Here is a 71,417-nt window from a genome sequence, read left to right as displayed (position 1 = left end):
CAGGCGCCGAGCCACAGCTGAGGGGACAAGGCCCAGCTGTTCCTGGAGACAAGCAGGCAGCTTTCTTTCCACATGAAAAGAGAACCTGTGTCCCTGGGGGAAGGAGAGGAGCAGAAGGGAAGGGGCCAGGGCAGACCCAGGCGGGGCTGTAAACATCTCCTGGGGTCCCCACTGTGCCCTGGAGCAGGGCCAGGAAGGGGAAGGCAGCAGGGGTCCTGAGCAAGCTTCCCAGCCTCCTCACAGCCGTGGGCTCAGCCCTGATGGGGGCCACAAAAGGGGGACAGACAGCATGCCAACAAGGTTGAAAGATGAAAATGTGAGCACATAAGCAAGGGCTTCTAGAAGGGGGGGCTCATTTATGCTGGGCCTTATTAAAAACAGCAGTAGCTTCTATTTCATGAGTAATTTTTAATTGGGGATAAAGACCTGGACAGATACTGCCGGAACTCTTCCAGTAGGAACTGACAGAAAACTGCACTCCAACTGGAGTGTACAAAGGAGGGTAATGGTCATGGAACTGAGAAGTCCGGGGTGCACCTCCTTCCAAGTGTGGCTGCACCAGGGACTCGAGCAACTTCGTAGGATCAGCTGGGTGTCTGCTCTGCCTTCCCCCAGAGGGAGGTGGCTCTGGCCATCTTCACAGCCCACCATTCTGGAGACCAAGGAGTGCTGCCCTCCCAGTAACTCTGGCCAGACTCCTTGTCATGACATGGACATTACCTCCAGCCAGGGTCCTGTGCATCCCTGGACCTAATCTTGTGGTCAGAAGCCAGGGTGTTCTGATTGGCAAGATCTGAGTCACATTTCTACCTCTGAAGCTGAGGAATGAGGTTAACTCCACTCATCCAATAAGGATAGGCCATGCAAGAAGGGGTTATCTCCATGTGGAAAAGCTGAAGGCTTTTTCCCTTAAAAAATCAGCCATTGGCTATAAATGTGAACAGCATGCCAATATCACCCTTCCCCACATGGAGGGGGAGGGGTTGGGGGCTGCAACCTGCAAGTGTAGAGGGAATGAGGCTAACATGCAGAGAAAGAGCTTAGAAGAAACAGACAAGAGTCCTGATAAATTCATTTGTGTCCCTCAATCAAGCTCTGCCTGAAAGCCATTCCAGTTATGTGAGTCAATAGATTTCGTTTTGTTTGCTTGTTTGTTTTAAATAGTGTGAATTGTTTTTCTGTCACTTGCAACCAAAATGAAAGTACGTTTAAATGCCTGCCCCTCCCACCTAGATGATGAGCTCCAAAGGATCAGACAAGACACCATACCTTCTCCATCTCTGTACACCCACCACCAAGCACAGGGTTTGACATTGAGTAGATGCTTAAAGAGTGCTTGTTGGACTGGCCCCAGCAGGCTGTCAGGCGAAGCCAGGTCTTGTCGCTAAGCAGCTGGAGGCCAGCATCAGCCTCCCTCAGTGGAAGGAGCTCCCAAATATGGCTGCTGCCAGGATGAGCCCAAATCTCCCTGCCTCACCCGGAGAGCTTCCGAGACCAGCAGTTGCAGCACATGGGATCTTCGTTGCTGCCTGCGGGATCTTCAGTTGAGGCATGTGGGCTCTTCGTTGCGCTATGTGGGATCTAGCTCCCTGACCAGGGATCAAACCTGGGACACCTGCACTGAGAGCGTGGAATCTTAACAACTGGACTGCCAGGGAAGTCCCTGTTTGTTTCATTTTTAAAAATAGCTGTTGGCGGGCCTCCCTGGTGGCGCAGTGGTTGAGAGTCCGCCTACCGATGCAGGGGATACGGGTTCGTGCCCCGGTCTGGGAGGATCCCATGTGCCGCGGAGCGGCTGGGCCCGTGAGCCATGGCCGCTGGGCCTGCGCATCCGGAGCCTGTGCTCCGCAACGGGAGAGGCCACGACAGTGAGAGGCCCGCATACCGCAAAAAGAAAAAAAAAAAAAAATAGCTGTTGGCTTCCCAATTCGCCGCCCCACCTCCTCTCCCATGGGCTCCGCCAGCCTTCGGGCTTCTCAACACAGGGCAGCCTAGCTTGGACACCTCCCTCTAACGGCGGGAGAAGCACTGGGGACCTGACTCCAGATAGTAGCTGTGTGGAGGACAGGCTCTTGGTGCTTCAGCCAGGCATCAGGCCTGTGCTTCTGAGGTGGGACAGCCAACTTCAGGACACTGGTCCACAAGAGACCTCCCAGCTCCATGTAATATCAAACGGTGAAAATCTCCCAGAGATCTCCATCTCAACACCAACACCCAGCTCCACTCAACGACCAGCAAACTACAATGCTGGACACCCTATGCCAAACAACCAGCAAGATAGGAACACAACCCCATCCATTAGCAGAGAGGCTGCCTAAAATCATAATAAGGCCACAGACACCCCAAAACACACCACCAGACGTGGACCTGCCCACCAGAAAGACAAGATACAGCCGCATCTACCGGAACACAGGCAATAGTCCCCTCCACCAGGAAGCCTACACAACCCACTGAAACAACCTTAGCCACTGGGGACAGACACCAAAAACGACAGAAACTACAAACCTGCAGCCTGTGAAAAGGAGATCCCAAACACAGTAAGTGTTTGGAGAAGACAGAGAAACATACAGCAGATGAAGGAGCAAGGCGAAAACCCACCAGACTTAAAAAATGAAGAGGAAATAGGCAGTCTACCTGAAAAAGAATTCAGAATAATGATAGTAAAGATGATCCAAAATCTTGGAAATAGAATGTAGAAATACAAGAAACAATTAACAAGGACCTAGAAGAACTAAAGAGCAAACAAACAGTGATGGACAACACAATAAATGAAATAAAAAATTCTCTAGAAGGGATCAATACCAGAATAACTGAGGCAGAAGAATGGGTAAGTGACCTGGAAGATAAAATAGTGGAAATACCTACACACAGCAGAATAAAGAAAAAAGAATGAAAAGAGTTGAGAACAGTCTCAGAGAACTCTGGGGCAACATTAAATGCACCAACATTCGAATTATAGGGGACCCAGAAGAAGAAGAGAAAAAGAAAGCAACTGAGAAAATACTTGAAGAGATTATAGTTGAAAACTTCCCTAATATGGGAAAGGAAATAGTTAATCAACTCCAGGAAGCACAGAGTCCCATACATGATAAATCCAAGGAAAAACACACCAAGACACATATTAATCAAACTATCAAAAATTAAATACAAAGAACAAATATTAAAAGCAGCAAGGGAAAAACAACAAATAACACATAAGGGAATCCCCATAAGGTTAACAGCTGATCTTTCAGGAGAAACTCTGCAAGCCAGAAGGGAGCGGCAGCAATTTAAAGTGATGAAGGAGAAAAACCTATAACCAAGATTACTCTACCCAGCAAGGATCACATTCAGACTTGATGGAGAAATTAAAACCTTTACAGAGAAGCAACAGCTAAGAGAATTCAGCACCACCAAACGAGCTTTACAACAAATGCTAAAGGAACTTCTCTAGGCAGGAAACACAAGAGAAGGAAAAGACCTACAATAATAAACCCAAAACAATTAAGAAAATGGGAATAGGAACATACATACCGATAATTACCTTAAATGTAAATGGATTAAATGCTCCAACCAAAGGACAGAGATTGGCTGAATGGATACAAAAACAAGACCCATATATATGCTGTCTACAAGAGACCCACTTCAGAACTAGGGACACATACAGACTGAAAGTGAGGGGATGGAAAAAGATATTCCATGCAAATGGAAATCAGAAGAAAGCTGGAGTAGCAATTCTCATATCAGACAAAATAGACTTTAAAACAAAGACTATTACAAGAGACAAAGAAGGACACTACATAATGATCAAGGGATCAATCCAAGAAGAAGATATAATAATTGTAAATATTTATGCACCCAACATAGGAGCAACTCAGTACATAAGGCAAATACTAACAGCCATAAAAGGGGAAATCGACAGTAACACAATCATAGTAGGGGACTTTAACACCCAACTTTCACCAATGGACAGATCATCCAAAATGAAAATAAATAAGGAAACACAAGCTTTAAATGATACATTAAACAAGATGGACTTAATTGATATTTATAGGACATTCCATCCAAAAACAACAGAATACACATTTTTCTCAAGTGCTCATGGAATATTTTGCAGGACAGATCATATCTTGGGTCACAAATCAAGCCTTGGTAAATTTAAGAAAATTGAAATCATATCAAGTATCTTTTCTGACCACAACGCTATGAGACTAGATATCAGTTACAGGAAAAAATCTGTAAGAAATACAAACACATGGAGGCTAAACAACACACTACTTAATAACCAAAATATCACTGGGGAAATTAAAGAGGAAATCAAAAAATACATAGAAACAAATAACAATGAAAACACAACGACCCAAAACCTATGGGATGCAGCAAAAGCAGTTCTAAGAGGGTAGTTTATAGCAATATGATCCTACCTTAAGAAACAAGAAACATCTCAAATAAACAACCTAAACTTGCACCTACAGAAATTAGATTAAGAAGAACAAAAAAACCCCAAAGTTAGCAGAAAGAAAGAAATCATAAAGATCAGATCAGAAATAAATAAAAAAGAAATGAAGCAAACGATAGCAAAGTTCAATAAAACTAAAAGCTGGTTCTTTGAGAAGATAAACAAAATTGATAAACCACTAGCCAGACTCATCAAGAAAAAAAGGGAGAAGACTCAAATCAATAGAATTAGAAATGAAAAAGGAGAAGTAACAACTGACACTGCAGAAATACAAAGGATCATGAGAGATTACTGCAAGCAACTCTATGCCAACAAAATGGACAACCTGGAAGAAATGGACAAATTCTTAGAAATGCACAACCATCCAAGACTGAACCAGGAAGAAATAGAAAATATGAACAGACCAATCACAAGCACTGAAATTGAAACTGATTAAAAATCTTCCAACAAACAAAAGCCCAGGACCAGATGCCTTCACAGGTGAATTCTATCAAACATTTAGAGAAGAGCTAATACCTATCCTTCTCAAACTCTTCCAAAATATAGCAGAGGGACGAAAACCTCCAATCTCATTCTACAAGGTCACCATCACTCTGATACCAAAATCAGACAAAGATGTCACAAATAAAGAAAACTACAGGCCAATATCACTGATGAACATAGATTCAAAAATCCTCAACAAAATACTAGCAAACAGAATCCAAAAGCACATTAAAAGGATCATACACCATGATCAAGTGGGGTTTATCCCAGGAATGCAAGGAGTCTTCAACATACGCAAATCAATCAACGTGATACATCATATTAACAAATTGAAGGAGAAAAACCATATGATCATCTCAATAGATGCAGAGAAAGCTTTCGAGAAAATTCAACACCCATTTATGATAAAAACCCTGCAGAAAGTAGGCATAGAGGGAACTTTCCTCAACATAATAAAGGCCATATAGGACAAACCCACAGCCAACATCGTCCTCAATGTGAAAAACTGAAACCATTTCAACTAAGATCAGGAACAAGACAAGGTTGCGCACTCTCACCACTATTATTCAACACAGTTTAGGAAGTTTTAGCCACAGCAATCAGAGAAGAAAAAGAAATAAAGGGAATCCAAACTGGAAAAGAAGAAGTAAAGCTGTCACTGTTTGCAGATGACATGATACTATACTTAGAGAAGCCTAAAGATGCTATCAGAAAACTACTAGAGCTAATCAATGAATTTGGTAAAGTAGCAGGATACAAAATTAATGCACAGAAATCTCTGGCATTCCTATACACTAATGATGAAAAATCTGAAAGTGAAATTAAGAAAATACTCTCACTTACCATTGCAACCAAAAGAATAAAATATCTAGGAATAAACCTACCTAAGGAGACAAAAGACCTGTATGCAGAAAATTATAAGACACTGATGAAAGAAATTAAAGATGATACAAATAGATGGAGAGATATACCATGTTCTTAGATTGGAAGAGTCAACATTGTGAAAATGACTCTACTACCCAAAGCAATCTACGGATTCAATGCAATCCCTATCAAACTACCACTGGCATTTTTCACAGAACTAGAACAAAAAATTTCACAATTTGTATGGAAACACAAAAGACCCCGAATAGCCAAAGCAATCCTGAGAAAGAAAAATGGAGCTGGAGGAATCAGGCTCCCTGTCTTCAGACTATACTACAAAGCTACAGTAATCAAGACAGTATTGTACTGGCACAAAAACAGAAATACAGATCAAGGGAACAGGATAGAAAGCCCAGAGTTAAACCCATGCACATATAGTCACCTTATCTTTGATAAAGGAGGCAAGAATTACAATGGGGAAAAGACAGCCTCTTCAGTAAGTCATGCTGGGAAAACTGGACAGTTACATGTAAAAGAATGAAATTAGAACACTCCCTAACACCATACACAAAAATAAACTCAAAATGGATTAAAGGCCTAAGTGTAAGGCCAGACACTATACAACTCTTAGAGGAAAACATAGTCAGAACACTCTATGACATAAATCACAGCAAGATCCTTTTGGACCCACCTCCTAGAGAAATGAAAATAAAAACAAAAATAAACAAATGGGACCAAATGAAACTTCAAAGCTTTTGCACAGCAAAGGAAACCATAAACAAGACCAAAAGGCAACCCTCAGAATGGGAGAAAATATTTGCAAATGAAGCAACTGACAAAGGATTAATCTCCAAAATTTACAAGCAGCTCATGCAGCTCAATATCAAAAAAACAAACAACCCAATCCAAAAATGGGCAGAAGACCTAAATAGACATTTCTCCAAAGAAGACATACAGAATGCCAACAGATACATGAAAGGATGCTCAACATCATTAATCAGTAGAGAAATGCAAATCAAAACTACAATGAGATATCATCTCACACTGGTCAGAATGGCCATCATCAAAAAATCTACAAACAATAAATGCTGGAGAGGGTGTGGAGGAAAGGGAACCCTCTTGCACTGTTGGTGGGAATGTAAATTGATACAGCCACTATGGAGAACAGTATGGAGGTTCCTTAAAAAACTACAAATAGAACTACCATATGACCCAGCAATCCCACTACTGGGCATATACCCTGAGAAAACCATAATTCAAAAAGAGTCATGTACGAAAATATTCTTTGCAGCTCTATTTACAGTAGTCAGGACATGGAAGCAACCTAAGTGTCCATTGACAGATGAATAGGTAAAGAAGATGTGGCACCTATATACAATGGAATATTACTCAGCCGTAAAAAGGAACAAAACTGAGTGATTTGTAGTGAGGTGGATGGACCTAGAGACTGTCATGCAGAGTGAAGTAAGTCAGAAAGAGAAAAACAAATACCGTATTCTAACACATATATATGGAATCTACAAAAAAAAAAATGGTCATGAAGAACCAAGGGGCAAGATGGGACTAAAGATGCAGACCTACTAGAGAATGGACATGAGGACACTGGGAGGGGGAAGGGTAAGCTGTGACAAAGTGAGAGAGTGGCATGGACATATATACACTACCAAACGTAAAATAGATAGCTAATGGGAAGCAGCCAAATAGCACAGGCAGATCAGCTCTTTGCTTTGTGACCACCTAGAGGGCTGGGATAGGGACGGTGGGAGGAAGGGAGATGCAAGAGGGAAAAGATATGGGGACATATGTATATGTATAGCTGATTCAGTTTGTTATAAAACAGAAACTAACACACTATTGTAAAGGAATTATACTCCAATAAAGATGTTTAAAAAAAAGAGTGCTTGTTAAATGAGTAAATATTATTAATGATGATGACATTTTTGTCACTGTCCTCTGCAAACTCCTAGAATTTGTAGAACATGTTCATGTATCTCATTGCACCTGAACATACAGCATCTTCCCCAGCCCCCACAGTGTCTCTGGGACTCAGGTGGGGCTGCTGGCCTGGCGTCCTTTCCACAAGAAGAATGAGGGCTGAGGAAATTACCCAGCCTTCTTTCCCCAGGGACTGTCATTTTTTGTGTGCTGATTGAGATGTCTGGGAGAGGCCCGTTCACCTTACTAGAGAGCCATCTTTTGGACAGGTGGTGCCCGTACCTCCTCAGAGAGTACCCCCTCTCCAGGGTCTCCCTGCAGAGCTGGTGAGGCACACAGGCACCCACTGATGTGGGGCTGCTGCAAAGCAAGGCAGGCAAAGCATCGGACATGTTTTAAGAGTGAGATGGAAGTTGTTAGCTCCCATTTTAATTTAACAAGCCCAATTTTATAAATAAGAGTAAATTTTCCCAGGCTATTATTTCTGATTATGCATTTACATCAATTCACATTATGCGGTTGATGAAAAGTTAATACCAAAGGCAATTTTCTGCTGACGGGTGGCATGGAGGAGAGCTTTCTTCACATTTCAAGTCAATATTTTTGGAAATAATTACCGAGTTGCTCACCAACGTCTGCACTGACTAACCCAGTAGCTGCGTCTACACAGCCCCCAACTGGAGACACTAAGAGGGGAAATCCCCCAACGGGGAAAGGAGGAGGAGACCGTGGACACGAGGAGCTGAGCCAGGGACCCTGGACAGCTCCAATCGCTGGCCTCTGCTGGCAGAACAGCAGAGACATATGGTATCTACCGGATACCAGAGCTGTGCACTTGGCTTATGTTACTAAATCGCTCCAGAACTCAGACTTTTCATCTGCATAATGGGAATGATAATAGTAACTCTCCCATAGGGTGTTAACGCATTCATGCCTTCATTCATTTATTTGTTCAGGAAGAATTTATTGCAGATCTACTCTCTGTTGGTACCCAATAAACGGTAAGAATGATTATGAGGAAAAGAAGGAAACACACTGGACTTCCTGACAGACCAGACTGGTGGGTGCCTCTCCGTCCTAAGTGACAGCACATCTCAGGACTGACAAAGAGCCTTGCAGGAAAGAGCCAGAGGCCCACCCTTCAGCACAAAGACCCAGCAACTTCACAGAGCTTCTTTCACAATAGAGGCAAATGCTAGGTGTGGGAGACCTCAGCATGGTCCAGGGATGGCCAGGCCAGTTACTGAGACAGAGATGACCACCAGGTTCACAGCAGACCAGGCTTGTGGAGGGAAGTCATGAGCCTCAGGTGGACATCATGAGGATCCTTTGTGACATCTACATGGAAGCCCACAAAGACAAAGGACTGCCTCCATCTGGGCCAGAGAAGAGGGCCTGGGACCAAGTTGTGAGGACTCCAGCTCAGCAGCTTGGCAAAGATGAGCAGCCAACAAGGAGACGGAGGGGGTGTGGCCAGAGCAGTGGGAGGGAAGCCAAGAGATGGTGTCGCAGAAGCCAAGGGAGCAAGTGCTTCAGGGAGAAGAGCATGCCCAACCATGCTGAATGTGCTAGAAGGTCCGGATTAGGACTAAACATTGTCCCTTACACTAGAGAATTTTGAGACACTGAGGTACCTTTTTGGGAGCCATTGCAATGAAGGAAGGGGTTGAGGCCATGCTGAGAAGCACGGACACAGACACAGAGCTGCCCCAAGGAAGGGAAGAGAGAGGTGGACGGTGGCCTCTGTGGGCCTCTGCAGAAAGGCCTAGGAACAAGACATACCATCTGCTCTCCCTAGCCTGAGACCTTCCATCCCAGGAGCGGGGGGACAAAGCAGGCAGTGCAGGACCTATAGGCCAAGTTCCTCCTTTCTGTGTGTGAACCCAGCTTCCTCATCTGTAAAAGGGACAGGAATTCTAGACACAGGGTTGCTGGGAGGGTGAAACAAGGGAACAGAGCCGGACTGGCACCAGCTGCACTTCCCACCCCTCCAAGGCCACTGCTTCCCTGCAGCCAGCACCTCCCCAGACAGTCTTTGGGCTCAAACACTCTGGCGCCAGCACAGGTAAGAGACCTAAGCAACTGAAAAAATCAAAAAGCCCGATTCAAGAATAACATTCTCACCTGAACTTGAAATGGACAGAAAATTCAGGTGAGTCCGAAAAATCCACGAGTGCCGTACCTCATAGATACCTCCGGTCTCACAAGTGTCCCCACAGCCGGCACAAGGGTGTCAGTGTCAGGCCTGCGTCAGTGTCTCCACAGTTTTAGTGGGAGGGTGAGGGCCACATCCAAAGTGTCTTGCCTCTGGGGCCTCGGCTGGGACTGCTAATGAGGCAAACTGGACCCCGGGGTCAAATTTAGCCTGAGGACCCCGTAGGGTTTATTTTTGTTGTGAAATCAACTTTTAAAAATTAGGGCCTCCCTGGTGGCGCAGTGGTTGAGAGTCCGCCTGCCGATGCAGGGGATACGGGTTCGTGCCCCGGTCTGGGAGGATCCCATGTGCCGCGGAGCGGCTGGGCCCGTGAGCCATGGCCGCTGAGCCTGTGCGTCCGGAGCCTGTGCTCCGCAACGGGGGAGGCCACAACAGTGAGAGGCCCGCGTACCGCCAAAAAAAAAAAAAAAAAAAAAAAATTAGATTTTTTCATAAAAACCTGGATTTCCAGCTTCATCTAAAACACTAGAACATCAGGCCTCCCAGGGTCTGCACTGAGCAGTGCCCCCCACGGTGGGGTGTGACAGCGAGTGCTGCCCTGTCCTGGGTACTCCCCAGCACCTCTGGGACCAGCTGCCTCGCCCCTTCACATGTCTGCCTGGTCCCGCAGGCCGGAGAATCCACATGCTGAGCTTCGGGCCTCCAAGAGAGGCCTGGGACTCAGCATGAGGGATGAGGGAGTACCCGTGCTCTGCGGGCAGGTGGGCCCTCTTCTGGCCGCCCCGAGCCTGTCCAGAGTCCCCATCCACTCCCCCAACCAGAGCAGCCAGGCACAAGATGGAATGGCCCAGAGGAAGCAGGAGGAAGGGAAGTTGGCTCAGATTTGCAGTCCTTGGAGAGAGGAGAACCATTAAAAGGAGAGGAGGAAGGAAGGAAGGAGTGAGCTGGAGTCAAGGGAGGGAGAGAAAGAGGAGGAAGTGAGGGCGCGGGAGGGGAGGCAGGACAAGGAGAGCAGAGTCTCCTGCTTGCTGTTCACCAGCCCCCTGGCCACAGCTGGCCTCCCTGCCTATGTGTGTACCACACACACGCTCCACTTGCACACACTGTGCACACACTGTCTGGGCATAGGCACACCATTTCACACACCCATGCTGTCTGCTCACACCAGCTGTCACTCATCCAGGCAAACACTGCCTGTGCACACAGAGGGCAGGCTGTCTGTGCACAAGTGCCCCATACACACACACATCCACCCTGCACATAAACACACTCAGCACGTGCCTACCACCCATGTCCTGAGGGCGCAGCCTGGGACTCCAGTCCGTGGAAGAAGGGTTGGGGTAAGAGGTCGGGCCCATCGGAGACTTGTGGAGAGAAAGGCAGCAGGATGCGAGAGGACGCCCACAAGCGATAGGGCCTGGCCATGCTGAAGGCGGACGTGGGGTGCGCTGCCGCCCCAGTCTGAAGGCCAGGCCCAGGACTGCAGGCAGGTGTGGGGAGAGCCACGTTCCTTTGTCACCCCCCCCCCCGGGGTTACTCCAGGTGCAAGCTGCCATTCTTTCTTACCACGGAGCACTGCCAGCTGTCACCTTTCACAGCTGTACCAGCTCCCCAACCTGGCCACCCTAGTCTCCCTCCACCACCCTCAGGAGGGCTCTGGAAGCCCTCCTACCTCAGAGAAGGTCCACAGTGGATGCTGCTGTGCTCCCGTGGGGCCAGACCCCTCCGTCCCCGCACCAGGGAGCTCCACACATACTCAGAGGCCCCGCGCCTGCTCCTCTTTGACTAGGCTTGATTTTCCCTCACTGGGCCATGCACACAGCAGGTGCTCACTAAACGCTTGCCAGGCTGAGCTGAGTTTCTAAGTGCCATCTCTCTAAATGCCACGGCACAAGATCAAAAGCTGACAACAATTCTTGCATCCATACTCCACCCTGGAATGAGCAGGACTGGAGAGGGCAGGGGCCAAGCCAGAGAGAGGAGGAGAGGGACACAGGCTAGTGAGGGTCGGGGCCTGGAGTCCCCCCCACTCAGACCTCTTCCCAAACCGAGAATCTCATTCAACAGTTTTGTTCTGTTTTTTGGTTTTTTTTTTGGAAAGAGAAAAATGACATTTTGAAACATTACTGTGAAAAATTAATTCAGGTCTGAAGCATCAAAGACATTTTGTAAACAAAACCAGGGCAGTTTGTAACCCCCAGGCACCTTGGCCCAGCCATGAGTCCCCACAGGGAGAAGCAGCCGCACCCATCCGAAACTGCTCTCCTGGGGAAAGTGTGGCCTGACTCCAGAGCCCAGGGGTACAGAAAAGTAATCACACACGTTCGAAGCCATGGCAGCCCCTGACTCCCCAGGCAGGGTGTCCTTTTGTCAACTTCGGACAGGAACACAAATCTACCTACCATCAATCTGGATTGGCCTTGATTGGATCAAAATCCCATCGGAAAACAGGGGTGGGGGGACAATAAAACCTCCAGAATTGATATTATACCACTGACATTTCACAAACCGAGCAGCACTGGCAGCTGCCAGTCTAACGGCAGGAGGGACTCTAAAGGGGCAAGTCAGGCATGAAGGTGACCGCTGTGCTGTGGAGCCTCTCCCAGGCCCAGGCATTAGCACCGAGGGGGCAGGGGCCTAGACGGCCAGGGTGGGAGCCCCTGCGTGACAGATCAGTCCCTTCTGGACCCTCTCCGTGCGCTTCCCCAGGTGCACCCGGGCAGGGGACATGAGCTGACCTCCAGAGTCTCCCAGACCAGACGCTCTGAGGCTCTGAAACCAAAGATGATGTTGAACTCAGAACTTGTGCCCTTTCCCTACTGTACCTACTGTAGCCCCAAAGTGGGGAGGAGCCACCACCTAGTATGAAACCGGGAAAGGTCCTTCAAAAACAGCCTGGTTCTGAAACTCTCCACGAGCCGTGCAACTGCCCGAGCTTCCTGCCACATGCCAGGCTAAGTGTCCAGGCAGGTACAGACAAGCGTTCTTTTTCTGCAGATAACTCCACTTGGGCAGGAGCAGGGAGGCAGGCTGAAATATGGTGCCACCAGGACCCTGGCACCTGTCCCTGCCGCTACAGTGAGCCCTCCGGTTTACTCCCAGGCTCTTCCAACCCCAGGCACAGACCTTCGTGTGCTGGCCTTGAGGGGAAGCAAGAAGAGGAAACTCTGTCCAGAGATCAGGGAGCCCAGGAATCCACTCCAGAGGTGGCAGATCCCCTGCTCCCTCTCAGCGCCCCCAAGCTGTTGGCAGACGTCATCAATCCATGACAACACGCTTCCCTGCAGAACCCGGCTGTGCACCCCTGCTCTCCTCAACCAGAGCCCCAGCAGGCACCACCACCTCACAGGAGTCAGCCTGTGAGATGAGAGCAGGTGTAGGCCTTGCTGAGAAGAGAGCTTAACCCAGGCACGAAGGCCGCTCCGAGTGTAGGACAAAACACAAGGGCAGCCAAGGGGGAGGAAGAGACCATGAAGAAGGCTTACTGGAGGAAGAGGGTCTGGCTGGCTGGAATCAGCCAGAAGAGTGGGGTGAACAGGCAGGTGAGCAAGCCTGAACTGCTCTGGCAGGACCACAGGGGGCTGTGAAATGGGACTCGAGTCAGCATCCTGAGCTCAGCCTTGGGGCTTCTAGGCGGGGCCAGAAGTGAGCCTTCCCCCAGACCTGCAGGGGCCGCCTCAGCCCAGGACGGTCTCAGTGGATGGAGAGCCTTGCTGCCTCCCCTCACCCTTCAGAGCCAGTCACGACCCCAAGTCCAGCACCACTTCAGCCCACCCTGCAGGGAGGGAGAGGGAGCCACCAAGCGCCCGGGAGCCTCCTGTGGGCCACAGTGCCTCTCATTGGCCCCAAGGCCCCCATAGGGATGCTCTGGGCTGGAACTTCTAGGTGGTGGCTCAGAAGGATGTGGAAGGAAAGATGCCAAAACCGTAGGGACCTGGAAATGAAGCCATCTGTAAGCCCAACTGGCATTTCCTGAGTGGCTCCTGAGACCCAGAAATGCAGAGGATACAGGACCATAATCATCAGCATGAATTCCCCACCATGACAATTCACAAAGCTACTTCCCAGACTTCAGTTCATCACTTCCCACAGCAGCCCCAGGAGGTAGGGATCCTGGTGCCCTCTGACAGGGGGAGCTGAGGCTCAGCTCAGCATGGCAGAGAAACAGCCAAGATTCCCAGCTTTGACCCTCCCATCACGGCCTCCATAGCACTGTGCCCCAGGCCTCTGGGCTCTGTGCCTGCCTTGGTTCCCTGACCACATGACGCCGACTCTTCAGAAGGCTGACTGGTCCAAGGTACTGGGAGGTCACCAGAGGGGTCACCTCTGGCCCCCAACAGCATCTCCAGGGGAACCATCAAACAACATCTCACCAAGGGGGAGATTCTCATGGGTCTAGAGAAAGCATTGGAGCCAGAGACCTGGCCGGCCCCTGGTCATCATTAGCCAGCGCCATGTTTTCTAATCACCATCCTCACCATCAAGGTGAAGAACACTCATGGGGAAATGAGCGTTTTATCTCAAGCAGATCGATCCACTCAGATCCATCTGCCCCAGCCTCTTAATTCTCCATAATGTCAACGCAACTTTTGGTTAAGTATACAGTCTGTCCTGTACTAAATTAAACTAATAGATCCAGTAGGAAATAAAACCCCAAGTGTATTGCAAATATTAAAAAACACACAACTCTCCATGGGTCTGTAAGATTTACTCCGGCAAATAATTATGTACATAACACACACAGAGGCTATAATAAAATCCATTAGAGGACACTCAGCTCTACTTATCACCTCCCCCAATAACACCATCCCTCCCAAGTGCCCAGGCTCAAGGAGAGCCAGTCAAGACCCTGAAATCCCCCATCCAACATTGTCATAACACCAAAGTCAGATAGGCATGCACTTTAAAATGTGAACTGCTGCCGTTAGTACTACATCCCAGGTGCTGAGTGATCTGTTGTAAACACTTTATCTTAAAATCAATCCTTCTATTCACCCTCTGCAGTCAGCACAGCTGGTATATCCTTTTTACAGATGGGAAAACTGAGGTTCCGAGAGGCCAAGGCAAGACCAGGATCTGAACCAAAGTCCATCTGACTCCATAGCCCTGGACACCACCTTGTTCTGCTTTGTTTTGTTTTGCATTTGTCTTAATTTTCCATTGAGCAATGGATAGCCCAGGCCATGAGGATGATGCTCATCAGAGATGGTATCTAGAGGCCCCAGAGCCTGCCCACATACTACTATTCCTGCCAACCCTGGCCTAGCACCATGGGCATCTCCATGGAAGGTGGGGGAGAGAGAGCAGATAGGGCAGAAATTAGAACCCATATTGCAGTTGGAGAGCCTGGGGCTTGAGGGCTTTCCCAACCAAGCCCAGAGGTCCAAAGACCTCAGCAGGTCAAGGACCCTGGAAGGATAGGGTGAGGCACTCTGTTGGGGACTCGGGCACCTTTTTTGGGACAGGTATGCTGCTGTTTTGTCAGAGCCAGCTCTCAAGTGCAAAGGGAGTGGAGAGAAGAGAACAGTGACAGGTGAGGACTCATCAGAGGCCTCTCCTTGGAGCTGCGTCCAAACAAGGAGCGGTCTGTGGCAATTGCCTTGCACCTGCTCCCAGCTTCCAGACCTTGTCCATCTTTGGGACCTCCAGTTTCCCTGTTCCCATCCCTACCTCATGCTGCCATCAAGGTCAGATTTCCTCCTTGTCACCTCCAAGCACAAAGCCTTAGCCTGTCCTGCCCCTCAACTCCACCTGATGACGCTGTCACTGGACTCTTCTCTTTGTCCCCAGACCTGTCACCTCCCACCCTTGCACAGGCAGCTACTTTGGGATGCGGACGCACCCAAACCCTGCCCCCACACTCAGTCAAAATCCTGCTCTGCGCTCAGGGCCGAGGAGTTCAGGAAGTCTTCCCAGGTGGGATCCACCTGCCACCTCCCTGGAGGTCCCCTGCCAGGGCTGGGGTCACTCTGGACTGGATTTGTATTCCCACTGGGCTCTGAGCCCCACTCTTCTAGGCCCAGAAATCCTTACTGTGGCTACAAGGCCCCGCATGCCCTCACCTGCCGGCCCCGCCTCCTAGCCCCACCTGAACCCCTCACTCGCCACGCTCTGCTGCCTCATGCCCTCCAACCCCCTTTACCTACCCTTGGCCTCGGCATTTGCCACGCCTTCTGCCTACAGCACCCTTCCGCTCCCAGGTCTTTGCCTGGCTGACACTTCACATCTTCCCTGACCACCAGGACTCCCACTGTGTGTGTCTGTGTGTGTGAGCATGTTCGTGTGCGGGCTGTGGGCTGCACGTTACACATCACTGGCTGAGAGGATCAGGCTTAGTTTTTGTTTCCTCTTTGCGGGTGTGTCTCTGCCCCCTTCTAGGCTGAACTGCAGATTCTTTGTCGGCAGGTTGCTGTGGGCTCTCCAGCACTGGGCACACGGTAAAGTTGGTGCCCACAGATATGCACTGGATAAATGAATGATGAGGTTCTCAGGACACGTTGGCTAAATAAATGTTTGAGATGAAACAGGCTCTGCCTGGAGTTTCTCTCCCTTATTCCATCTCTCCAGACAGTCTCCAAGTCCCAGCGATCCTGTCTCTGACAAGCAAACAAATAGCCCCAGGCTCAGGGAACGCAGCCTGGTGACACTGACCCAGCATTCATGGACCAGACCCTGGGGCCTGAGAGCTATGGGTCCCCAACTGCTGCTGACCCAGCACAGGCTGACTGCAAGTCAGGTCCACTTTGCGGTGTGCACACAGGCAGGGGCGGGCTCACCTCCCTGGCGGCCACGAGGCCTGTGAGAGCAGAAGGCCCTCTCTTGCCTCTGTGCCATGCAGGGGCTGACGCCCCACTGTCTTTCTCCTGGAATGCAGGGCAAAAGAGGACAACAGGAACCCGAACTGCGAGCTTCCCCACTTGCCCTCCCCGCCTCGGAGGCACTCCATCATCAGCTCCCTCTCATCATCCAGGACAGAGACCACCAGGGCACAGAGAGGGCCACGCCGCTGCCACCCCCACCACCCACCACCCCTCAGCTGAAGCAGCTGACCTGAGGCGTGCCCTTGGAGGGGAGTCTCCTGGGGCTAGACTTCAGGCCTTTATCCCCTGACACTAATGGCAAGTGAACGACTAAACTGGCCCAAAATAAAAGTCCCCATAAATCTGATCTTTTCCTTTAAGCTGTAGGGTACACAGAGTGTGGCCGGGATTATTGATAGAAAAGTTTATGGATGGACTGCATCTTAAAATCAAAATACATTACGCAAAATCAATGTTGCTGTACGTGGTATGGGGAGGACAGGAAAGGTCAGCCGAGAGAAGACTGTCGAAACCAAAACTCCAAGAGGGCCTGAACGTTGAAATAAATTTTGAAAGTGAGTTCCAGGAAAACCATTTACTCAGGGCTGTAATTTAAGGGCGCTTTCATGAGAGGCTGGGCAGTCTTTCTAACTAGCACTTTTGAAGTATCTTTGAGAGTCCGGTGAATTCATCCACAAAATGGTATTGACAAGTACTGCATACCTCAAGTCACAGCCCGATCAGAACAGCGTGTGCTGACAGTGGGCGTGAGTTAGAGAGCTGAGGATGGGCACAAGCAAGCCCCCCGGCACTGCCAGACCGTGGGTCAGGTGGGTTGAGTGCCTATTGATCACATTACAGGAGGGCTCACCTCCAAGTCCCTATACACAGCGATTCTGCAGGCATTTCAGAGCCTGTGGATGGAGAGAGGGAGGGAAAAACCTTGTAGCCCAAAGGATGGTTGTCACTACCTACTGATGGGCACTCAGGACTGGCGATGCAACGGTTCTGAAATGCTCTCTCACAGATCCATCCGTGGGAAACCAGCTTCATTTCACATGGCCAATATTCCCTCCAAACAGGGCATCTTTGTGGAAACGCAAGGGACACTGGCAGTTGGTAGGGTTGAGTAGCTGTGTCCCCAGAGAGTAGTTTTCCTTTGGAGAAGCAACACACATGCTCCATCACAGATGCCTTCCTTAGAGCTTCCAACTGAGACCACATCCCACCATGACTCAGTGAGAAGGAACGGGCTTCCGTGCAGGAGCGGGGGCCAGCCAGACATCGGCAAGGACTGGTGGGGGCTGTCGCCTGGTTTCAGCTCACTGATCCTCCAAATGGCCAAAGGGCTAGGTGAAAGAGACAGAAGTCCCTGCCCTGCCCATCAGGAAAGCCCCAGGAAAGGAGGAGCAAAGCACCCCTTCTTGACACTTCCTAACAGTGCTCCTAGTTCCTACATTGTCGGAGCCCTACGTGTGGGTCAGCCCCAGCTGGGAGTTAAAGACACAGAGAAGAAAGATGCAGCCGTGGCCTCACAGTCTACGAGACAGGACAGAAGAGCAAACAGACCCTTTCGATACGGAGCTGCTGTGCACCTCTGAAAAGCAGGGAAGAAGATGCACAACTAGCTCAGGCCTCACCAGGCGGCCATCAGTCAAGGCAGAGGGGCCTTACCTTCTATAGCAACTCCAGGTACAAGGACCACAGTCTCACCTGGGGTAGGGGTGTTTGGGTTAAGAATTAGGACCCCAGAGTAAGACAGACCTGGGTTGAAGCCTTACTTAGCTGTGTGACTTTGGGCTAATTCCTCAAGCTCTCTGAGCTCAGCCACCACATCTCTAAGATGGGTAAAATCACAGTGTCTACCCACTGTTATAGGGTTTCAATGAGCTCATTCATTCACTCCACAACTATTTATTGAGTGCCTACTGTATGCCAGACCCTATTCTAGGTGCTGGAGATACATCAGGGAACAAAGCAATCAAAGAGCCCCGCCTGAGTAGAATCTACAGACCACAAACAAGAAACACTATAAATAAGGATATTGGATCGTATGTTGGAAGGAAGTTAGTGCTAAGGAAAGGAGAAAAAGAAGAGCAAAGTGAGGGATTGGGAGTGCTGGAGGTGGGGGGTGGAAGAGTGCAAATTGCAATATTAAAATGGTGGTCCCAGTGGGCCTCATTGAGAGGTGACTTCTTAACAAAAATCAGAAGAACGTGACAGAGTTAGTGAACCAGGTATCAGAGGAAGGATCATCCCAGTCAGACGGAAACACCTGGTACAAAGGCCCTGGGGGTGGGAATACACCATGGGAGTGGTATTGTAGGAAGGAGGCCAGTGCGGCTAGAAGAGTGTGATCAGGAAAAAGACAGAAAACATGAGATGAAGACAGAGGAAGTGGAGGTGGAAGACAGAGGAGGTGGAGGTGGAAGGCAGATGGTTTGACCTTATCAGCCACTGCAAGATCACTGATATTTGTCCTGAATGAAAAGGGAGCCACTGCAGGGTTTTGAGCAGAGGAAGAATCATCTGAATTCTGTTTGAGAAGGATTGCTCGGTTGTCATGTTGACAACTAATGCATGGAAAGCGCCTGGTACATGAAGAGTATGTAAAAAAGTATAGCTATTATTCTTATTAATAATAACACCAACTCATGCAGTGGGAAAGAAACACCTTACCCCACAAGGTGGTACAGGTTTACAAGATTCACAAACCTTAAAGTAAGCGAGGTATAACTCCCTCTAGCTGCAGGAATTCTCCCCACGTGCATCCCTGATCACTGGCCATCCAGCCTGACTTGGAGCTGGTACCAGGACAGGAGATGGCTGCATCTCCAGGCGGGCCACCGCACGGTAGGCAGCTCTTGCCAACATAACCCTTCTTGGAATCAGCCCCCAGATGAATCTGCTTTCCTAGAATCCCACTGGTGTCCTGAGTCTGTGTAGTACAGTGCAAGTCTGCCCCCTCCCTTTAGAAGTTGAGGACAGCAATGGGGCCCTGCAGGGTTTTACATTAAGCGATCCAAGGGTAGTTTCTAAAGGAAGGTGGAATTATCAAGGGAAAGTCCCCTCTTGGGTTGGAGGTGGGGGGGGGGGAGTTGAACGGGCAGAAGGCAGTTGGCAACTGCTTCCTTGGGGCACCTGGAAAGAAACTGTAGGAAGAAAAGGAAGGCCCTAGACATTCCTCCCTTCCTGGCCAGAGACCTTGGCTAACAAGGGCTCAATAGATGAGCCACAGCGGCCTGAGGAGGTAGGAATGACTCCTTGGCCACAGATGAGATGCTGAAACCCAGGCCTAGGAGGGGTAAATGGCCTTGCCCAGGGCACCCCGCTGGTAAAGACATAGCTTAGAAAGGGCCTGCGGCTTCTTCCCCACCCCCCCCCCCGCCCCCCCCCCCCCCCGTGAGCATCCTGGACCAGGTCAGCTGCTGGTAAGTATTTGCCCAGTCATTTTCCTTCTCCTTAGTTCTTGGGGAGCCTCCAGGAAGGTTAGTGAGCAGGGATAGCAGCCTCGTGAATCTGCAGGGGCTCCTCTCACCCCAACCTTAGGTCAGAGATAAGAGGTTAGAGACCAGGGATAGTGACAGAGATACTGAAATCCACGGACTGGGGTCTCCCTTGAGGAAGGGAAGCAAGAGAGGGCCAAGCCGAGATGTGGGAGTCGCCCCTACAGCAGCGTGCCCCTCCAAACCACAAGCCCGCCCGACGTTTCCCTTTGGGGACCAGACTGCACCCCCGCAGAGGGCTGGGGAGGGAGAAGGCTCCGGGTGAAAGCTGTGAGAGGTACGGGTTGCGGGGGGATGCGAAGCCGGGGGATGGGCTCCGGAACGCGGCTGTGGACCCGACCTTTGCCTCCTGCCTCTTCGGAAACAGCCCGCACCTGGTAAAGCGAGGGCCGCGACCCGCGAAGAACAAGTGGGGACGCAGGGGCCAGCGATCAAGGTGCAGGAGCCCCACCCCCGCCCGGAAACCTCCGGGGCCTTGAGTCGTGCCGGGCGCTCCCCCACCCCCACCCCCACCCCACCCCCGCCGCCTCTGTCGTCACTCACGGCTGCTGCTCTCTGGCTCGCTCTTGCGCTCTCCGCGCCACTGGCACCTGCTCGCCGGGCGCTCTGCCCTCACTTCTCGTTCGCACACTGCAGACTCCCGGCGCTGCCGCCGTCACCCAGCCTAGTCCCCGGCCCAGAACAGCGCTCCGCCCTTCTCCCCGGCCCACGGCGCCCACCCACCCGCCATGGCCTGGGCCTGGGACAAAGAGCGGGGCAGCTTATTGCCCAAACCGGGGTAAGAAGTTGAGGGCGGGGGTCTGCGGAGAGGGCCTCGGGACCCACGGGGCGCAGGGATAAGCGGCCGTCTCCGGCTCTGGAGGCTGGAAACAAGCAAGGGAGAGTTTTGGTGGGAGGACCCCCAGCCAAAGCGGGTGCGGGGCGCAGCTGCGCTCCAACCAGAGAGACTGTGGTCCCTCCAAGCGACCGGGGTGGGGGGGGCGCTCCGGGGCGGGGGCGGTGCCTGCTGTGGAAGGGGAGAGGAGGGGAGGAGAGGGGAAGGGAGGGGAGGGGAGGGGAGGGGAAGGGAGGGGAGGGGAGGGGAGGGGAGGAGTGATGCAGCGGTGGAGGTGGCACAGTGCCCAGCCACTGACAGCCCCCTCCCTTTCTCCTTCCCCTCCCCCACTCCTGCCTCTCTCCGGCTCTGGGTCGGCCACGCCGGACCCTCTCTCCCCGGCGCTGCGCTGGGTCGGACGCCAGGTCTGCGCGCCGCGGCTGAGTGCCCACTTGCCTTGCGGAAAGAGCCGAGGAGGGACCGGCGAAGGCGACAGCGGGAGGGCTGGGCGGGAGCCGGAGGAGGTGGCAGTCGGGAGTCAAACCAGAAGGAAACTGAGAGGCAGAAGCTCTCGGCTCCGAGGCGCACACTCTCTTGGCCAGGGATGGGTCCCGGGGCGGCCCAGCCCCTGACCGGCCCGCCGGGCAGAGACTGAACTGCGGGTCCCCATCGGTCCAGTGTATAACCAGAGAGAGGGAGGCACGGACCGATCGCCAGTAGCCTCCCGGCGGGACCTCGCATTCTGCGCACCCCGAGCAGCGCCCCCAGCCGGAGCCACGCCGGGCAAGCCGGCGAGGGAGCGGGGCTGATTGGCGGCCGCCGGCGGCCGGGGGAGGGGGCGCCGCGCGGGGCCATGGCAGGCTCGGAGGCGTCCTAGCCCGAGCCCGAGCCCGAGCCGAGCCCGAGCTGCCGCCACAGCCGCCTCTCCGCGCCCGCTCTCCCGTCGCCGCCGCGCCCCCTGCGGGAGATGGAACAGAGGAAACGGCTCGGTGACCCCGGATACCTGCCGCCGTTGTTGCTGCACGCCCTGCTGCTCTTCGTTGCCGACGGTGAGCGCGGGAACTTTGCTGCCGCTGGGGGCTCGGGGGTCCTTGCCGGGGCCGCCAGAGCCAGCCTGCCCTTGTCGCCGAGGAGGAGGAGGAAGAGAAGGGGAAGGCTTCACAGTCTCCAGCAATCCCGGTGTGCAGCCCGGGCCCGGCGGGGTAGGGGGTGGAGAGAGGCGAAGGGTCGCCGCATCGCTGGCGCCCGCGCCCGGGTCGTTCGGAGCCGGACAGGGGCTCCAACTGCGGACAGGCGGCTTGCGGGGTGCCGGGAGCTGGCGCTCCCCAGCCTGGCTCTGGTAGTGCGGCCAGGCGCGGGGAATAAGCTTAAGCCGCCCCTGCTGCCCCTCGCGATCTGGAGGGAAGCAGCCTGCAGCGGTAGCCGGTTTCCCCTGCGGCCCGGCAGCTGCTCGACCGAACTTTGCCAGCGCCTGGGCCACACGAGTAGCTGGTGGGTGGGAAGCACACGGCCAAGCGAGCCGGGGACCGACCGTCTCGCCTAGGGTTGCCCCAGGCCTCCGCCCCACAGCTGGTCACGCCTCTCTCTTCCCCCGCCCCCAGCTACATTTACTGAAGTCCCCAAAGATGTGACAGTACGGGAGGGAGACGACATCGAAATGCCCTGCGCGTTCCGGGCTAGCGGAGCCACCTCGTATTCGCTGGAGATTCAGTGGTGGTACCTCAAGGAGCCGCCCCGGGAGCTGCTGCACGAGCTGGCGCTTAGCGTGCCCGGCGCCCGGAGCAAGGTAACCGGCCGCCCACGCGGCGCCAGTGCTCATCCGGCTCGTGTCGGGCGGCTGGGGTAACCCGGGCGAGGAAGGCAGGGCGCCGCCCTGTGGTGCAACCCATTTCCTACTCTCCCCATGCCCACAGCACCTTCAACAGCCGCATTTGTTACCCCCAGATCCCGTTAATTCACTTCCTTCGCCAGAAACCTCCCCGAACTCCACGCCTAGCCCCTAAGAAGCCGCACCTCATCTAGTTCGCCTGCTCTTGCTGGCTGCGGGCCCAGAGGCTGATGGGTGCTGGGTGTTGAAAGAAGACCCCTTGCTGGGGCCGGGCTTTCCCTGCCCTCTGCCACTCTGAGGTCCCCAGGGCACAGGGCCAAGGAGTTAAGCTCCTCTGGGCTGCGTTCCAGAGGCCGGCAGAGCACGGTGTACAGGTTACCTCCAGCCCCCGCAGGATCAGAGGGACTTCCCACACTGCCCATCTGCCTCTTAAACCACAGTCTCTAGCACTGGCTCTCTCTCTCTCTCTCTCTCTCTCTCTCTCTCTCTCTCTCTCTCTCTCTCACACACACACACACACACACACACACACACCACCTACCTACCCTCTACCCAGAGTCCCACCCTTAGTTACTGCTCACGTCTCCCACTGGGTCCTGTCCAGACACACCGGCCCCTCCATCCAGCTTTTCAAGGGGTTTAGAGAAACACGGCAGGGAATGAGGATGCTCCTCCGGAGGGAAATTGGCCTTTCTTCCCACCGGGTGGCAATCCAGCCTCCCCTCTTTGGCAGGCAGGTGTGCTAGGGCAGCCCCTCCTTGGCCGGGCGCCATGCTAGCTGCAAGCCCTGCTTCCTTCGGGGTTAAACTGAAAATCCTGATGTCCTTCGTGCCCTCAGCTGTGGCTACCTTCCGAGCGGTTTCGAGTCCCAGCCCGCCTGCGGAGGATCCTCTTGCAGGAGGCTCATCTGAGTTCCCTGAGCCTGAAGGCCGACAGCCTAATATCTCTCTCTCCCTCTTTGCATTTTAGGTAACAAATAAGGATGCAACTAAAATCAGCGTAAGTGTGGAGCCCAGCGCGGGCCGCGGGAGACCCCTTCTGGCCGCTTTGCTTCCCGCAGCTTCCTCCCTTTTAGAAAGGCTCAGCGGCTGTGCGGTGTAGGGCCGGCTGCTTGGCGTGTCGAGGCGCCATCTGTCACCGGTAGCGGATAGGGTTCTCTTTCGTGTAAATCAAGGGTTCCAGGCCTGAATCTCCTTCCTTCCTCTGTACATTCACCTGTAAAACTCTCCTTCAGTCTCCTTGCCCTAGCCGCGACCGGTGCTCAGGCTTGTGGCCCCCAGTCGTGCCCCGCACACACCCGGCGCCCAGGCGGCGCCCTCCGCTGCAGCCCTCTCCTCCGCCTGGGTTGCGGGTCTCGGTGCCGGGTGTTGTGGGCTGGCTTGGGGAGTTGTGGTAGGGGGAGGAGTCTTGCCAGTGTTGGGGAGGAGACGTGCCCAAGCTTTCCCAGCTGGAGCGTGGAAGTATCAGGGCCTGGAGACGACCAGGTCTTATGCTCGGTTCAGAGGTGACGGTTCTCTGGGAGCTCGGTGAGGGCTACAGAGCTGTTGCTCCCCGGCGTCTCCACCAGGCCGCAGGGAGATGAGCTTTGTCCGGAGCTTCATGCTGCTGCGGAGAGGCAAGTTCATAAGTAGCAGGGACTGAGCGGGTCCCGCAGCAGCCTCTGCATCACCTGCCTCCTTGGGAGGGCGGAGGGTTAGCTGAGAAGGGCTGGATCCGGGAGCAGGTATATATGCGCACTCTGAGGGCAAGGCGGCTTTCCTACGGACACCACCCCGGTCCACCGGATTCTAGAATTAAGGAACGTTAGTGCGAGTAGATGTGGAGGACCGGACGTAACGCCATGCCTCACAGTGGTTGCAGGGCCGAGCCTGAGGTTTCTCCAAGGTGCCAGAGGGAGGAAGAAGGGGTGGGTTCTGCTGCTCTGAAGGGAAAGTTATGGGAAGACGCGAAGGTAGGTTTGTATGAGCAGTGGGTGCAACCTGAGGCACTCCTTTAAGATATGGGGCAGCTGGAGACTCGATGCAATGGGCAGGGCCACCGAGGGTCCACTCAGAGTTGGGAGCTCCATACCACTGGGGAGCCACGGGGGTGAAGGAAACCTGAATCGTGATGATGGGCTAGAGCCGGGTCTGAGAGGTGTTGGGGTGCTGTGGCCTGGGAGCGCCCTGCGGGGCTGGGCACAGCTGCACTACGCTGGCCAGGAGCGCGGATTGCGGGCCTTCCCATCCCGGCCTCTGACCCCAGCCCCCGCTCTCTTGCAGACCGTGCGCGTCCAGGGCAATGACATCTCGCACCGGCTGCGGCTGTCGGCCGTGCGGCGTCAGGACGAGGGCGTCTACGAGTGCCGCGTGTCGGACTACGGCGACGACGACACGCAGGAACACAAGGCCCAGGCGCTGCTGCGCGTGCTCTCGCGCTTCGCGCCGCCCAACATGCAGGCCGCCGAAGCCGTGTCCCACATTCAGAGCGGCGGCCCGCGTCGCCACGGTCCCGCCAGCGCCGCCAGTGCCAACAACGTCGGCGCCGCGGGCCGCGCCACCTCGGAGCCCGGCCATGGCGACAAGAGCCCGCCTCCCGGGAGCCCTACCGCCGCCCCGGGTCCCGGAGTCCCCGAGGCCGCCGCCAACTCCGCGGCCCACGCAGCAGCCGCCACCACCGTCGCGGCCGCGACCGCTGCTTCGTCAGCGTCGCCGCCACCCCGTGAGGCGGTCCTTCTGCGCCAGAGGCACGGCTCGGGTAAGGGCGGCGCCGAGAGGGCGCGCTCGCGCGGGGGTGGCTCTCGCCGGAGGGGCGGTCCAGCTCGGGTCGTTTGCGGATGCACAGTCGTTGGTGGTTCATCTGGGTGCGCCCGGGAGTGTTTTCCTCAGCCTCGCTTCTGCGCTCTTCCTGCTGTTTTCCTGTCTTCACTGTTGGCCGCTTGGAGCATTCAGGACGTGTGTTTATGAGTGTGCGGGCTGCCCAGCCGGCGACTTCCCGCTACACACGGGCTGGAGGGAGGGGAGCCCTCCTTGCGTTGGGAGAACTGAACCCCCGCGAGCTGCACTCCGTCGGCGGTGGGCCTGCTTTTCTCCTGGAACCCTTAGCGCCTAAAGGGTGGGCACTAGCACCCAGTCTAGAGTGAGAGGAGGTGGTTACAACTCAGGTCTTGTAAGTCCGGCTGCTGCCTGACTGGACTGAACAGACAGACTTTGTTCAAACCAACACGGGTGGCCTGGCTGTGTAGGCTCTGCTCTGCTTGGCTACCTCCAGGCTGGTCCTAGACACAAGCTCTGCTATAAATCGCCACTCCAGTCTGCTTTAGGCCCTCGTGGTGGGGGGTTGGGGGTGAGGATGGAGCCCTACTATTGTTAGAAGGGCACCCAGAGGTTAAGGCCTGCTCTCCTGGGAGCTGAGAGGGTTGGGGGAAGGGGAAGGGAGTGGTGGTGAGATGGGAGTCAGAGAACAGAGAGTAAGGACAATGGACTGACTGCAGAGCAGGCAGCTCTGGAGAAGGAGGGGCTGCTTAGCAGTGGTGGGGTTTTGTGGAGGGTGCAAGGGCCTACTTCCCAATGTGCCCTTCCTCCCAAGGCATCCCCCTCTCCAACTCAAAGATGGGGCCTCAGAGATGAGCTCAGCCCCAGTGCTCACTCTCTGTGTCTGACTTTAGGCTCATCACTCCCTCTCAGTCTTGTGTGATGCATAGTCCCATAGAGAGCATCTCTACTGTCCTTGTGTCACTGGGAGGCTGGGCTCTGGGACAGTCGTATATAAACCTACTGGGGGTGGGGGGGAGCACACTGTCATGCCCTACTCTCATGGTTCTTAAAGTGCAGACCACCTGCCACCAGCCTCAGCACTTTATAAGGATGCAGGCTCCTGGGCTCTCCTGCTGAATCCGAGGAGACAGGCATCCTAGCCTCCCTCCCTGGCTGATTCTTAAGCCTTCAAGCAGTTCAGACCCTGCCAGTTGTCTTCCACATCAGTTCAGTTGTTTCTCACTAAGTTATACTCCCTGTGGGAGCTTCTCCATGTGGCTCAGACTGCTGGCTACATCTGGAAGCCTCGTCCCTCTTAGGCTCCACATGGCTACCCACAAGACCTTCCCCCAGACTGTGGGGGAAGGTGGGTCAACTGGGAACCTGTGGAGGTCCTCTCCCCAAACTCCCCCACCTGTCTTGGAGCTTTCCCCCATATTAATTTAAGATAATACCAGTTGCTGTGCAAAACATCAAAATGCCAGAGGCTTAACACAATTCAAATGTATTATTTCTGGTTTACATCACTGGGGGGGTGAGGGGGAGTGGGGGGGGAGGAGTGGCTCTGTTCCATTCAGTCATTCAGGGACTCAGGCTGACAGAAACTCTACCATCTTTAAGAGGCGGCTTCCAAGCTCACTCTGGGCATCAACATACAGCCCACAAACAAGGGAAAAGAGAATGGAAGCAGCCCTTCTTAACCCAGTTCCCTGAGCAAACCAGGCCCTAGGGCTCTAAGGCACACATTGCATGTGATTAATTGACTTCTTTCTTATGCATTTAGAATGGATCTAGTTATCTGTCATTCTTGTAAGATTGAGAAAATGGCCACTCAGATCATTGTGGTAGGGCTTAATTCTCTCAGAGAAAAGCTGATATGGAGAATGGCAAAGGAAGTTTTTAAAGGCCAGGCCTAGAAGTGGTAAATGTTAATTCCACCCTCATCCATTGGCCAGAACTCAGTCAGATTGTTCAACAGATGCAAGGCAGGCTAGAAAATGTCCTCGGCTTGGCAACTGTTATCCAGCCTCATCTCTTCAGGGTGGAAGAAGAGCCTGAATCACGGGGTACGTAGCCATCTCTGACTAGCACACAGTACGTATACTGGAAAAGCGCTTACTCACTTGCAGGGTGACTGGCTTAGTTGATGAAGAAAACACCCTTCTGCCCCGTCCCCTTGGGCACTAGCAAGTAAACATGTGTGTCTTGAGCTGGAATATTCCTCTGGGATATCCCATAGACCACGAGTAGAGCGGCAAAGCAGAGGATTTGGAAGGCCAGAAGCCCAGATATGCATTGTGGCTCCTTCATTTACTGGCTGTGTGACTTTAGGCAAGTGACTTACCATCTCTGAAAGTACTTCTTTCAGAAATACTTTAGTAATCCCTGACCTCAGAGGGAACTCAGAATGGAAATTGCTGTATAAGGTTCATTGTTATCACCAAGGCCATTATCTGCTCTGGCCAAAGAGGAGAGGTTGAGGGAGATGAAGCTGAGTGGCTGGTGGTTGGCAAGCTGTGGAGGGCCTTGAACGCTGAGTGGAGCAACAGGGATCATTAAAGCCTTTGGTCAAGGAAGCGCTGTGTGAAAAGGGATCATTCCTGCTTGAATCTCCCTTGCCCCCTGGCCAGAGCCTGACCCCCTGAGCCTAACCAATGCTGACCTGACTATGCCTGCCATGGCTGGTCAGATGTCCAGTCTCTGGGCTCGACCACAAGGAGGCTCCACGGTAACTCATCACTATAGCAGGAACCCAGCCATGGAAGGTGGCATGGACAGTGCCCTTCTTTCTGGAAGGTCCTCAGGTTAGCCCAGTTCTGATGGCACCTGCCAGCCACAGGACAGCATATTAATGCCCACACGGATAAGGGCAGCAGCCCAGGCAGGGGACTCCTCTGCCCTCCCTGGAGTGGGAAGGAGTGTTCATTTCCCTCCAGAAAGCACAGCCAGCTGGGCTCCCACCAGGGCTGACAGGGCAGCGCAACTAGGATAGTGGTGTGGTGGCCCCTAAGGTCTCTGTTGCCCAAAACCATTGCTAGCTCCTGAACAGGCCAGTAACCATGCAGACATATCTCAGAAAGAACCCCAAATTTCTCTCCATCTCCAGTTTGGAAGGCCAGTAAGGTGGGGCCTTCAGCTGGAAGACCAAAAGGCTTGTAACCGCCACTCTCCAGGTGAGGGAGAATCATTGTGCTGTGGGCCCCTCTGTGTCCCACTCTGGGCATGGAGAAGTGGATTAGAGGACTTCTAATCCACAAACATACCTGAATGGCTTGATCCCAAGGAGGGACCCATACCATCTTAAGTGCCCCATCTCACCTCACCACTCAAGGCTGCCAAGCCTGTGGGCTGTGGACGGAATGAAGACTGCAGACTGTGTTATGAGTCACAGCATTAGTAACCTTTCTATAGGGCTGTGTTGTTGAGCAGCGCTTGGGCCTCCCGAGCCTCCCTGGGATGCAGCAGGCCAGCCAGTCACTCAGAGCCACCACCAGCACGAGTCAGAAAGGGAGCTCGAGGCGGTGACCTCAGGCTCGCTCCCCCCTCCCACTGTCCCCACTCTCCTCATCCCACTCTCAGTTCTTGGCAGCTTAGAGGGGAGGGGACGAGGAAGGACTATTGCCACTTGGTTACCAGGCAAGGGTGTTTGCAGAGTATAGCAGTGAGGATGCTGGCAAAGCAGATGGCACACTCAAGCAATCATGGAGGAGAGGCAGTGAGAATATTTTTTAAAGGTGTGAACAAGGTTAGGACAGCTAAGGATGAGAACTGGGCCCCAGGGCTAGTAACACTGAGAGCCACTGGCCAAAAAGGGCCTGAAAGGGGCAAGGGGAGGGAGCAATTAGCAGAACCAGAGAGGTTAGCTGGATGGAGAGGCCTCCCTGAAAGAGCTGACGCCTTGGGAGAGGGACACAGCCGACCCACAGTAGCCCAGCAAGAACCTCGCTCTTCTCCTGCCCTCCAGCTCCCTGTCAGGGCCTCCCATTGGCCAAACCTTCCTGGGCACAGAGGTTAAGGGTACCAGGTGATGCAGGCTATACAGGCCAGCTTCCAGGGGCTCAAAGCAGAGTGGAGAAAGCCGACGGGTGGATCTGGAGGGACAAAGGGAATAACTCAGCTCTAAAGGGAGGAAGATGAATTCTGCCCCACCCCAACTCCAAGACAAACCCAGAGCTGAGTTTCTAATTAAAGAGGTCACATAAGGCCTGGGTTGAGTGGATACACTAGCTGTTTCAGATTGGCAACCTCAGAGATGGTCCCAGCCCGCCTCCCCAGACAGTCACCTGTTAAGCAATTGCTCCTGGGAGAAAGTCAGAAGCCCCAGACAACACTGTGTTGCTGTGTTTTTTCAGCAAGCCTCTTTACTAATGCTAGGAAGGGATGAGGGTACTTACTCAGAACTTCATACTTTAGCTACTGCACAGCCAGGCCAGAAAAGCCTTCCTATACTCCATACATGCCCAATGTAGCCAAATACATATTTGCACTAAAGGTTTATGTGCAAAACTCATTCACTTCACATCTCATTTGTCAAGAGACATTTTGATATTTGTGCTTAAAAATAACATGGGCTAGATTAGCACAGCAGAGCCAGCACAGGAGATTGGGCTCCTTCTTAGCCAGGTTCATAAATCTGACTCCTAATTAATCTGAACACTGAAAATATTTCATGAACACTTAGTTGCTGGCTGCCATTTCCAGGAAAAAAAAAAGAAAGAAAACAAAACGGTATCTTCCAGATAAACCCTTCTAGCTGGAAAGTTGCCACAGTGAAGCCAAGTGTGGCCTTAACAGAATACAGTTTGCAACTGAAATGGCTTGTATGTTGGCAAGAGGTTCCCCTCTGCAGGGACCTGGGGATCAGCTCTGTGGCGTGTGAACCTCTAATTAGCCTTGGAGCTCCGGCTTCGAGAAGAGCCACCATGGCCCCTACAGAATACCAGCTGGATGTGGCAAACTGCTGCCTGGTGCCCACACAGAGAACCGGCTCTCAATATTTCAATTAATAATGAGAGAAAGACAACCAAGGCCATAGGTGTGATGGCTTTAGAGAAACTGTTACTGCTGGGAGCCATCAAGAGGAGCATCCTTGGGTGTGGCCATGGCAACCGTAAACCATGACCGAAGGGGACTGTGGATAAGGTGAAGGCACTTACTCTCGACCCATGCGCCTGGTGGATAACAAAGCTGGCGGAAACAATGCCAGCGTGACCAGGGAGAATCTCCAACTAGGCCAGCAAGCCAGGCGACAGTCACCTGGTCTTCCCATCTCCCTAGGCCCACAAGGACCTGAAAACCATCACCTTAAATAAACAATCCACTCTTCCCTCAAGCTCTGATGTGACTCAAGGATCATAATTAAAGAGAAAATAAATGTGGCAAAAGTTGTCCCAGAGAAGAGAAAGTGAGGCTCTCTGAGCATCCTGAAAGAGAAAATTAAAGGATTTCATAAAGGAAATGGCTGAGCCTCACGGCTGACAGGAGGCACCCACATCAGTGGCAAACGTGTGTGATTATAAACTACATGGCATCCCCTCCCTCATCAGCCAGTCCCATGGTTGCCATTAGCAGGAACCAGTGGTGGCAGCCACAGACTCAGCTCAGGGCATCAAGGGCACCCATGGAACTCCAGGACAAAGCTGTCTGTGTCGGTGGAAGTCCTGAGGGACGATAGCCCCAATCCAGCTGAGGCAATCAGAGGAGGCCTCCTGTAGGCAGTGTGTGATTTCAGGCTTGAAAGAAGCTCCTGGGGCTTTGTCCTCCTGCTTAGGTCAGTCGTGGGGAAGTTTCTGGGGGCCTCTCTTTTCCTCCCCACCCTGTGGCCCATGGATTGAGAAAGTCACACCAAATGGAAGGGCCTTTGTGCATCACCGAGCAGTGAGTCGGCTCACTGTGCAGCTGTTCTCTCAGCATCAGGGAGACTCCAAATGAAGGATGGAACAGCTGCACTAAGGATTGTAATAATGATAAATATTACTTGCCTTTCACTGAGTACTTAGTGTATGCCACACACACGTCTCACTGATGTCCCCCCTTTCTGCAGTTCTCCATGACTCTTTCTGCACCACTTCATCCAACAGTCCCCTCCCCAGAGCCCAGACCCTTTCCTCAGCCAGGGTGGCAGCCCCACGGGAAGGGCGGAGAGCCAGGCTTTCTAAATGTCACTGGGAACCGAACCCACCAAGGAGCTTCTCATTAAATATGCCAGGCACACATTTTAAAAGCTCTGAATATTAAGGATTCCCCAAGCATCCATGGGAATAAATGAGGTCAAGAGCTTTTGTAATATGATATTGATTACTTCTGCCCCATGTGGACAGAGGCAAGGGCTTGGCTGTGGGCTAAACTTCTAGTCTTTACGGCAGATGCCGACTTGGTTTTAAGACACCTTTGCAGCACAAGAAAAAAAAAAAAAGCATCATCTTTTCTATTCCCCCATGCTTTGCTGACTGTTACTAGGCATCTCTTGGAAACTCCAAAGCAGTGAGAAGCTTCACTTTGTCTTAGGTAAGGGCTGCAGGAGAGTTTCGATTACAAGCAAACAGGCCCAGCACCTGCAACTACCGATCCCTACCTTTTCCTGTGAAGAATGGCAAACCTCCTCCCCTGGGATGTAGCTTCTGGGGGAAACAGCCTGCTTGTTGGTGGTTTTGGTGTTCTCAGGGAAGGTGTGCTATAAATACAACATGGATTACCCAGTTCGGCCTCCTCTGGGTTAGGGTTTAGCTGCCATTGAACAGAGAGCCGTGCAAGCAGCTGCAAGGGGTGCTGAGCAGCAGCGAGGGTGTGAGGCCGGCCGGGACCTCACTCGGGCCTCCTCTCACGCCACGCCCTCCATGAGACAGCCCTTGAGAGGCAGGCCGTGTGAAGCCTTGTCCCTGCATCGGCAATCCTGGGTGAGGCTATTTCTGGAAAGTACTGGTTGTTCCATTCCATCATTACCATCCCCCAGGCTGAAATATCAAAGCTACTCTGGACTGGCTTCTGGTCTTTGTGGTTCAAGGAGAATGTTTTGGGGGGCCCACCATTCACCCACTCAACCACGCCCTCGGGCTCGGCTCCGTCCATCTCAGAAGTGACCACCCTTCCAGAGGGCCACTCATGTGTGAAGGCCAGCTGTGAACAGAGCACCTCCTGAGTGCACCCAGCTGGACACCCAGCACTGTTAAGGGGGGAGACCGTGGTCAGTCAGGGCCTAGACAAGATCTCTTAAAGGAGCTGCCCATTATGGTGGAAAAAACAAAACAAACCTGAGAGAGGCTGACAAGAGTTCAGGAGAAAGTGTTACCACTTGTCCAACCACTTAATTCTTCCTCTGCATTTCACACATTCAGCTAGCTGTTCAGCTAGCTGGCTAGTAGGCAAGCCAGGGTTTGAATGCCAACCCATCTCCCTATTTCTGGGACTTACAGAGCTCCAGCCACCCAGAAGTCACAGTACATGCCTCATTCTCTCACCCTTCGTAAGTACTATGCTTCTCATTTTCCACGTGAGTCCAGCTGCTTGCATTCGAATCCTGATCCAACGCTTCTTGCCTCCCACGTGCGAGTTCTCACGTCCGTTATCATCTGGATGGCACCGGTGCCCCATGCCAGAGGGCGAGGGGCAGGATCAGAGGAGGTAATCCACAGAAAGAGTGGAGCTTAGCACAGGGCCTGGCACCTAGAAAATGCTCAGTAGATGCTGATTCTTATTATCAGCATTATTCGTGGGAATGGCACTGACTGTCCAGGGTCATTTCATGAGGCCTGGGGGCTGGCCTGGGGGCTCCGACCTTGAGACTTCGCTCTGAGACGAGTCTCCCTCCGTGCACTGTACATGTCATGGGGCTAAAGGTGAGGAGAGGAGCTGATGGAGCTTCAGAACAGAAAATGTCCTCAGATTGCCAGTGGCTCAGTGAGGTGCTATTTTTGTCCTTTCTCTCTCCGTGCCATTTGGAGGGGGGAGGAAAGGAAATGGGGATGATGCCACGTCCTCATCCTTGTCTGGTTGTGGCTATTTTGCATGAGTCAGGAGCTCCTTGGTGAGCAAGGACAGGTTCACTATGGTTCCTCGTGTCCCACCTGCACATTGCACCATCACATCTGTGCACCTGGCCCCCGAGTGATGGTCAAGCAGCCAAAGAGCCTCCAGGGCTGGCCTAACTGGAGAGGAGGTGCCCAGGGTCCTCCTCACTGGGACGAGATGGAGCCACTTGTGTGGGGAGGCCGGGTGCCCCGCAGGGATGGGCGTGTCAAGTGATGGGGCTCGGGCCACTGTTGCAGGCTCAAGCCTGCACTGTCTTCCACGTGCTCTGACATTTTGTCTTTCATATCCATACCTGCCTGGATCCCTTCGCTGTGGCTCACTGAGCCTGATGACTGCCAATAAAGGTGCTGCTTGGCACCCAGGAACCAATGGGGAGAGGGTAGGATGAAGAGCGGGCTGCATGCAGAACCAGGAGGCCAGGACCCCTTCAGGCCCCACATGAGCCTCCCTCCCACGCAGCACTGCAGGCTCATCGAGAAGGAGGTCTGCCTGCTTTTAACCGATGCATATAGCCAAAGATCCAGAGCCCCTCCCTCTCCTGCCCCCCACCACCGCCCCCACCCTTCGGCTCTCCTCAGGAAGGTCTCGGTTTTGGTTTTCGTTAAGCCAGGAAAGCCCAGCTGCAATGTCAGTCCCGGTACAGTGACTCTTATTACAATTGATTATCACACAAATGCCGCTTAGCCCAGAGAAAAGATCCTTAATAAACCCCCGGGGAGATGGAGCTGACATAGTTCCACGGCTCATTCTGAGCTGGGGTAGGGGTTCCCGGCTAACTATATCTGGTCTGGCTAGGGCCAAGGGGTGGGGGCTGCCCAAGGCATCAGGTAGACCCCACCTCTGCCTCAGGGAGGAGCTGATGGCCCAACAGTGGTGGCCAGACTGAGCAGCAGGTACTCTGAGAATGAACTCAGGGCTCAGCAGGGACACAAAAGGGGCTCAGAAAAGGTGAAGCCAGGGTGGGTTGGTAGTGGGGGATCACTCCACAGAGGGAGGAAGTCTTCCTGACCCTGCAGCCCAAGGGGTCTCATCCAACCTGAGCACTCAGAAGGGCCCCACTGCTCTCTTAGGCCCCCAACGTTTCCCTCCTGTCCTGGAGTCAGTGCCTGACTGAGCACCCCATCCAGACTGATGCCCTGGGAAGGCAGGCCCAATTCTTTCTCATGTCTGTATCCCTACCACCCCACATTCACATTCACTGGGCCTGGCACTGGTTTGTTCAATCATTCATTTACTCGTTCATTCAGAAAATGTCCATTGAGCATCTTATGTGCAAGAAATATGCTAGGCACTGAGAACACACTGTGAATAAGACCAACAAGGTCCTGGGGGTCAGAAGAGGGAGAGACAGACATTGATCAAACAGTCACATAGCAAGTAAAACTTTGCAGCTGTTGCTGGCACTCTAAATGAGGGACCCATGGGCTATGGGAACTAAGAATAGGGGGACGTGACCCAGTTAGGAAAGGGTCCCTGAGGGAATGACACTTAAGCCCTAATCTGGGAGATGATTAAGAGTTGGCTTGAGAAAGAGAGAGAGTCGGGCCTTTCAGGAAGAGGGGACAGCATGTGCAAAGATCCTGTGGCAAGGCCTGACAGAGTTACTATGGCTAAGGCAGAGAGAGCAAGAAGGGGTGCAGGGGGAAATTAAAGTCAAGAGTAGTTCAGGGGTTAAACCCCATGGAGATGGAGGCTTTGGCTTTTGGCAATGGATGGGGAGCAAGTGGCTGGCAGGGCATGATGCTTTTTGAAATGACACCCTAGCTGCAGTTGTGGAGAATGGAGAGGTAGGAGCAGGGTGGATGTGGGGAGACCACTTTAGAGCCAGTGATCCGGCCAAGAGATGGCAGGGCTTGGACTAAACGTTTGGATGGATGAGTGACGGGATGGATGGATGGGTAGCAAAACAAGTATCTGATGAGTGAGTGAAGGGAAGGATGTGTGACTGGATGACTGAGGTTGGGGGTGGGTGGGAGGAAGGATGAATGGACATGTGGATGGGTGGATGGATGGAAGGAATGTGTGGGAAAAGGGTGTGACTGGGTGGATGGATGGGTAAATGGGGGATAGAAAGAAGGATGAGTGGATATGTGCATGAAACACGGATGGGAAGTTGAGTGCATGCGGCATGCAAGATGGGCCTTGCAGGAGGAGTGGGGCTGGGGCTGCAGACGCGCCTAGGGCTCACATTCCCCACACCTGCACTCTGCACACTCAGTCCACGTCCTCCAGGAATGGGAGGGCACAAGGAGAAAGGTCCCAGGTGGTGGCATGGCACAGACTGGCTAGGCCCAGAATTTCATGCCAGGTCATGCTTCTGCCTGCCGTCCCAGGCCACAGAAAGGATGGGTAGAGCAAGGGGACACAGCCAGTCCCCAGCCTGCCCCAGGTCCCCGAATCCCTCAATCTTCAGAAGGTACCTCTGTCACACGCTGGTGAGGGGCAGGAGCAGGGGACCCCTCCTTCTGCTGGACACCGGGCACTCTGGTGGATGTAGCCTGGCCAAGACTTGATGATTATTGGCCATGTAAAAGTTAATATAGATATATTTTTTCAAGCATTTAAAAAATCATACCTCCAGGTGGGCAGATGAATAACTGTAGTCATGTTAAAGACTAATGTAACAAAAAATACACAAGGCAATAATTCATAATGCATTCTATTCTACAGAGTCATATTTTACTGCGTGACATATCCTGGGCAGCTCCTCTGTGCTAATTTTATTTAATGAGCACATGTTATAGAATTTTCAGAGCACTATCCCTGGGTAATTAAAATGTGTTAACCTTTTCAGTTAAATTGTGTTTCCGAAGAAAAGTCCTCAGTGTGAAACAGAAAGAAATATCCAGGTGTCACCGAGGTGGAAGCTAGAGGAAGGAACTGCTGTTGTGTCCTTGCTGTGCTGGCCTCAGGGACCTGCAGCCCTTCTCCCCTAGCCTTGGGCTTCCAGTCTGTCATTCCTGCTTTTTTCTTGGCCAGGCCCAGCTCCACTGAGTGGGACAAGGGAGCCTGAGGCCTGGACCCACACAGAGAGAAGGCTTCACTGAGCAGGCATTAATTGAGTGTTCACTGTTTGCCTGACCTGGGGAATTTGGGGCACACTCTGCCTCGAGGGACATAAAGGCTATGGAGGGGACAAGTGGGATTTAAACAGGGCTGCAATGCCCCAAAGAGGGGGAAGGGACCACTCACTTGAAGCCCTGACAGGTCTCCCTTTCCCCATCTGTGTAATGGGCACACCAGCACTCCAGCATCTACAAGTCCATGAGTTTTAGGTCTGGAAGGGGCCCTGGAGAATCTCTAATGAGTGGTTCCCAAACTTTGTTCCTTGGAACCCTGGGCCCCCAGCCCTACCTCCGGCTTCAACCAGAGCAGTTCTGCCTCTATTTTGGGGGGGGGGGGGCTGTTGCGTGGGTATTTTTTCACACCGCCCGGCATCTGGGATCTTAATTCCTCAACCAGGGATTGAGCCCACACCCCCTGCACTGGAAGCACAGAGTCTTAATCACTGGACCGCCAGGGAAGTTCCTCCTCTAATGGTTTTAAATATTGAGGTTCCATGCAGCATTTAGCTTGAAAAAGGAGTTCCACTGGTTTTTTTTGTTTTTTGTTTTTTTTTTTTCCGGCACGTGGGCCTCTCACTGCTGTGGCCTCTCCCGTCGCGGAGCACAGGCTCCAGTCGCGCAGGCTCAGAGGCCATGGCTCACGGGCCCAGCCGCTCCGCGGCATGTGGGATCTTCCCGGACCGGGGCACGAACCCGTGTCCCCTGCATCGGCAGGCGGACTCTCAACCACTGCGCTACCAGGGAAGCCCCAGGAGTTCTACTGCTTTAAAAGATTTTAAAACACCTGATTTACACCAAATATTTACATATATATATATATATATATATATATACACACACATACATGCATATAGATAAATATATAAATTATACAAAATATACAAATACATTTTTATATTTTTATGTAATTTTTTTCTCCTAAGGGAAAAATTTGAAGTGGTTTATAAAGCTGCACGTGGCATAATAGAACAAAAATTATTTAATGAGCAAATTGGAATAAAGGGAAAATGGTGAAATTCATTTGAGAAAAGGTAGACAAAGAGATGTGTGCACACAGTCTTGGGCAGTTGAAAGGTCAGATAGCGATGGGCCTCCAGCCCCAGTGTGTATTTGAAGATACAGCTTGTGTTTAAGATGACAAACATGAAGCATTTGGCTGATGCCTGGCGCACATCATGCCTGCTTAGACTGCTGGGGGAGTCTGAGAAAGACTCCCATTCATTCGTTCAACAAACACTTTGTGAGCACTGCAGGTGTGGGCAGGGTGCTAGGTGATGATGGGTTTACCCACTGGCAGAGGAGACAGGAGTCGAAAGGTAAACCGCAGTGGCTGCCCAAACACAGCCCAGCATAAATGTGACTTGCTCCAGAGCCCATGGGACAAAGGGAGCCTCCAGCAGGGCCAAGGAGGACGTGGTGTCTGAGGGAGCCCAATGGAGGGGAGAGGCAGGTGGTGAATGAGAGGACAGTGGGTAAGCAGTGTGGAAGGATGCTGGACCCGGAAGGGAGAAGTAAGGGTGCAGGGGGTGCTGAGGAGGGACCCAGTGAGGAATTAGGTCATCAGCCTAGATGAAGCCTCTAGGGGTTTGGCGGGGTGGGGGTATGATGTGTACTTTGCATTTGAAAAGGGCACTCTGGCCTCTGGCTAAGCAGTTGCCTGGCTAGTTGGGTTAGTGGCTGTGGAGAAGCCAGTCAGGAGTACTGCGCTGCCCACCTGAGCGCTGATGTGGTAAGAGGGAGGGTTAGAGGACCAGGGCAGGGGTGGGCCTGGGGCAATGTGGGTCGGTGGGGGTGGTGAGAAGCCGACAGATTAAGAGCTGTCTTGGAGGTCACCTTGTGGGTGTCTCTGGGCTGAGCCTCGGAGGATGAGGATGAGCTCTGGGCAGGAGGGAAAGGAAAGGGCTATCAGCACCAACAAAGGCCTGGGGGGCACGAAAGTGAGGGCACATGTGGCCTCTGTGCAGCAGCCCAGTTTGCCTGGAGCTTGGGGCACCTGAGGCAAGTGTGGAGGCAGGTGAGGCAGAACTTTCCCCGAGGGTAGGGTCAGGAAGGCATCCTGGACTTGATTCAAAAATACCAGGGAGTAAACTAGAGATAACTCCTCTACTGCCTACCAGCTGTGCAACCTTAGGCAAGTCACTTTACCTCTCTGTCTCACCTGTGGAAGGGCATAGTGGTTCCTACCTGCCAAAGCCTCCTGAGAGGGTTAAAGGAAAGAATTCTCCTGGCACCAAGAACCAAGAACCACAGGCCTATTTGCATCCCGCAGCCTCAAAGTTTAAAGAATATGAATGGGCAGGTGGGAGATCCTTCCCTGAAGGCGAGGCTCAGAACTGAGAGAGACACCCCACACCACCCCTGCCTGGGAAGTACCCTGATTCTATGGTCAGGGCTGCCCCTGGCCCTGCAGACACCAGCCGCCTAACTGTAGGGAAAGGCCTGTGAACCATTTTCATTAAGTGACACCATTAAAGGATCATCTGGGGCAAGACTTCATTTCAAAGGAATTAAGAAGCTGGAAAGGAGCTAGCAACAAAGCAGACCACATTAAAAAGCCATCATAAATGTTAAAATACAAAAAAAAAAAAAAATCTCATTCCCATGCTCTCTCCCTTAGAAGCAGCCTGGAGCTGTGGTCTAGCCGAGACACTGTGGGAAGAAGAGTTCTGGCTCTTCACCCCTGAGAGTTGGTGTGTGTGGTAGTTAGGTATGTGGACAGGAGCCAGATTGTCTGGGTTCATGTGCCAGATCTGCCATTTATTTTACTGTGGCCTTGGTAGGGCTGCTAGATTTAGCAAATAAAACTATAGGACACCCGGTTACATTTGAATTTCAGATAAACAGTCAATAGCGTTTTAGTATAAATATGTCCCATGCAATATTTGGGATTAACATATACTTAAATTATCAGTTGTTTATCTGAAATTCAAATTTAACTGGGCATCCTGTATTTTATCTATCAACCCTAGGCTTTGGGCAAGTCAGTTTACCTCTCTGGATCTCAGTTTTCACATCTGTAAAATAGGGATAAAATAGTAATTCCTGCAGTAAAGAGAATGGGATTTCAAGTAACATGCTTGCCACAGTGCCTGGCCCTATCAGGAGCGAGTCAGGTTTGCTATCATTATCCTGAAAGTGCTTGGCTTGGTCTCCTTGAGCCTTGGATGTGGGTGGGGCTGCTTGCTGGGGGCAGAGGAGGGGAGGGGGCCTGGGGCCAGCCCTCTGGCACGTGCGCTTCCACCATGGCTGGAGAGGTAGGATATGTGAGGAAGCCGTTTATGGGGCTGGGGGAGAAGGGGACACGGGCAAGGGCCACATGAACACAGACATTCATTTGTGCCAAGCCCTCTGTGTCTGGGTGCTCAGAAAGGGCTGCCTGGAGGAGGCGCACTTGTTCCAGGCTTGAGGTACAGGTCAGACCCAGACAGAGGAAAAGGAGGACTCAGTGGTTCTGCAGGGTGAGCCTGGAGTGCACTCGAGGTGCTGGCAGGGAACAGTGGATCAGAGCGCAGGACTGGTGGCGGAGGAGCAGTGGGGGTGAGGTTGCTGGGGAGGATTACGAAGCAGCCCCAGCTGTGGCACTGACATGGTAGCGCTTTCTCCTGAGGGCAGAGAGAACCCATCGAAGGTCTGCCCCTTAGGGATAGTCATCCAGGTGCGTCAGAAGGTGGGAGATAGGCACGGGGTGGCAGTTGAGGCAGGAAAACACTTTAAGAGGTCACTGCTGCACTGGGGCCACGGCAGGGGAGAGGGCACAGTGAGGCGTGGCTAAAATAGGCGCCACCCCTGTGTCTGCCCCCTTTCAGCCCGGGAGCACTCAGGCTCCTCCCACTGCCTAGACAAGGAGGCTGCCCTGTGGGCATCACTCCCAGTAGACATGCTGTCACCCACCAGGAGGACAGCTTGTTCTCAAACCCAGGAGCCAGCTGCCTAAGGCTGGGGTAGGACAGGCCAGCAGAGCAGGGTCAACACAGGACTGAGGGACCCACATCTCATCCCTTCTCTTGCATCTCCACATCCCACACTTCCAATTTCCTTTAAAACCCAAGGCCATTTGTTGCTCCTAGTTTTTGCCCTAGTTACCAGCGCACATTAATCTTATGGCAGAAATTAATTCTGTCTAATTCCGTTAGTTCTTGATTATTCCTTGCTGACTCCCTTTGAATAAATATCCATGAAGAGGCTTAAATTAAAACATCAACAACGGAAGTAGCCTCTTGCAAGGTGGCATCTTCCCACCCAGCTGTGGCTGGGCCACCTGGCCTAACCAGCACAGCGTCCAGGGGACGGCAGAGAGCCAGAGTAGGATGGGTGCAGGTGGCCATCAGGAAGCCAGGAATGTCAGGGCAAAAGGAGGGCTAGCTCCCCGTCATCACACAGTGGTGTAGGGATGAAGTCGGCTGAAAGCCAGGCCCCCTGGATCCCACACCAGAGCTGGCTCAGACGTTGCAAACTCAGTCAGCCACAAAGGGCCAAGTGTGGGGGATGGAGGTGAGTGAGGCGGGTTGGGAAGGGAAGCCCGACTGCACAGGGGGCCAGGGAGGTAACTGGCAGCCTCCCTGTGCCCAGCTGGGGGTCAGGAGAGAGCAGTGAGAAGGAGATTCCTGCAGAGAAGACAGCTGCTTGTCGTGTAGCTTGGTGACTAAGCAGACCCAGAGCTGCTGTGTCTTGGGCCTTTCCAGCAGACATTCGGATCTGTGCTTTTAGGTAGAAGTCTCCCACATTTTACATGTTGGATTATAATTTACAATTTTTAGAGCTCTGTGTGCACCAAGTCAGACCCTTCTGCAGTCCAGATTGAATCCTCAAGTGGCGACTTGATGCCTTTCTCTTGCCCCTGGGCTCTGTGACCTTACGCATCTCCCCTGCAGATAACGGCATGGTGCTTAACCATAGCCAAGATGACTCCTAAGAGCTCTCTCTGTTCTACTTCACAAGCCCCTGCAAACGCACAGAGAGACTCCTTGTACCCTGGCCCCAGGAAGCTCCAACGGGAGCCTTCCTCTTTGGCTGGGCTTGGCCACCACCACACTCACAGTGTGGGTCCAGGATGGAGCTGGGTCAGGGCTGGGGGTGCAGGGCCAGAGATGGGAACAGGGTGTAAGAGCTGGTCTGTTCCCAGCTGCCCCAGGCAGACAAACCGTGGTCTCCATGGTAAGTGGATGTCCAAGTCCACCCCATAAAGGCCAGCCAAGCTCAGACTGTTGCCGCTTGGGAGGTGGCCATCTTCTCTCATTCTCAGATGGCAGCAAAGGGGGAAAGGAATAGAATCCAACATCCACGCTGAAAGGGCACTCCACTTGGTTTTCTAGCATTTTAGCCAAAAAGCCCTTATTCAAAAGACATGTCATGACAGCACAAAATGCTGAATGGACATAAGTGGGCTTGCTCTTCTTGACACAGAGGAGGGATCTGTCCTCCAGACCCTCATAATAGTCCTGATGTTAGGAAATCCATGCTAACCGGTGGAGTGGCTTTGTCCACTGAGACTGGGCTAGTTCTTTTCTGGCTACCTGTACTCAACATGAGAATATCCTAGAGCAGCGCTGGAGGGGGCAAGGGCAAACCCACAGAGTGAACCTCCAAATTTGCTTAGGTCACAAGAGCAGAATCAGCCTGTTAGCCATTCTTGCATGTAGAACCAAACCTCAGATGTGTCTTAGTTTTACTTACTCTTCTCAAACCTGAAATAAATTTTTAGTTTTTAAGCTATAGCTAAAACAAACAAAACCAAAAAATACAGGCTTTGAGCAACACCAGATTCTGAGGGGCACTGTTTTCAAACTCCTGACCCAGATTGGCCCCTCGGCTGCAGCTCCCAGGCCTGCAGTGGGGAAGCGGAGAGGTTACAGCTCTCTCCTATCCACAGTCTGCATGACAGGTGCTGCAGACCACAGCTGGGACAGAGTTACCCTTGAGACCAAGAGAACCATCAATGATCCTAGAAGCATGGGCTGGGCAGGTGGAGGGAGGGCAGTGTCTGTCCTGGATAGCCATCCCCACTGGTCAGCTGGGGAGCAGCCCACCATGATCCTGATGCCTGCAGAGTGGGAGTGGTCCCCTCAGTGCCCCCAGGCCTGTAGGAGTCCAGGCCAGAGTGGGTGTGTCCAACTACCACCTCTGCATCCCCCCAGGAACCAGACTCACAGGCTTGGCCTCCAGACAATGTGGGCAAAGTGAGGATCCCAGAGGGTGGCTGGAGCCAAGCCTCCTCCTTCACTTTCATCACTAGGTGATAAATGGCCCCAGAGGTTCCCTGTTGTTTTCTAACATGGTCTTTGGAGTTTTGCCATTGCTGGGTAAATAGAGAAGCAGGATTTTCCAGTGGACGCTGCTTGGACTGGCGCCTTTGCCGTGCCCATGGGTCTGGGTGAGCCCACATTTTGGGGAGCTCCTTTCAAATGGCTCTGGCGTGAGTCTTATCCCACTCACCATCCACATGATAAAAGTTAATATTCACAGAGCAGCTTTGATTTCTTTAAGAATGCTTAACAACATGGTGATATTTGTTTCATATAAAGGGTGAATCAGCTACTACTCCATCAGGTGCTTCCCTTACCTCTCAAGCAGCCTGATTTTCCAGCTTAACCGTGACATAAGCAAGCTTCTGCGTGTTGTAGAGCTGCCCCCAGTACTCCTTAGGGAAGGAGGCAATAGATAGATTGTTAGCAACAGTCATCACAGCAGCCTCCATGTCCTTAGGAACACCAGGAACACAGACCTCTCCATGCCGCGTGATAAAAGAGGCCAAGATAGGAGGTCCTGCCTCAACTGAGGAGCCAAAAACACCCTCCTGGCCCCTGCCCTGGAGGGTCGAGGTGAGCCCTGGGCAGCAGTGGGCAGTCCTAGCTTGCTCCAGGAAACAGTGAGAACAGGGACGAGGGCAGCAGATGCTGAGGGGTGGGGGAAACAGCCAGGTGCTAGACAATTGTCAATGGCCCTCCAAGTGGATAGTATGTGCGGAGGGGGACAGTGGGCTGCCAGACTCCTGCATGCTAACCCATTCTGATGTGAAGACCCCTCTTCCTCCAGGAGCAGCCCGGAAGCCTGTCTTCCTTGGTCTGTCCTGGCTCATTTGGGTATCCGATGAGTGATGTAGCAAGAGGTTCCAAAACCTGAGTCCTCCTTTGCCCTGAGGTCCAGGCATGCCGGTCGGTCTTGAAAACAAATGCTTGCGGAGATAGTTTCCCCTGCTTATTCTATCTTGGAAAATGTTTCTCTTAAAAGGAGGACAACCCTCAAAAGTGGTTCTTCTCCAACACTTTTCAGAAAAGGAACTGTGTTGCCTGTTTCATTGACATTTTATTCACTTCCAGGCTGTTTGAGGCCCTTTTGTTTACATGATTGTATCTATCAATGAGCTTTTGTTGTGTAACACAAGACCTAAAACTTGATGGCTTTGGTGTGACACCACATCTGTTTAGGTCATGATTCTGTGGGTCAGCTGGGTGTTTCTCCTGCTGGTGTCTGTCAGGCTCATTCATGCATCTGTGGTCATCTGCCCTTTCATTTGGGGGCTGGTTGGTCTAGAGGGACCTCTGCTAGGATATCTCCTAGCTCTTATCCTGCAGCAAGCCAGCCCAGTCTTCTTCACATGGCAGTGGGTTCCAAGAGCCACAGAGAAAGGGGAAGCCTCAGTGCACTTTTCAGGCCTTTGCTTGTTTCACACTTGAAACTATTCATTGGCCAAAGCAAGTCCTGTGGCCAGCCCCAGCGTGAGTGTGTGAGGGCATTATCATAGAGTGTGGACACTGGGGGCAAGTAGATGAGGGAGGATGGGGCATTTGTAGCCATTTTTCCAGTCTGCCACTGCGATCTTGCTAATCTGGACCCCAACCTGGTGAGACATGCCCTGCACATACTCGTTTCATGGAGCCATGCACATGCACATGCCCATTTTATGGAGTGTGCCCCAGGACCCAGAGAGGTGAAGGGTGTTGCCCAGGTCACACAGCAACCTGGCCTGGAAGCTGTCCTGGTGCCAGCCCACTGCCCCACACCATCTCCCTTAGTCCCCTCTATGGCGATGCTGGGTCAGAGGGAGGATGAAGTACCACCCAGGAGCCAAACCTAGCTCCCCCCACCCCCAGACATCCACCAGCAGAGACACTGAAGACCCTGGTGTCCACCCTCCCCAGATATTGGCCTCTGGGAGCTACCAGTCCCATCCTCCAAGCCCCGGCTGCTTCCCCCTTGGCCCAGCACAGTGGCAGGCTGGTTGTTTCAATCCAGGGTCTTTTAAAAGTCTTGTGCAATTTTTAAAAATTTTAAATGTGAGTAGGTGAGATTGTAATAGTGGGAAAGACAAGTCAACAGTATTTGGAGGCAAGTTAAAATTTCTCCTCCCTTTTCCTGTGCCCACGGTTCTGCAGTGTTCACCTTGCCTGGCTCGCAGCCCATTTGCCGTGCCTCCTGCCCCTGAGTGCCTTGAGGATCTGGAGTTCTATTGCACACATACATCTGCTTTTAAATGCCTCACGTGCTTGTTTCTGTCTCGCTTGCGCGGGCCTGAGTGTCAGGGTTTGCAGGAGCAAAAAGATCGGCACCAGGAGATGTGGAAGCCAGTGGGCCCGGTCTGGCCACGTGAGCCCTGTGTGCCCAGGAGCCAGTTCTCTGCCGGCCGCATCCCCGGTTCCATGCATCTGGGCCTCGGTGAATCCACCCAGGCATCTGGCCTTCCATCAACTAGTGTGTCACTGCAGCCACCCTCATCCTCCCCAGAGACACGTGTCAGGGAAGAACAGCAAAAGAAGACCCAGGTCTTTGGAGTGACCACACCATGGTCCTCCCCAGTGACAGATGGCAACAGGCAGGATGTCAACTCGGGCCAAGCTGCACGGAGGGCCAGGAGTGACGAGTGTGTGAAAAATTAATACCCCAAGGGAAGGTTAGCACGTTTGGATTCTCCTGTCCTTGTGCTTCTCAGTGGGGGCTCAGAACTATGTGCAGAAATGATTGACCTCGGATAAGACAGGCACAGCGGATGGCCTATGCCCTCTTTTATTTCAGATCTTCAAACACAGCCCTTGTTTTTTGAAAATGAACAGATGGAATCCTGGCATCTCAAGCCAGAATGGTCCTGGATCATTGGTCCAACCCCCTCCTTGTACAGAGGGGAGACTGGGGCCCAGGACACAAGAATGATTTGGGATTGAGGGAAACACCTTGGATAGAAAAGACAAATGGCTCTTCCACCTGGAAAGGGGAGGAAGTTGTGGGTTCAGTCCCTGCCTTGTCAGGGAAGCCACAAATCCGGCCAGCCTGGCAGCAGCTCCTGCAGGCGGCTAAGTGGAAGTGGCCACAACCTCTGTACCATCTGCTTGGCACAGGGAAGGGCCTCCTGTGTCTCTCCTCCCAGGTACGGAGCTCCAGCCCAGCTGGCTAGGTGGGGTGAAGGGAGGAGAGACCTCCATATGTTGCAGGTGAGCAGGGCGGGGCTGGAAACTGCTTCCACGGAGGCAGCCCAATTCTATGCAAGTTAGTAGTGATGTCCCCAGGGTTTGGGCAGTACCTGGGGTGTGCACAGTGCTTCTACACTGGCTCCTCTCAGTAACCCTGGAGGGATCACCCCACTCCCAGGTGAGAAGCCTGGAGTTCATGGGTAGGCTTTCGCCCAGTTACACAGGAGGCCTTCCAACCAGATGAAGACCTTATGACAGACAGATGGGGAGCTGAGCAGGCAGCCCAGGTGAGGAGGATGAAGACACGATGTTACCGTCCCAGTCGTGGGCCAGAGGCTTGGGTTAGAGGCCACACTGAAGGAGCAGATGGGAGTGACCTCCCACCAGGACAGTGCTTGGGTCACTCCTGGGGGGCCCTGGCCCACCCACCTCCACCAGCCAGTGATTGCTGAGCGCCCGCCCCACTGTGACCCCAAGGGCTGGACTGACTGTTTGTGGAGAGGACTCACGCACAGACATCAGGATGCCTCAAGCGGGATGTTTGTGAATGCAAAACTGTGCAGTTCAGGCAGGAGTTGGAGGGGCTGGAGTTGTGTGCAACCATGGAGTCTCTCTGGAGGAGTGGGGAGCTGGGCCTTAAACACTGAGGCCACTTTGCAGCGTAGTCTTGCGGGTGGGGGTGGAGGGGGAGCATATTGTCTTCCTATTCAACTAAAATAATGTTTGGGTTTTGGATCTACTATCTAGCGCATGCCCTTGAGGCAGGGGCACCCCTGTGTCTGAACACGGTGAGCTCCTGTGCGGTCGGTAAATAGGAAGAGAGCGCAGAGCAGCTGCGTGCCAGCTGAGTACCAGCTGGGTGCTGACATCAAGAGCCCAGCCGGGGGAGGGCTTATCCTCCCCCGTCTGTGCATAGACCGCTGGGTTCTGGTGAATCAAGTGTTAACCCTGTGCCTCTCTCGTCCCCTGCAGGCACCGGCCCTAACTACGCCACAGACCCGCTCCTGTCCCTGCTCCTGTTAGCTGTACATAAGTTCCTCCGCCTGCTGGTGGGCCCCTGACAGACTCGCCGTCCTGCACTCCTGAGTGGGCCCGCGTGGCTGCCCAGTCCCTGGGTGAGGACTGCGTCGCCAGACAGTCACAGACAGACTCAGAGAAGCATGACCAAGTCCATGTGGAAAACAAATAAATCATATTTTTGGGGAAGTTACACAAATGTAGACCACCTAAAATAATGCATCTAGTTTCCAAATAAGATGGAGTTTGCACCATGCAGTATGCATGGGATCAATGGTTTCTCTATTTTAATGTATTTTTCTTTTCTAAACTTTTCCTCCAAGTCTTCATTTTGCACGAACTGTCGAGCAGTTATCTTTAGGATACTATGTAAAAATGTTGGGTCAAAGCCTTTCTGACAAAGCAAAATATTTTTAGTAGATTATCGTGTTTAGGAAATTTTTAATTTACTTTTTCCTTTGGGGGCTTTTCTCTTTTTTTATTAAAGTAAATTATTTCTTTTGAGACATTTTGATTAAAAAAAAGATACATCTTATCATAATTAAAATTCACTGTCAATAATATTTATTTTTAAATAAAGATTGGAAGCAAGGTCAGACCCTTGTTTATAAACTGTATTGTATAATGCTGAATAACAGTTGAATAAAAAACAACTTTGAAATAACCTTTCTACAGACATGTATGAATGTTAAGCCTTGGTGCCCAAAGCAGCCCGAATGCTGAATGCCGTGACCTCATGGTCTTTGATGCCAGCTGCACGCTCGGCTGGCTGTGGCCCAGCCTGGAGGACAGCTCAGGGCACCCGGCCAAGGCCACACTGAGTAGACCGGAGTGCTTGCCCAGCCTCTGCTAGGCACAGGGTACCTCATGGAACCAGGAGTGACAGGCACCCCCAGCCTGGGTCCTGAAGGAAAGGAGCTCCTGGGAAGAGGTGTGACATAGATCAAGAACCACTCTTTTCCCTTTTGGCTTAACTCTTTGTGCAAATGCATTTGCCCAGTTAGAGATTACGCACCAGGTGTGATTACTGTTGTTGGACTCACTGCTAGTTTGAGGAGAGAATCTGGGGAGAAGGTGGGGCATTCCACACTCTTTCTTCACGCATCCAGAGATTGCTTTGAGCCTCTGAAATGTGTGTGTTTGGGGCAGGTTACACATGTCTTAAAGAAATAGACAAGCCCTGGGGGCTGTTATTCCTCATTCCATGACAAGATCACATTAAATTGCCAGATCCCATGGATTCGTTTAAAACCTAGCCGTTTTTTAAACAAATGTGCTTGTCACTGATGTTGCTCAGCAAACTTCTATCTCTTCACTGGCTGCCACGTGATTAGGACTGTGCTTCTTGGTATCCTGCATGGGATACCAAGAAGGTGGGGCCGTGTCACCAGCTCTGGCCAGCGAGTTGTGAACAGAAGGGGCATGCATGATTTCCAGTCCCAGACATCGGTTTGCTAATGCAAGAAGCATTCTTTTACCCTGATAGGGTGACGGGCAACTTTCAAGACAGTAAATGCTCTGCCAGCCAAGGTCCCAAGTTTCTGTGATGGGCAGAGCCTCCTCTGCTGGCCAGCACTGGAAATGCAGCACGATGCGGTATCAACCTTGGCTGTTTCAAGCCACTGAGCTTTGGAGTTGTTTGTTATTGCAGCATAAGCCTATCCCTACTGATCTGGCAAGGTACTGCCATATTTATTTGAGAGGAGAGAGAAAATAAAAGTGAGTTTGGACATGTGCAGAGAGCCCCAGTGTGGAGCTGACATACTGGGATACCTGTGAGAAGACAACCTTGGGCCTGCTGTTTCTGGTGGCTACATTAAGCTGTTTCACATTTCATTTATATTGATCAGCACCAGTTGAGTTGTAAATTTAATCATTTTGTCTGGCGGGTAGTGATTCTGTCCAGAAGGATCATCTCTGTTTATAGTTAACTCAATACTGCAGCGGGCTGTCATGTTAAATACAGGCCCTCTGTGCTTACAAAGAAAAAGGAACTTCCTGGAGGCCAGGTTGAATGGAAGCAATGTGTCAGTGATGGGCTGATGTTGTGCCAGATCACGCTAGGAGCCAGGAGCCAGGGAGCCATTTTCCATCACCAAAACCAGATCCCTCTGCTTACGTGCAATCAGCCAGGTTCCTGCCTGGAAGCAACTGGTCCTGGTGTGATGCGTGTGGGAAAGAGGAGGCAGGTGTGCTTTGGGGAACTGCTCCCACGGGCTGCTCCTTTTCAGCACAGAGAGGCAGTGTCTCGCACCCAGAGGAACAAGCCCTTAAGTCTCTCCTTGGCGATCAAGCACTTCTGGGAAGGAAGTCATGACGGGGCTTGGCAAGTTCCCTAAAGTGGGAGCTTAACTGCCCCCCCCAATAGATGAAAATGGAAGTCAGACTAAGGAGGAATGAGTGTCCATAGGAGGCAACAGCAAATCCCTCTGACCCTGGGACATCCATGGCCCAGCATCCCTGCTAGTTTAGTGCCCTGGACTCAAAGGAGGGAGAAGTGAAGTGTGCCCCTGCAGATCCACAAAGCAGACAGATGGAGATCTGGGCACATGCTCGCTGGGGTCCTTTATGCCACCCTCCAAGATAAGGACAAAGACTGGATAGCCTGCATTGAATTTTATGGGATGCATACAAACCAGGAGAGCCAAGCACCACTGAAAAGGGAAAAGGTGGGATTGGACTCACCACCCAAACCACCTTTTCCTTTGGATTTTGGTTCCAGCCCAGGACAGATAGGGGTCCAAGGACAAGGCAGTTTATTTCAGTTTGGGAAGGACACACTGTGGGTGATTCAGGACCTATGGTCCCAGCCTGTGAGGACTACCCACGCTGCTTGAAGGGACTGTCAGCATTGCAACCAACACCAAAATGAGGGCGTGGAGGCAGGAGGGAAGAGGAGGGAGGTGATGGCAGGGCAAACTCCACCCCAGCCGGAGGCGGAGCGAGAAGGGGGAGGAGGGCAGTAGGGGAGGTGAAGGGGGAGCCAGGCAAGTTGGGGAGCAGTCCCCGCATCTACAGCTGTGACAGCACCTCCTGTTGCTGACCCACATGGGCCCTTCAGACAGCAGGCAGCATTTCAGGGCACAGCCTTGGGGGAGGGACAGGAACTCTCAGTCTGACAGGAGATGATGTGACCAGAGCCAGTGGCATTCTGAGTTTTGATTCTATCGCCACCCCACAATCTTAGTTACAGCTCTGAGTCAGAACAAAGAGCTCTGTCTGACTGATTCAAGACTGGCCTTGGTTGGAGTATAACAAATCAAGCCATTTGTGAGCTGAGCTTGTAGCTAAGGTGCTTCTTACACAGGCAGGCAGGGGTACCCGTTCTTACTTATCTTTGCACTGCTTCGCCATACAGGCCCACCTCCACATCAGACAACATTGGCATCCATTTTGCCAGGGTTCAGAGAATGCAACCCCTTCTTTTTCTGGATAACAAGAGGCAAGAAGCTCAGTGCATCTGCTCCCTGTGTCCATGCACGTGACTGCTTAGCAGTCTGCTGCTCTAAACACTTTCCTTCCAGAGGGAGGAAGGAAAGGATGCAGCAGTGGAGTGACCCACCCTGTGCACCAATTCAGCCAACCTGGCTGCACAGTGATGCTGCTGCCCTGCAGAGCTCCCTGCCTTCCTCAGCCCAGAAGAAACTTTATCTCGTCCCTGGGACTCCAGGGGCCCTAGAATGCATGGAAAACCCATGTCCTTTAGGAGGGACCCATCCTATTTTGTGGCTGCAAACACAGCACGAGGTAAAGTCTAGAAACAACACTGGCAGTGACCCCTTTTAAATGAGAAAGAGCCATGGAGCACTAAAAATACATTTCAAGTCAGAAAATATGACTTCACACCCAGTCTAATCTGCCAGCAACTAGCAAAAAAACCAACAAAAATCAGATTTGTTCCCTGGATCTAATTTTTCTAAGGGGGAAGTGATAAGTGATAGCTCTTATCACTAAGTAATACTCTTGGAAAATATAGATGATATATCTTTTAGATTTTGAAGTCAGGGAGGATTTCTTAAATAAGACATCAAAAGTGGTCACTATAAGAGATAAGATGGATAAATTTGACTGCATTATAATTAAGAACATTTCTCAAAAGCCACCGTAAAGAAAGTGGAAAGGATTTATGAAATACAACCAACAAAGGATTAGTATCAAGCATGTATAAAGAACTCCTAGAAATCAATAAAAAAGAACAAATAATACAATGGGAAATTAGACAGGAGACATGAACCACCATATCATGGAAGAGAAAATACAGCCAGAAAATATATAAAAAGGTGTTCAGCCTCAAAGTGATAAGAGAAATGTGAATCAAAGCCACAATGATTATGCCCATTCAATTATCAACAATTTAAAAAGTTTGACAGTACCAAGTGTTAGAGAGGATGTGGATCACAAGATCTCTTACTCATTGATTGTAGGAGGGTAAATTGGGCTAACGTCACTGGAAAACACTTTGGCACTAATTCTTAAAACTGAACATCCACATACCTTGTGGCCCAGGAGTTCCACTCCTAAGTGGCAAAAACTCTCACTCAGGTTTATAGGCTCAGGGAAGATGTAAACAAAAGTACACGGCAGACTCATTCACATAACCTGGAAACAGGCGAGTCCCCACAGGCAGGAGAATGGCTGAATCTGCTGTAGAACACGCTGATGGCATATTACACAAGAGCCAAAGTGGATGAACTACATCTCAGCATCTATTAGTTGAAAAAAATAAATTACAAAAGATTACATATAGTATAATACTCTTTTTATAAAGTTAAAATCCAGCTAAAACCAAGAGATAAAGAATCTAAAAAGGAAAGTAAGGGAGTGATGAATATGGATACCTTGGTGGAGGAAGGCAGGAAGTGGGTAGGGAGAGAAGAGCCCACAGGTGGACGTAGCTGATTTTCATGATCCTAGTTTTCGAATTGAGTGGTGGGGTAGGGAACTTACTGTATTATCTTGAATGAACGAATGATGCCATACAGGAATCAATGCTGAGAGCCTATCATAAACAAGGACAGACCTTCTGTGCAGGTGAAATTAAAAACAAAAGAAGCAGAAAAGACTGAGACCTATCAGGGATTTACATTAAAACCAAAAACAAAATAACTTTCCCTTTCCAAGCCCCCAAGACAAATGTACATCTTAATCTCCCACCCAGAGGTTGCAAACTGGCAGTTCGTGGGCCACAGAAGGATGTTTGGCCTGCACAAGGATTTTTATTATTACTTTACAATATTGGGAACTCTCATGTAAAAATCAAATTTCTGGCTTCTCTTGAAAAAAATCATAATATGTGGCCACATGGGGCCCACATTCCCACATGGTGAATGTGTGGGTGCCAAGCAGTAGCTGTCCCCTACAAAAGGACAGTCTCCCCACTTCCCTACAAGCTCTACCACTCCCCGTCACCTAACGCAGCCTGCTGTATGCAGATACACAGTCTGTGAGCACCTGCAGGAAAATGAGTGTGCACCCAGGTCCTTTGCCATCTCCATCCCGCCTCTCCCCTCAGCAGCCTCTGACAGCTGTGGTCACTTACAGGACCAGAAAGCAGCCATTCAGAATGCTCCTCAAAGAGGCTGAAGCAAGAGAAGGTTCAGGGTTCACAGGAATCCCATTCCCAAAGCAGGTAATGGATGTTTTCAAGTACCATGTATCCAGTTTTTTATTTAAGCACACAGCAAAGTTCAATTGGATTGCAGATAACCTGAGTTTTCTTTTCCTTGCAAATGCTAATTTTTCTGTGCCTCTTATTTTTAGTAAATTCTAGTATACAGAATTTTCCATTTTGCTTTGGAAGGTCTGCGGTGTGTCTGCAACACAAGCTACCAACATACTTTATGTAACTAATTCGGTTTGCAGCTGAACAGATTCCTGCTCCTTGAACACCAAAAGCCTTGGTCTGGTTATTCCAGCTCCCTCCACTCACCCAGCTCTAAGCGCTTCCACGGTGAAAGTTTGATCCCTCCACCACCTCCTTCCACAGCTTCCCCGAACTGGGCCCTCACAGATCATCGATGCTTTTAACTAAGGCAGAGCACAGTCACTTTTCAGAACGTTAATTCCCATAAAATGGAATGTCAGTTTTACACAGAAGGCTCTCCTTTATCAGCAAAAACTGATTCCATTTGACTGATTAATTGTCCTTAGAACTGTCAAGGCTTCCAGACTAGAGGTGATGGCTGGGAAGGAGGCGGCCACGCAGTGTTGTGATGTGGGCACTCCTGGACTGGGGAAGCCAGGAGATTACAAATGCACAAATAATTAATTCAAATCAATACAACGAGGGGTTCAGGCTGAGAGACATTCAATTATATTGTTCAAAGAGAAGATGCTCATCTTTAGCTAGTCTGCTCCATGCTGCAAATGATAGAACATTTTTAATTTGTACGGCAGGGATGTTAATCTTTTGCCGTGTAATCCAGTCCTTGGGGCACACTATGAATATGAGGCACTGAGTGCATGAGGCTCCCTGAGGAGGGCACTCAATCAAGCCAGCGCTGGCTTCCCTGCCTGTTTTTTTATCTCAATCTCTCAACACTCAGTTAGGAAATCTACGATAAGCTAATAGATGATGGATGATGGATGGATGGATGGACGGATGGATGGATATGGAGGCAGAGATAGAGATAGATATTTTCAAAAATTATCAGACACAAAACCCCCCAACCATAAACAGTTTATGACTTCCAGATTTTGCCTGATTCAGTAGCACAAATAAATCCCAGAGGAATTATTCACATCCCAAAAGGAATCACTTTAGAATTCCTTTAAATAGCAAGCTCCTGTAGCATGTTTAAATTAGGAATTGAACCCCAACTTTATTACACAGAGAAAGTGAAGCACACTGCAAATATTACGTTTGGAAGGTTATACATCAAGGAGTTAAAAGTTTATGTCTCCTTGGTGGGTGGGATGATGTATAATTTAATGCCTGACTGTGAGGTTCAACTTTTCTGTGATGAACATTTATTACTTCTGTAATAAGATAAAAGCAATAAAATATCTTTAATTAAAGAAAAGACAATTTCACACACACACACACACACACACACACACACACACACACACACAGGAAGATTCAATTATGAAGGTGTAACTTCCCAGTGGTTTTCAGAAGAACGTTTACTCTATGGAGAGGCTCTGCAGGAATGTAATTTTTCTCACACCTGGCTCCTTGGTGGCTGAGAGTGGAGCAGATAGCTGAGGCAGGGAGCCTGAGGCACACCTGGGGTGGGTGACCTACTACACCTGCCACCGCCAAAAATGGATCTGTTTGGCCTAAGCAGGGGAGAGGTGGCAACCAGGACTCAGAGGAAGGGGAGTTTAGGGATGTGGGGTGTCCTGGGGGCCAGGGACCCACAGGGTCTGCAGGGCCTGGACATTAGCTACTTGTATTTGTTCAACAAACATATTGATTATTATTCTGTAAACTGCCCCACATAACAGAAAGAGATGACTACGGAAGCATTCACCCCCACCCCATAAAGGAGCTGGTGGTCCAGCAGGAGGGATAACACATCCACAGTTAACTGGAATTTAAGTTGGACCATGATAAGCACAGAAATGGGGTAGAGAGGGGCCCCGAGGGAGGAATAATTAATTGCGAGGAGGTGTGGGGGAGGGATAGCAAGGACTCATCAGACGTTAGTGGAATTGAATTGAAGTGGCATTTGAGCTGAGACTTATGAGGCCTCCCTCCCTCTCCCCAGTGCTTGGAGAGTCCTATTAGACCAGACACAGCTGGATTTCCCCTACCACCAGAGCTGCTGTCATTTGGGCAAAACTCAGTGCTTTTTCACAAATGGCTGTCACCAGAAGTAGAGGCCTTATTACATCTCTTTCCAAGGTGTGTTGAGATATGGAAACAAGAACCAGTGAGTCTCAGGGTGTCTGAGCAAAAGGCAGCCATGTGGGGTCTCAGAGCCCACTCATGAGCCTGGGTCTGGACTGGGCTGTGACAGGCAGCAGGTGCAGAGTTGAGTCAGGCACAGGGAGTGGGACCCGTTCTGAGCCATTCCAAGCAGGCGGTGCCTGGGAGAGACAGTGCTGCACCGCGTGAATCAGAACCTATAATGATGCAGACAGATGTGGTGGAAGCCAGGCACACCACAAGTCAAAAGTAACAAGGAAAACTCCAGTCAAATAAGACTGAAGGAACGTCAGCTCTTCTGTTCTTAGCTCTGCCAGAGCTGGCCAGTCTGTGCACAGAGACTCACCTGGGAAAACAGACACATGAGCCACGTGGAAATTTTGCAAATGAATAGGCAGATCCAGGTCCAAAGGATGTATTTGTTGTCTTTGTAGAAAACGAAAATCAGTCAAATAAATGAGAAATTTGCCACTTCCCTCCTAAATTTTTTAAGACAGGGACTAAGAAAATGATCTATCAGGCAGGAAATATTTCAGGAGTTGGTTTTTATTTATTAAAGAGCTGCACGTTGTTTGGCATGCTACAGTGTGCATTTTCTACAAAATAGAAATCGTAGAAAGAAGTCCATAAAACCGGGGAGAAAGCTCAGAGATTTTTGTCCTTGCTTGTTACTATAAATAAGTTCTCAATTTCCCAATTTATGCCATTGGTAAAGATGAAAAGGGAAGTTTCGCTGGAAGATCATTTGCAAATTCCACTTGAGGTGATAATTTCAGCCATTCCACTTTGGGGGCATCTAGTACGTTCCCACACCTGGGTTACTTAGGCACAGAGGGGATGGAGATGTGACTGTCAGTGGGTCCTGACTGTGGCGGGTACTTTCTGGGTCACGTAGGACTTTGCCTCAACCCTCTCCGACTTCACACAGCTGTGGTGGATGCTTCCAGACAATGACTGAGGCCCCACCTCAAGGTGCAGCCTGTGCTCTCTGCTTTTCCACCAAGGGCTTCCTCTAAGCTGTGGAACATGTTTCCATCAAGAGCAGACACAGTAGAAGCACACTGGGGGTGGGCAGTGCCCTGGAGGATCCCATGGGTGAATGCCCCTGCCTCACCATCCTCAGGCGGATCATTCCGGAAAGCATTCTGCCTGCTTCTCAGTGTACAGTCAAGCTACGCATTGTCAAACACATCTGCTTGTCTTCTCTACCAACTGGTTCCCTTTGCTCAGGGCCCTGCAGCTGGTGAAAGTACACCTATTATACATCCACTTACCCAAGGAGAAGTTGTATCCTCGCCCCCTGTCTCTCTCTCTCTCTCTCTCTCTCTCTCTCTCACACACACACACACACACACACACACACACACACACACACCAGTCCTATTCCAAATTCCCAGAGAAGGGCTCTGATTGGCAAATCTTAGGTCAGATGACCAGCCTTAATCTAAGTGAATGTGACAAGGAGCTGGGGTCATGGTATCCAGTATGGCTGCCAGCCCTACCCCATTCTGCTGGTGAGGGAACAGGCTGCCACTGTGATCTGGCAAGATATTACAATGGATCCATTATTTCTGTGCTTCTCACACTTCTCTGTGCCACAAGCCACTGGAGAATCTTGTTAAAAGGCAGGTCTGGGGTAACAGGTGGTACTGATGTGAGTGCACAGTCCATACTTTGCGTAGCCAAGAAGGACACACTCAGCCCTCTGCAGTCTCACTAAGTAAGGGCCCACCCTCCCCACACCCAGCAAGAGAAATCTCTTTGCTAAATAGCAAAGGCAGAAAGGAAGACTTCTTACTGTTGAGATATGGTAAGAAGTGAATTGTCAATGACATTTTAATGGGCCTTGTTTTTACACAGGGACATTTAACTCAGCCTACAAACCAAACCATTAAACTTATAGCCAAGTAATTACTTTTACCAAGTAATCATCAAATCAGATAACATCAGACCCTAGGCCTGAGCCTTACTCCATAATCTGCCAGGGATCGTGATGGGCACATCACTGATTAATTAAAAGCAGTGATTTTACATTTCAACATAGCACTTTTGGTGCGGTCACATCAACTGGCCAAGTCAAAGTGATCTGCTTCATCTGTCCCCTTTACCCAGTCCCTGGAGTGTTCTCAGCTGTCCATCCTGGCCCCAGCCTCTGGTAAATCTCATTCCCCTACAGCCCTCCTTTGCCTCCATCTGCATCTGTTCTATCCTGCCCTGTCTGTGGCCTCAGTGACAACCAGTACCAGGTGCTCCTATTTCACCTGCTCTTCTTGGCTGTGGCCACATGCCCCTCACAGCCCTTCCCTTTTTAATAGCCAGTCAGGAGATGGCTAAGTTCTCTGGCCAAACCACCATGGGGTATAGGGGGTGCCCATTTAGGGCAGCAACACAATCTCAGTGGAGAGGCTACCACCCGAATGCTGCAGAGACTGTCTGTAAGGCTCCACAGGGGCCGGGGAGGGCCACCTGGCACTGTGCCCCATGGGTGAGGCTGCAGGAGCAGCGCGGCCTTGACCCCTATTACTCAACATTTCACATTGCCCCCGTACCCCACCTTTCTGTGCAAACTCTTATATACCTCTCTTCTAGGAAAAGCCACCAAAGGCAAGTTTCCCAGTTCATAGAGTTGAATCTTTTGTAGGCCTGGCACCAGAGCCAGGAGTTTTCTTCTCAGTAACCACACCCAAGAGTAGCCCACCCCTCCATTAAGAAAGCCATTTCTGAGAAGGGAACCCTGTACTCCCCCAGGGAAACCCTCTTCCCAGTTCAGCAGCTTGGTCAGGACTGGTTCAACTGCAAGTAACAGAAAAACAACTCATGTGATGAAAAGTGCAGGCATGACCTAGGGTGAAACACCATTACCAGGCCCTATGCTCCCTCCATCTCCCAGCTCTGCCTTCCTTGAGGCTCACATGCATCCTGGGCAGGCTCCTCTCCATGTGGTAACTCCTGTGGCTCCCAGCCTGCATCCCACTGCTTTAGCAACCTGTGGAAAGAGACCACCTCTTTCCTTAAAACTCCAGCAAAAATCCTGGGGTTGCCTCTCATTGGTCTGGGTTGGGTTATATGCCAAACCTAGAGCCAACTACGGTGGCCAGGAAGATGTGGCACTCTCACTGGCCAACATGAGTTATAAGCCTCTCACTAGAGCTGAGGACAGAGGGTGGGAGAAGAATGTTCCTGAAGGGGAAGTTGAGGGACTGCTCCAGAAGAAGGCAAGTGCATTATAATTTGGCTAAAGCAACTAGACCTCTGGGGACAATGCATAAGTTGATATAATTGTAATTATTTTACATAATGTTATATAAGCCATTATCCAACATGCCCAAGAAATAGCAGGTCATGGATAATCCTATATTTCTCGTTAATATGTTGGGACCACATACACAACATCCCCAGATTACAGAATGTCTTAGTTTGAGTCACCCCAGATTCAGCTACTGGGATAAAGATGTGAGCAAAAGTAGTTTGTTTGGGAGATCATGAAATATCTATAGGGGAAAGGGAAAGTGAAACAGGGAAGGAAGGCTGTCGATAAAGGGTAAGTTATCAGGCTAGTTACCATGATGGGAGATTGAAATTAATCTCACTGGGGAACTCTGGAAGACAGCAAGTCACACCTGAGAGTTATCCCACCCAAGGAATGAGGGAGCTGCAGGTTTTAGACACCAACTCCTGTTATTGTTGAGAACTGCTCCCGGAGCTCTTCTGGCTTCCGGCAGTGCCCAGTGACAAAGGAGTCCTCCGGGAAAGAGATGCAGGTGCTGGCTACTGAAAACGAGGCTCACATGCACTAAAGTGAGAAGGGTAACAGGACATGAGCAGGGAACCAACAACATCCGCAATTTCCAAAGGCTGACTAGACTGAACTACATTGTTTTGGAGGTACTAAAGTCACTTGAGAATGTTTCAATTCCTCCAGGTCTGTAATAGTAATACCATGTACCACTGTATCAGACCCTTTACAAAAACATAGATAGTAGAGATTTTTCATAGGTAGAATGTTGAGTAAAGTCACCTTATGAGCTTTAAAGGTTAGAAACGTCTTCCTGAATAATGATACTTTTTTCCTCTTTGATATTATTCTAAGAATTTCAAAACATTTTATAAATAACATGGTCTCTAAGCCACCCCAAGAAGGGAAAACTGAATTTCAAGGTTTTTTCTAAAGTCAGTTTCTTTCTTTTTTTTTTTTTTTTTTTTTTTTTTTTTTTTGCGGTATGCGGGCCTCTCACTGTTGTGGCCTCTCCTGCCGCAGAGCGCAGGCTCCGGACGCGCAGGCTCAGCAGCCATGGCTCACGGGCCCAGCCGCTCCGCGGCATGTGGGATCCTCCCAGACCGGGGTACGAACCCGTGTCCCCGGCATCGGCAGGCGGACTCTCAACCACTGCTCCACCAGGGAAGCCCCAATTTCTTTTTTTAAAAGATCCAAACTGGTTGCATAATCTTCTGGAGACAATGTAACTGACAGATTGATTTTTGCACTTTTAACCCAGTTGTTCTGACTTTTAATGAGATGCCACCATAACAGATACAGAATTTAGCCTCTTGCAGACTACCCGGGCCAGTCCCCAGAGCTGGGCCCCAACTGTCTTCATCCCAAAGAGGTAAAAACTGGAGTTTAAAGAAGGAACACGTTGCCCCCAAAAAGTCCAAGCCAAGGGTTTGATCATGACACCTAAGAATCTTCCCAGCTGTAGGCCATTAACCCACATGCACAGGGCACTTTACCATTTAAAAGGCATGTGACTTGTGAGATGGGAAGGACATGGATTGTGAGTTCCACTCCACAGACTCATCCAGGCAAGGGAGTTACCAGGGTCGGTGGAAGAAGTAGAAACCAAACTCGACTCTAAACCCACCCAATCCTAGCATATAGTTCTTTCCAACTACACCATGGGGCCCCAGATGTTTGGTTTCCCAAGCGTTAGTAAAATTATTAGATTGAATCATCCAAAGTTGCCATTCTTATTGGTCAAATGATGAAATAAAAGCAAATTTGCCATCTTTATAGGTCAAAACAGTCAAATATTAGCAATTTCACATGATTCGACTGAATACAAAACAATCTGGGTAACTGACTTTAGTAAGCAAGACCATTGGGGAAAAAAACTCCATTTCAAATAGGTAAGACTATTTTAACCAAAAATATAGGAAGGTTTCTGTCTCACAATGCCATGAAGCACTTGCTGTGCTGTCTGCACTGTGCTCATCAGACAAGCTTTGGGAGCCAGGGACCCACGTCACTCTGGAGTCTCCAGGGCTGACTTTCTCCATCTTGACAAAGAATGCCAGGGAAGCCCATCCTGGGGCCACTGCCATGGAAACTCTGTGCTCCAGGCATAAAGCTCTGCTTTAATGGCTCCTCCTCCATTGCACAGACTCAGCACCGCCCTCCCCCACCTCCCCAGGAGAGGGAAGAGGGTAGAAAGTACAAGGTAACTGTCATGGGGTCCCCAGGCACTGCATGGCAAAGCATCAGAGGGGCTGCACAAGTGGCAAGAGACATGATCTGCCTGCGGAACCACCCCCACTGTACGGTGGGGACAAGCAAAGTGGACACCACGAGGGCGAGACCCCAATGCATCTCACAGCAGAAAGCTGCCGGCTGAACAGAAGTGATGACTCATAAAACCCACAACTGTTTTGAGACAAATTCCTGTTTATGTAAAAAAAAAAGAAGAAAAAGAAAAAGAGAATTATGTCTGTTTATTCTTTCTCAGCACTGAGCTCAATATTTAAATGAAGCATTTTTATGAACGAGCCCCACAGATCATCATCTCTGCTGCATTAGTTCTAATTGCAGTATTGCTTAATTGCAAAGCAATAGAGTGTGTAATTTGGGAGCTGTAGTGCCTGGGGGGCCAAGAATGATTTAACTGTTCTTTCAAAGTCCAGAGTTGGGAACACTGTCCTGAGGACAGCACCGAGAGTCCAGCATCTCTCTCCAGCTGCCTCATTGGACAGTTCAGCTCACTCCACATCAGGGAGGTGGCAGAGAACAAAGATCCCTTGGATCGTACCTCATGCTACCCTTGCAGCAGAACCTCATGAAGGGATGCAAAGTTTAGGAACAGTGTGTCCACTGTATGCCTGCTGCTGGGCTGCATGAGCACCTGGGATGCACAGATGAATGTGGCTTAGTTCCTGTCTGCAGGAGAGTCAGTCCAGTGAGGGAAAACAGACATGTCAGCAGAGCCACTCAGTGATGGAGATGAGCTGAGGAGGTTTCTTCACGAAGAGAAGCCTAGACCTGAGTCTAGGTAAATAAGGAGCTGTGAGACTGAGTAGGTGCTCACCAGTTCTTGCTTCTCTTGAATGCAATTGATTTGTTGAAAATGTGCTGCTGAAGATGCTAGCAAGGAGGTAGGAGGGAAGCAGGGTAGAGAAGGGGAGAAGGCAAACAAGAATGTGATTGATGTGACTGCACATGAAAGTTCCAGACTCAGCCTGACCCATGGGAAGCTCTGGAGCATAAATTACATCTTGGAGTTTGACCTGCCTCAAGGCAAAAATGCTGGTCTTTTCTTCTCCCACAGCAGTCAGTCATGTCTCATGTCACACAATATTCTCTACATACATGGGAGGAGGCTCTGGTAAACAAGAGCAGCCCACAGAAGGTTGCAGGTGCCATCTGTAAGCAGAAAATGGACAGATGCTCAGGGATAGGTGCATGGAGTTGATGAAAGTGACCCAAGAGGATCAAGGTGGGCCAACACCCAGTCTGTAACATGAAGTGACTCGACTATGGCAACAAGATGTGGATGGAAGGAGATTTGCCAAATCCAGCCTGGCCATAAAACTCCAGGCACAATTAGCCATTTATCTGCTTCCTTTCCAGTTTGTGCAAGTACTCCAACTTTGTTCATCCTTTTAAGAATTATTTTAGCTATTTTAGGACCTTTGCAATTCCATACAAATTTTAAAATTAGCATGTTGGTTTCTTTAAAAAAAAACTTCTGGAATCTTGATTGAATTTTTGACCATGTTGAATCTATAGGATCAAGTTGGAGAGAATTAACATCTTAACAATACTGAGCCTTCTGATCCATGAATATGGTATATCTCTCCCCATTTATGTAGGTCTCTTAACTTCTCTCAACAGTGTTTTGTAGGTTTCAGTTTACAGGCTTTGCACTTTTTTTTGCCAATCTCTAGGTGTTTCAAAATTTTAATGCTAATGTAAATTATATTATTTTAAATTTAAATTTATGATTATTGCTAGTATATAGGAATACAATGTACTTGCTAGAAGTGAATAGAAATGAAGAGAAGTGCATAGAAATAATAAGAATAGACATCCCTGTCTTGTTACTGATCTTACAGGGAAAGCACTTTGTCTTTCACCATTAAGTATGATCTTAGCAGAAGGTTTTTCATAGAAACCCATTATCAGGTTGAGAAAATGTATTCTATTCAGTTTACTGAGGTTTTTTATCATGTTTGTTTATGGATTTTATCAAATTATTTTCTACATCTATTGAGATGATTATATGATTTTCCTTTTTAGTCTGTTTAAGGTCAATTACACTGATTTATTTTCAAATGTTAAACTGCTTGCATTCCTTACATAAGCTCCACTTGGTCATGATGTATTCTTTATGTTTTGTTGGATCCAATTTGCTAAAATTTTGTTAAGAATTTTTGTATCTATGTTCATGAGAAATCTTAATTTGCAGTCCCCTTTTCTTGTATTGTCTTTTTCTGGGTTTGAAATTAAAGGTAATGCTGGCCTTACAGAATGAATTGGGAAGTGTTCCCTCGTCTTCATTTTCTAGAAGAGTTTGGATAGAATTGATATTATTTCTTCCCTAAATGATTGGTACAATAGCCCACTAAAGCCATCAGGGCCTGGAGTTTATTTTGTGGGGAGGTTTTTAACTACAAACTTAATTTCTTTAATAGATATAAGGCTCTTTGGGTTATCTACTTTTTTTCTTGAGTAAGCTTTGGTAATTTGTGTCTTTCAAGAAATTTGTCCATTTTATCTATATTGTGGAACACTGAGTATTTTTCCACTCTGGCCACTGGGAACATGACCTATTCTGGGCCTGTATCAGTTCCAGAGATTGTCCTACCTGCTTCTTCCTGGTGGTTCTTCCAGTGGCTTCAAGTACTTTCCTCACATTCACACACTGACCAATACTCAACTAAAGACTTGAGCAAATTTCCAGGGCCTCTATCATGCTCTCTCCATCTCTTCTCTGGTATTCTTCCTGTAAATTCTAGCTACTTTGCCTCCCTGAATCCTCCACTCAGCCTTTCAACTCAGGGAAACCACTGGTCTCTGTGTGGACTCCGTCTCCCTGGAAACCCACTCCACACAGGGAGCTCAGGCAATCCGGCCTCACCTCATTTGTCTCCCTTCTCTCATAGATCACTGCCCTGTGCTGCCTTTTATTCAAAGGCTGAGAGCAGTTGTTACATCCATTTTGTCTGGTTTTTTTTTTTAATTGTTTGTGATAAGTTCAGTCCTTTTGCTCTGTCATGGTCAGAGGCAGAAGTCCATTTTGGACATTTTGAAATTGAGGTTCCTGCAGAATACCCAACTGCAGATATCCAACCAACAGTTGCAAGTAATGGGAGAGGTTGGGACCAGAGATAAATATTCATGAGCAAGCGCATAGAGCTAGTAACTAAAACCATGAGTGCCACTGGAGAGAGTCTGTAGCAGAGGAAGGACAGTATCTTAAAGGCAAAACCCACAGTGGCAGGAACACAAAGGAGACCATGAAGTAGAGAAGTGGAAGAAAGAGAGAACTAGAAGAAAACTCATCAGAGAATGAGGTCGTGGAACCCAGGGCTTGGAGAGTTTCAAGTAACTGAAGGGCTCCAAATATCCAATGCCCCAGAGACCTACACACAGGCACATACACAGAAGGGCATACACAGGCACAAAGCCACCCACACCTTGAGTACATTCTGTGCTGTGGTTTTGTGTATGCTGTTCCACTGATTTTGCCAATATGGCAAACTGGTCCCCTTTACCAGAGAAGATTGCAGTGGGGGTGAGTGAATGAGATGGGAGGAAGTGGTATAGACCATATTTTCAAGAAGCTTGGCTGACAAGGGAAAGAGATTAGTAGCTAGAGGATGTCAGGACCAAGGCCAGGGTAGAGGACACTTTCTGCTCAGTATCCAAGTCTTCAATCTGTGCATGGGAGGAAAAGGCAATTAACAGGTAGAGCCTGAGAGGTGGAAGAAAGGATAATTGATGGAGCAAGATCCCAGACGATGGGAAGGAGAAAGGAGGGAAGAATGGGTACCAAAGCAATGAAGGTTGAAGACTAGAGAGAGAACAAGTCTGCAATCCAAGTACCACTCTCCCTGTTTGCCAAAACAGGTTGACAAGACACAGACAGGTCACATGCTAGATTATGACAGCCTGACCACAAACCTCAGATTTGTTTCTACCAGCCCAAGCTTACAATCCTGAGACCTGTCCTCAAGTCTGGTGGCAGATGTCCCATAAATGCATGGATGCAGTGGACATCTGTGTATGGTACTCAAGACCACAGTTTAGGACTACCTTGGGTCACTCAAATGGTGTGACATACAGACACTAAAGAAATCCATTCTCCACAACACCTGTACCTGAAGCATCAGGTTCCACGTAGGAGAGGTGGACCCACCTGATCTCTAAGAAGTAAAAGTGTATCATATTGACCGAATATGGCAATCCAAACTTGTTCAAGCCAAAACAGAATATATGGGCTGGATTTGGCTGCAGCTGGGTCCAGAGCACAGAAGCATTAAGGCCTGTCCTCTTCTTGCTGTCTCTCAGGTCTGCCTGATGCACAGGTGGCTACACATGGTGGTGAGCCCATGGCAGCAGGTCCACCAGCTCAACAAAAGTACCAGAGTTGGCCTGGCCTGGATCATATGCTCATTGGAACATATCGCCAGGGCCAGAGGGACTAAATGTGCTGGTTGGGTGAGCCCAGGATGGACTCACCTTCACTGGATGCACATGGGCTAAGAGCAAAGAACAAGTAAGTTATTCCAAGGAGGGAGGCGCATGCTGGGAGGCATAAATAACTAGTGTCCCCTACAACTAGAAATCTGAAGGGGTCTATTCCAAAGTGTCAGCTCTGGAGGGACTGCTCCAGGAATGGAAAACACAGACACAAGGAGCCATGGCCTACACATGCATCTGTGATGGAATGTAGTCCTCGTAGGATATGTGTGAGAAGGAGAAAGAGTAAGCCGCAAGCTTGGAAAACAACAATGTCATTCTAGAAACACTGCATTTTTCAGATTGTGCATCATATAGCTTAGAAAACAGTGCTCATTAGCTTCTCCTCAACCTTTGAGCCTGCTGCCCCTTTCCTTTCACTTCCAATGAACCCATAATCCCATCTTGAGAATTCAACTGGAACTAATTCCTTTATTAAATAAACTTCATTTGGGGGCTGACTGCCATGGATCTTGGGAGAAAATGCATCTTGCTTTTGCAGAGACCAATCTAGGTCAGCAATGCAAAAGCTTCTTTTTTAGAGAGTTGAACCTCAGCTTAGATGAAGGGCCGAGGAAGCTTCCACACTGACGGTGCAAAGTGAAGAAGAGGGAGTAATCACATGGAAGCCAGCTCAGGGGGCAAACAGAGTGCACAGCCACCTGCTGCTTCCCCTGTGCCCTCCAGGAGAGCCCTCTGAAGCAGGGGCATCTGTGTTCCCGAGCAGGCACCAGCAACACCTCCAGGGCAGACTCAGAGCTCTCCCCACTGGCGGGGACCTGAGGCAGAGGTTCCAAAAGTAGTCCCTGCAGAGGCTGTCAGTTTGATCAGGAGTAAGAGTAGACAGGGATGAACCAAACACTTAAACATGGTTAAAAGGGTAAATTGTATGGTATGCATGTTTTATCATTAAAGTAAATAAATAAAAGAGAAAAAAATAGACAGGGAAATTGAGGGCTCGGTTCTCCAGTCTCAGTGCCTCTTCAGGCAGGAGACAACCCTGTGACAGCCAGCCCCCCAGATAGTCCCTAATGACCCCTGTCTCCTGGTATTGAGTAGTACTGGCTTGTGCAATCAGTTCATTGCAGAAAAGATGATGTCCTTGGAGGGTAGGTCATAAAAGATACTTCAGCCTCTGCCTTGCTCTCTCTTGCATCATTCACTCTGGGAGAAGCCAGCTGCCATTTTGTGAAGAGACTCAAACAGCGAGTGGAAAGGCACACACAGTGAGGAAGCAGGGACCCCCCCACCCATATCCATGCGAGCCCTCCTGGGAGCAGGTCCTCCAACCCGAATCAGGCCTTCAGATCACCGAAGCCCTGGCTGACATCTGGACTGCAAGATGAGAAACCCTGAGCTAGAACTCCTCAGTTAAGCCACTCCCAAATTCCTGACCCACAGAAACTGAGATCATAGATGTTCTTTGAAGCCACTCAGTTTGGGGTACTCTGTTATGCAGTATTAAGTAATATAACTCGACTTCCAGTTGCAGGCTAACAAGTCTGGTCTCCTTGCTATCTGTCTCATGTTTGCAGGACTTGCTCTTCCTCAGTGCCATGGCCCCTCCCTGCTGGATGGACACTTCTGGAGGGCAGGGACCAGGGTGTCATTAATGCCCTCTGCCTCGCTACATCCCCAAGTCCCCTGTGCACTGTAAATGCTCAATAAACATGTACTAGATTAACTTAAATTTCTATCTTTCTCTAGGGGAGAAACCCTGTGAGCATAGTGTTTTCTTCTCTCAGCAATCCCTTTCCGTAACTCAAAATGAGAAATGCAGCTGTTTAATTAACAGAAAACATCTGAACCCAACAAGTCAGATCTCAACAAATTTGATGTGATTCAGGGGCTGCATCTTGCAGAGACAACAGCTGCTTGCAAAAGAATCCACAAGTCAATGCAATCAATTTCAGGAAATTGTGTCCAACCAGCAACTTCAATACCCCAAGAAGGACCTCACTGCGGCACAGATCAGCAGCACACGTCTGCTTAACCGTCCCTGCCAAGTCACAAGCTTCAAACAGCCCATCAATAAGGACTTAACACATTCCCACCACCACCTGCCACTCCATCAAGGTGTCAACGCAGAGCCCTTGGGAGAGATGTTGGGAGACAGTTCCTCATGGGCCTCTCACATTTCTGCACATCTGGTGACAAGAGACCTTGAACTCCAGGTGTTACCCTGCTGGTTCTTTTTTTTTTTTTTTTTTTTTTTTTGCGGTACGCGGGCCTCTCACTGTTGTGGCCTCTCCCCGTTGCGGAGCACAGGCTCCGGACGCGCAGGCTCAACAGCCATGGCTCACGGGCCCAGCCGCTCCACGGCATGTGAGATCTTCCCAGACCGGGGCACGAACCCGTGTCCCCTGCATCAGCAGGCGGACTCTCAACCACTGCGCCACCAGGGAAGCCCACCCTGCTGGTTCTTGAGCAGGAAAATTACATATGTCTTCAGCCATTGAAGAGTGTCACTGAGAGCATAGGAAAGTGTTTTGATAAAGGGTCATCGATTGATTGGTTTGGGTTTGTTGGTTTTTTTTTTTTTCCCAAGATAAACAGAAATCTCAAGAAAAAAGTTAAATTCCTTGCATCTTTTTTCTTAGCAGGAGTTAGGTAAGAGTCTACAGGGCAGAGGGGGGAGGAAACCTGGTGTGCCCAAGCAGAACTAGAGAAAAGTGCCCGTGACTGTGAGCCCACTGAAGTCTCCAGGACACCTGCCTGGAGGGGTTAATCAAATTTGCCCAACCTCCAAAGTAAAGAGACTACTGACCAAATCACCATGTTCCTCTGCAGGCGCGGTAGTCTGAACCTCTTTGAGCAGTATCTTAGTCTGCTTGGGCTGCCACACAAAATACAATAGACTTGGTGGCTTAAACAACAGAAATCTTCTCACAGTTCTGGAGGCTGCAAGTCCATAATCAAGGTGTCTCCATGGTTGGGTTCTGGTGAGGACCGTCTTCCTTGGCTTCTAACTGTGTCCTCACATGGCAACAAGAGAGGGAGCAAGCTCTCCAGTGTCTCTGCTCATAAGGCTACTAACCCCATCATGAGAGCCTCATCTAAACCCAGCTGCCTCCCAAAGTCCCCATCTCCAAATACCCTCACACTGGGGATCAGGGCTTTGACATATGAATGGGGTGGCAGGGTGTGTGTGTGGGGGGGTGGAATTCAGTCCATCAAAGGCAGTCTGAGGTCCTGATCCCCAAGAGCTCCCAGGACAGCCTCACAACTACTGATTCATCCTACAGCACTCCTGGACCCCTCAAGCCCAGGGAACCTTGAAAAGCACCTGTCACCGGGTGGGGAATAGCAACATTATCTACAGTAGGTGGCTGGTTATTCCATTTTTTAAATCTCAAGGGAGCAGGAACCCTCCTCACCTTCTCTCAACCACTCAGTGTGCCCTGATGGTCAGATTGGTCAGATCATCTGAAGACATTCCCTTTTGTTTTCATCTAAACCCAATTTCCTGACATTTTGGTCTCACTAAAAAAAAAAAAAAAAAAAAAAAAAAAAACACTTGGTTATTCTAACAATAATTTATGCTTAAAACCCCTCTAAATTATTTTAAAGGCAGTTGGAAGAAGGAAATGTGAAGGCCCCCCCATGACCAAGAGTTGTAAGCCAGTCTGCCATTATAATTCAACATCAGGCAAAAGCAGTAAAGAGGTGAGATGTCACAGGAAAGGAACTTACTCAGCTTAGTGTCTGAGAATCCAGAAACTCCAGCAAAAACCAGGGACCAGAAAAGCTACCATAGCAAAGGCCAGGCTGGACTAGAGTCTTCGAGTCAACTGGGCCCGCCGTCTATGGCAGTTCCCCCTCCGTCACAGGGTAGTGCAGTCACTCCATAGCAGAGGCTTTGACACTTGAGATTCCCAGAACCCCAGGGAGACAATGCTTCCTGATCCACTTCCTGGCCAGCTGTCTAGAAACGTTGCACCTTCACTCACGCGATAACAAGCATTTCTCACGAAGGTGAAAATAACTCGGGCCCACCTTCAAGAACAAAATACAAAAAAAATGACATTAAAAAAAAGCGATAGGTCAACACTCAGACTAAAACCCTAGAAGCCTTGACACAGTTGTCATCTTTCACAGTAAAGTTGTCTCACAACGGTTACAAGATATGGGGCTTAGAAAATGAAACGTGCTGGAGGAGAAGAAAGAAGAGGCTCATATCTGGGGTAGAAGGAACAAAGGCTTTCCTAAGCTCTGCTATGTCCGTCTCAGCTCTAGAGGATCGGAATGGCCTTTCAACTTGTCTTCAGAGTCCACCTACCATTTTATTATCTGATGAATAGGTTGGTAAAGTCAAATCTGGACACCCTTCAAGGGCGGTTTACAGGCCCCACCTGGTGATACACTAAACAGGTTTATCCCTTCCAGTTAGCACCTGATGCGGGTACTGATGTACTGAAAATTAACATTACTGATCTTCAACCAAGAATATGGTCAACAAGGCATAATTTCTTCTGATCAAAGCTGCTGATCAATGACCTAATGAAAGGGGGTAAAGAGGAAGGGCTTCCTTGGCATCAGAGTGAATTTATGTGTCTCCCATGCAGCACTTATATACCTCAGGACTGTTCTCTGCTCAGGATTCTGCCTTAATAACAGATGACTTTTCAAGCCCAATGAGAAATTTGTGCTGTGTGTTTCCAAGGAAATCATGTGTGTCCCCAGGAGGGAGAAGAAGTCAGCACCTCCTGAAGCAACCAGCCTCGGGGCAAACAGAACTTCAGGCCTGCCACTGCTGGGTAAAGCAGAGTGGCCCACGGTACAGATGAGGCAGGCACTGCTGGCCCCCACACCTGCCCCTGAGTAGTCTTTGCATACCAGTAGCCAGAACCTCCATGGAGAGGAGCCCAGGGATTCGTAAAGAAGGAAAACAATTGACTTCTCCCCAGTTACATCCAAGTGAGATAAGTCAAGCTCTCAAAACGCTCCACATCAGATGATATTCTAGGTCCAGGTTTTCACTGTGAAGATAAATGGGCAAATCAATCGAGTGCGTGGTCAGTCCCAAGTCTCCCCACTTTTTAGCTCTTCTCTATGCCCTCGTCTCCCACCCCATCCTGACTCCTCAGTAATGGCTCAGCTGCCCCTAGAGGAGTTCACCTAGTCACCTGGCAGGGTTAGCCTCAATAGGGATATTTGCATTTCAAAATAAAACTCTTGAGAAAGCGATGCTCTGCCTAAAAGAATGACTCTCCATTGTTGGAATTCCAGGCACTCTGGTTCCCTGGGGGCAGGAGCTTGTTTGTTACCACACTGTTGGGGGTGGAAGGGTGGTATTTTATGGTGCCCCTGGAATAGCACTGCTTAGGAAGCCACCTCTTTGGCCTAAGCGTGAGGTGGCCCCTCTCTGTGCCTTTCAGTTGATTTCAGACATTCAGTCATTCGTGCCTCCTTCCACAAATGCTCTCAAGTGCCGCGTCCAAGCACTGTGGATGCACGAGATCCTGACATGCCTGTCGGCCTCTCCTCCACAAGCGCTGGCTGTCCCTTGATAAGAAGGAGGGAAAGGGCTTCCCTAGTGGCGCAGTGGTTGAGAGTCCGCCTGCCGATGCAGGGGACACGGGTTCGTGCCCTGGTCTGGGAAGATCCCACATGCCGCAGAGCGGCTGGGCCCGTGAGCCATGGCTGCTGAGCCTGCGCGTCCGGAGCCTGTGCTCCGCAACGGGAGAGGCCACAACAGTGAGAGGCCCGTGTACCGCAAAAAAAAAAAAAGAAAGAAAGAAAGGAGGGAAAGTTGCAATCAAGTGGTTCCTAACCCGGATGTCATGAATAAATGTCACCAGATCGTTTCTAACATAAAAAATAAATTGGTAGCAATTTTGCGAAGTAACTTCGGCTCCCTTTGTCTCAATTTCTACCTCTATAAACACAGAAAAGGACACTTTTCACATGAAATTCATGACCTCATGTCTATACATCACTGCCCAGTGTCATATTATTTGCTCCTCAGGTATGAGTGTCTCTTTCCATGGTAATAACAAGGTCACTGGGCAGATAATCATTTCATAGTAAAAGGAAAAAGGGACACCTCCAAAAACAAACCCGACAGGAGTGGTACTCCATCCCTCACCTTCCTCTAGGCAGCCCAGTCTGGAACAGGCCACAGTCTACCGCAAATCCTACCAGCGGAACCGCTCCTAGCCTCCTCTCCTTACACCTCGTTAATGAGCCATCAATTTCAGAATGTCATTGACAATCGCACGGCTTGCACAGGGTCTCAAACTTCTCTCTCCTTTAAACTTCTATCTTATTTAAACCACTTGACTGTAACTGCCCGTTCTGGCAGAGAGGGTGTTGATCAAAATCAACTGTTTACAGAGAAATAATCCTAGCTTCTGGGTGTCGGTGCTTTGTAGTACCACAGGCTGCAGTTCTTTGAAGTGGCCGGTAAACCGGATTTTTAAGGGGCTTGGACGCCAAGACTTGAGGAAGAAGCGCCAGGCCACCGATTCAATCCTTGTGTTAGGCTGCCATCTAGTGACAGATAGGGATATCTGCTGCG

The 71,417-nt window shown here is 50.5% G+C and overlaps 1 protein-coding gene across 1 annotated transcript; it reads left to right on the top strand.

Moving 5' to 3' along the window:
- The first annotated feature begins 21,962 nt into the window (after positions 1-21,962).
- On the top strand, positions 21,963-47,113 carry VSTM2B (V-set and transmembrane domain containing 2B). The gene is made up of 5 exons (XM_060085432.1): positions 21,963-22,044; positions 22,597-22,781; positions 23,793-23,822; positions 25,085-25,559; positions 47,025-47,113. The coding sequence occupies exons 1-5, from the start codon at positions 21,963-21,965 to the stop codon at positions 47,111-47,113; spliced, it is 861 nt and encodes a 286-aa protein (XP_059941415.1).
- The last annotated feature ends 24,304 nt before the right edge of the window (positions 47,114-71,417 follow it).

The sequence above is a fragment of the Mesoplodon densirostris genome, chromosome 19 (genome assembly GCF_025265405.1).
Source record: "Mesoplodon densirostris isolate mMesDen1 chromosome 19, mMesDen1 primary haplotype, whole genome shotgun sequence".
Lineage (NCBI taxonomy): Eukaryota > Metazoa > Chordata > Mammalia > Artiodactyla > Ziphiidae > Mesoplodon > Mesoplodon densirostris.
This window is presented reverse-complemented; position numbering and strand designations above follow the sequence as displayed.

Coding starts and splice junctions, on each gene's coding strand:
- VSTM2B (XM_060085432.1), top strand. CDS start 21,963: ATGGAACAGAGGAAACGGCTCGGTGACCCCGGATACCTGCCGCCGTTG. Junction 22,045..22,596: donor GCTGCTCTTCGTTGCCGACG/GTGAGCGCGGGA, acceptor CCCCGCCCCCAG/CTACATTTACTGAAGTCCCC. Junction 23,823..25,084: donor AGGATGCAACTAAAATCAGC/GTAAGTGTGGAG, acceptor GCTCTCTTGCAG/ACCGTGCGCGTCCAGGGCAA.